Raw genomic sequence first — 72,089 nt, 5'->3', positions numbered from 1 at the left:
AAACCAATTGCTAACTAACTGTGTAAATGACAGCTGGCTTATTCTGTAACAAACAAGCTAACAATATAAGATGCAGCAGTAGCAACTTAATAATCTCCACATCCCCCCCTCAAGATGAAACTGGGGATATATCAACAAAGTTCATCTTGGACAAAGCTGGAGCCATGTGTTCAAGACTTAGAGACTTAGTAAAAAGATCAGCCAGTTGTTGGGTTGTAGAAATGTACGGTGTTTGGATAAAACCATTTGCAACATGTTCACGGATAAGATGACAATCAATGGCCACGTGTTTGGTTGTGTCATGAGAAACCGGATTCTGAGCTAAAGCAATCGCAGATTTGCTATCACAATGCATGGTAATAGGAAGCTTGATATGAACACCAAGATCACCAAGAATATATTGTATCCATTTGAGCTCGCAACTAGTAGTGGCCATGCTGCGATATTCTGCTTCTGCAAAGGAACGACTGACTGTATTTTGCTTTTTAATTTTCCAGGATATAAGAGAGGAACCCAGAAAAATACAGTACCCAGCAATAGACCTCCTGGTTTCCTTGCATTTACTCCAATCAGCATCACAATAAGCAGTAACAATATTAAGGTCAGAAGAACTCGGGTAAAGCAAACCAAAATGGCTAGTGCCGTTAAGGTATCTGAGAACATAAAGAGCGGCTTTCAAGTGATGATCACAGGGAGTTTGCATATATTGACTCAATTGTTGAGTGACAAAGGTGAGATCCGGTCGAGTGAATTATAAATAAATTAATCGACCAATAAGTCTACGATAAACGGAAGGATCAGTAAGAGGAATTCCAGGTTCAGAAAGAATAATGCCATGAGTCATCGGGTTGGCGACAGTAGTAGCATCAATGAGCCCTGCATCTTGAATGATATCATTGATATATTTGGTTTGAGAAAGTAGGATACCAGTAGAAGAACGGGCAATCTCAATTCCTAAGAAGTATTTTGCTGAACCAAGATCCTTGATTGTAAAAAGTTTGTGCAAAAAACTTTTAACATCATCAATTAAGTCATCATTTGAGCCCATGAGCAGTATGTCATCAACATAGATAAGGAGAGCAAGAAAAAAGTTTGAAGCATGCAGAAGGAACAAACAGTGATCATGCGGAGAACGTTTGAATCCATATGTCAACAACTGAGTAGAAATCTGCTTGTGCCATTGCCTCCCTGCCTGTTTAAGGCCATAAAGGGATTTAACCAGTTTACATGCTTGACCTTGTGATGCCTTTGAATAGCCCAGAGGTGGTTGTAGATATATATCCTCATCAAGGATGCCATGGAGATAAGCATTATTGACATCAATTTGCTGTATATTCCAAACCTGAGCAGCTGCAATAGCAAAAAAAATCTTGACTGTAACAGACTTAGCGACAGGGCTAAAACTTTCATGATAATCAACCCCGAATTCCTGATTATAACCCTTTACAACTAATCGGGCCTTATATCTATCTATTTCTCCATTTGGCTTATACTTAACTCTGAAAATCCATCTTGTGGATAAAGGCTTTGTATTAGGAGGTAAAGAAACAACCTACCAAGTATCATTAAGTTCAAGAGCTGCTAACTCCTGATTCATGGCATCAACCCAATGAGGGTCCTTGCAAGCTTGATGATAATGAGTGAGAACTTGTGTTTTATTGATATTAGTAAGAAATGCTTTGTGAGCAGGAGAAAAATTTGTGGAGAATGCTAAAGATGTATTTGGAACAATGGCACAAGTAACAAAGTCTTGAAGCCAATGTGGTTTAGTGGGAACTCTTTGAGACTTGCGAATATTGAATTGTGTGTCATCTTTTTGTATATTTGACTGTGTAAAAGGGGATTGTGTGATGGAGGTAGATATAGGAGGTACTATATCACGTGATATTGGAAGATGAGTAGGTGTGGTTGAATTTAGTGGTTCTAATGTGGCAGTAGAAAAAGAAGATGTTGATGGAAAGTTGTCAGGTAAAGAGATGTTATGGTAAGGAAAATTATCTTCTTGGAAAGAGACATCTCTATTCACTATTATTTTTGATTTTGTCAAGCTAAAAAGCTTATAGCCCTTTTGTCCTGGACTATACCCCAAAAATATGCCTCTACAAGCTTTAGGATCAAATTTGTCCTTATTTGGTGTAGTATCAGTATAATAACACTGGCACCCAAATACTTTGAAATGATCAAATATGGGAGATTTACCATATAGAACCTCATAAGGTGATTTCCATTGAAGCAAACGTGTAGGAAGAACATTCACAATAGATACTGCCATCTGAATAGCTTCACCCCAAAAATCATTTGGCAAAGCAGCTTGAAGTATTAAAGCTCTAGCCATCTCTAACAAATGGCGATGTTTTCTTTCGACTACTCCATTTTGCTGAGGGGTATATACGCACGTTTTCTGATGTAATATTCCCAAATTAGAGAATAAGGAATGACACTGAGTATTAACAAATTCAGTTCCATTATCTGTGCGTAATACTTTCACCTGTGAATTGAATTGAGTATTGACCATAGAAAAGAAATTCTGTAAGGCATGACAAGTTTGAGACTTAGATTGTAGCAAAATAACCCATGTACATCTTGTGTAATCATCCACTAAAGTAAGAAAGTAACTAGCCCCAGTTAATGACTTTTTACTGTAAGGTCCCCAAAGATCAGCATGTACAATTTCAAAAGCTGCACTAGTTTGAATTGAACTTCTGTTAAAAGAAAACCTGTGCTGTTTAGCACAATGAAAAATATCACAATTTGTATGAGTACAAGAAATGGAAATACTATCAATATGACTTAAAGCATCTAGAGATGCATGACCAAGCCTAAGATGCCAGATATCTGGTTTAGTCATAGTTTCAATCTGCCCAGCAAAACATTTTTGCATTTTTCCTATAACATCCAAAGAAAAAGACATCTTATCTAGCAGATACAAGCCTTCCACCATCCAAGCAACAGCTATGATCTCATGACTATGTTGGGCCTGCAAATAACAGCAATTTGTGTGAAAAATTGCTTCTATTTTGTTCTGTTGTAATAGCTGACTTACTGAAAGTAAGTTATATCGAAAACTTGGCACATAAAGAACATTTTGCAGTGTCAAATTGTCAGATAATGGCACATCTCCTACACATTTGATATATTGGACAGTTCCATCAGACAATATAACACTTTGAGGGTGAAATAATCTCCTGATTTTAATTAAATCATGTTTCTTGGAGCTCATATGAGATGTTGCTCCACTATCAACAATCCAATAATAATCATTCAACACTGGTTTAGAAGCCTTACCAGAAAAGCCTGCAAAAGCCGAGAAGTCTGTAGAACTGACTGGTGTTTCTGCTAATCCCTTTCCTTTTAACATTCTGTAGAGCTCCTTTACCATAAAACTAACATCATTACTGTTATTTCCACCACCAGTATCAAGATCGGCCTCAGGACTGCTCTCTTCAGAATCATTAAAATCTCTCTTATGAGCAACATTATTAGCCTGATGTTTTGCAGAAGAAGAAGAGAATCTTGAACCCTCTCTTTTCTTATCATCCTTTCTTTCCTTCCACCATTCTGGGTACCCTATGATCTTGAAACAACCAGAACGATTATGTCCAGTCATATCACAATTGTCACAATACTTTTCTTCTTAGACTCACCATCTTTCTTTTTCCCTTTCCACCTCTGTTGTGATTTGTTTCTGTTTTCAACTCTTGAAAAATTTGCTATTTCAACAGTTTGTTCAATAGAAATTTCTCTTTGTTTTTTAACTTGTAAAAGCATAGAATAAGCCTTGTTGAGATTAGGGAGAGGATCTATTAATGTGATTTGATTTTTGACATTATCATATTGATCATTAAGACCCATAAGAAACTGTATTAACTTGTCTTCTTCTGCTATATCACTAATGCGTTGAAAAACATTGCAAGCACATTGTTTTGCTGCCTCACATTGACAAGCAGGCATAGGCCTTAAAAATGCTAATTCATCCCAGAACCTTTTGAGTTTGTTAAAATACATCATGATAGAGAGAGTACCTTGAGAGAGTAGGCTGATTTCTCTTTTGATTTGGAAAATTTGAGGTCCATTACTTTCCCCAAATCTGTGCGCCAGATCTGTCCATAATTCGCTTGCTGTAGCAACATATTGGAAACTCTCTGCAATTTCCTTTGAAACAGAATTAAGGATCCATGTTGTGACCAAACAATCATTCTTTAACCATTTCTTGTACGCAGCTGTACCACTTGTTGGAATCTCAACATCTTTGGTAACAAAATCTGCAACTTCTTTTACCTTCAAAGCTCTTATGATGGATCGACTCCAAGCCATGTAATTGCTTCCATTCAATTGAATACTTGTGATTACCAGTCCTGGGTTTTCAGATTGTTGAAATTTCTGCACAATTTGTGTGTTTCCATTGTTGGGCTGTGAATCTTCATCTGAAAATTCTTCTTCAGCAGCCAATTCTCTGTATCGATTTCTTCTCACCATTGTTGAAGAGAGAAAAAAAAAATTAAGCTACAAAGAGCTCTGATACCATATGAAACAATTGAAAAGTGAAATGAATTGTATATTCATCCGTAGAAAAAGATACAGTAGGTATTGGTTTATATACAAAGAGAAGTAAAAGAATTTCTAACTAACTGAAACCAATTGCTAACTAATTAACTGTGTAAATGACAGATGGTTTATTCTGTAACAAACAAGCTAACAATATAAGATGCAGCAGTAGCAACTTAATAATCTCCACAAAGTAAAGTATGATTGTGTTCAGATGTATGGACGAATACTGTGGTTTCTTTTCCCTTAGTTATGAATGATTTTTAGCAGGCATTTTGGTGGTTTGTTTGTCTCTTACTGCCTTTGTCTTTCATGTCATGTTCTCAAGGTTGTATCATTAAACTTACCATTACAAATTGTTTTTGATGGTGCATCATTAAACATCCCTGTGAAATTTTAATGCTTTTAAACACATTACTTTTTCGTCTGCCAAAGCTAGTTTTGGTGCAGCATGTTCACAGCTTACTATATGGTGCTAAATATGCATTCTGAAACAAACTCTATAACTTACATGGCACTACAGACTATTAATAGTAACAGTTAATTAGTTTAATTGTGCTCTGCTCTAATTTTATTAGTGGCTTAAATGGTTTATCGAGTCATGTCCTCGCATAATCTTTTATAATCATAGTTTATATTCTTATATTTTGCAATTTTAGACTCTTGTCGAACAAACTCATGAAATGATTGTGATAGCAAACTCAATTTTTTTTAAAAAAAATTACTATGTTCTTTGTTATTTGACAAGTCCTGTTGTTAGATGTTTATTAGATTAGTTGGGTTCAAGTTTCTGATAGTTCTTAAGTGGTTGATAAGTTGGCTTCATGTTTGTGATAGTTACTGAATTTTTTTGAACTATTATTTTACAATTTGCAGTGTTTGGGGACTGAAATTTGTGTAAATTACATTTCAGGGAGAGGTTAATTGTGTTAAATGGGATCCCGAGGTGATACTTGTTTTATTTGGCGGTATAACTGTTTTCTATGATCTGTGTCTTATAATCTATGAATACAAGAGCATTGTTCGATATTTGCTTGGTAAGTTCCACTCTCTACACTGGAAAATTTCATTGCATCTTTCTCAGTTTCCTCTATACAATTAATAGCTTAATGATCTTTAGGAGTTCATAGCTCATTTTTACGGGTATTTCAACGGTGTGACTAAAAGAATATTGTAATTTGTGGTATCTATGCAGTGTACGTCTGCCATAACACAAATTACAAAGAGCGAAACAAGGAAGACAAGGTGACTCGGTGCTTATCATTGTACTTTTAATTTTGACAACATTGGTGCCAAGATGAGCCTAATTGTACTCATATTTGTAGTTAATGGTTGTTTTCTAATAGCATTTTTGAACATGTATTTCTGATTAGGCATGTGGTTCTTAATTTTAGCAATATTAATGTCAAGACGGGTGCATAATTGTTGATTGTACTTCTTAAATAGATTGTTGAATGACAATATATGGTTATGTTTGCTACTAGTGGTAATGTATTGAAATATATTCTCAAAAATCATTTTTTTTATCATTGACTAAAGATTTGTTTTCGTCGGTAAAAAACGTACAGCAGCAAATTCGTTCATTAAAATATTTAGAACAGATACTATTCGTCGGTAAAGTTATGAAGTTTTGAATTTCCGACGAATTGCTGACAAAATTTCCATCCCTAACCTGCTTCTTTTAACGTTCGAAAATCAGTTCTAGGTGCAGTTTAAACCGCATTTAGAAATATGTCGCTATAAAAAAACTTACCTCGACGCCTGAGAAAAACCCTCGGTAATGTAGCAACAGTGCCAATTACAACACTTTTGTGACGGTTATGAAAACCATAGGTAGACAATATACTGACGGTTAAAACCGTCGGTACATGAAATAAAAACCGTCGCCTAAAGACTTTTTTTTGTAGTGATATACTGCTATCGAGTTGTGAACCCGGAAATGACACGTTTCCATATCAGAATTGGCCTAGGAACATTCATTAAATTTTTTTTACAGGTACTAACTCGAAAAATAAGGGAAAGAAAAATTCATTATTGTTGTGATTGCATTAATCATTTAAGAAAGGCACAATAAACACTATGTTCCAATCTCCAAATAGTAACACTACAAAAAATTAGCCCTGTACCAATGGTTTTATATATGCATTCATAAAAAAACGTCCCTATGAAATAGGTGTGAAATTTAACAATCGCTGAATAAACTTATTATACCTCTTGCACGCGTACAAAATTAAATAGTTTTATGCCTTAATTCCACTTTTACCCCTGACATTTTCCCTTTCTAGCTGTTTGCTCTTTAATCTAATTATCCATCGATCCAATATGACTTTTCAGCACGATCTAATCCAATTTCAGTTCCAAGAAGAGGCAGCCATTCATCCATCGATCAGCCGTTCATCATGAACGACTATGGAGCATCCCTTGGAACAAGTATCAAATAGTACTCTCTTTAACTCTCTCTAGCTCCCTGTCACTACCGAAGCTAGGTCTAACAATGGAGGGTATGGATTCTTATTGACGAAGGCTAAACTTCCCAATGCCTTTGTAGGAGATTCTTATGGGCCACCAAAATCTCCAACTCCTCCTCCTACTCCAACATCACCTACTCTCAACACCTCTGAGCTAGCTAAAGCTCCACCTTCCGAACCCAAAACGGCTTAAACCACAAGGAGTTTTAAAAAGAAGAGCGCCAAGCTGAAGGTCAGTTTTGCAGAGGAAACCTCTTCCGATTAAGACTCTTCGCTTGATCCTGATTCTATAGAAATTCCTTCCCCCCCTTCCAAACTGAAGACAACTTGGCTACTGAGCCACAAAAGGAAAACCAAGCCTTTATTCCTAACTCAAGGGAACAAGCCTACTCTGAACCCAACTTGGGCACAAACTCTGAAATCCCAGCCTCTACTCAACATACTTCCCATACAACTGAATAAGCTTTTGACAACATTGAGGCTCATGCCTCTAGTTTGGATACTGAAGGAAAATAGGCTAACGTTTGGCAGCGGAAATATAAAAATTTTAACCTATTTTCATTAACCCAAGATCCGTTAATCGTTATTTCATATAAAGAGGGATAGAAAGAAATACTTTTTAGAAGTTCTATCTACCGTTGCAAATGAAGTGCCCACAACTCTTACTTCGAGTTCCCAAGCACAAAACAAACAATTGAAGATCAAGTTAGAATTCAACCGTATATAACAACCAAAATAGATTGTCTCTAATTAATCAACACAAGATCAAGGATAAAGAGAAAAAGATGTAATCAATTAAACGGAAGGACACGGTGGATAATCTCGTCCTTATGGTGTGGGTCGAAAATTCTCTCTCCCGACTTAGTATGTGTATTTCGAAAATTACACATGGGGGGTATTTATATTCTCTTGTATCTAAACCCTAGTTAGATAGAATTAGGTTACTGAATAAGAATTTAATTCGGAATATAATTCTTATTTATTATCTATAATTATATCTTAAATATAAAGATAATAATAGTAACCTTATAGGATAATAATAGGAGCAATTTAATCTAATTAAAACTCCTAACTTATTTATCCTTTAATTAATTTAATTCACAATCATAATCTAATTAGGATTGTTAAAATCAAATTAAATTATTCATGTATTTTCATACATGAAAATCGCCCCACCCCATGTACTGGGCCTTAGCGGACTCAGTTGGGCTTCCATCAATTAATTAACATCCGTTTCTCTTTTAGGTTCCAAGTCTTATGTGTGACCCATTAGGTTCTTATTGCTTCTAGCCGTATGCAACTATGAAATTAATTTTCACAGAATTATATTTAATCTTTGCATAACGGAATAAGTACACAAAATGTGATTAGCAAATCTGAAACATTCCCCCAGAGCTATAAGAAGACAGATTGATTCTGTCGTTGACCTTTCCGTATTAGTTACAGTATAATTCGGTCCTTTATCAACTACATCCTTGAACTGGATCTTATGACTATGGATAATGTCAAGTCACATATAGCGAGACGTTCGTTTTACTTGTACAGGCCGAGTCAACTCCAATTAGATAGGTTAAGTGAAATCTGTATTTCAAGTCTTAAGCTATCACCTTGCAAGGATTTAGAGTCAAGTCTTCCACAAGCGATCCATGGACGTATCTCCCATTTATCGGGAGTGATAAATGCTCAATCCAATGTATAACTATCCTGCAATTACTTCCTGTGATACCCAACGTCTGCCGTTCACACCCCAGAGTCATCTCTGTTATGGATCGTGTTATAACAGGATCAAAGCGTCACATTCCGTAATCCAGAATTACTAATTAACATTCTGATAACTTGCCGGATCCGATTTGATATTCTCTGCCAGAGTTACCTGCAAAACAGAACCGGAGACAGGATCTCCGGGAAAACTCTCCGACGATCAAGTCAGTTTTTGTAAGAAGGTTGGTAATTTGACAATAGTATTGCGGGGAAAATTGTGAGCGTACCTTTTTTCCTCGTTCTTAAGGCCTTTTATAGGTGTTTTTTAGGTAACCGCCGAGGGCGGTTACTCCTTAGTGGGCCACGTTCTGAGGGCGGTTCCCCCTTTTTAGGCCATGTCCCTTTCGTGGCTTTCATGGCAACGAACGTGGTTCTGAGTGGGAGTCTTGATGCTCCGTTTAGGAATTCGGGGCGGTTACTCGCTTCACCCGTTTCCGTTTATTCGGGTCCCATTCGGGGCGGTTACTCGCTGCGCCCGCTTCCTTTATTCGGGTCTCATCCGATCTTAGACCATAGGTCTAAGTATGGGCTGGGCCTGCGAAATGAATATGACCCGGTTTAGCCTCGCGGGTCATCACATGCCTCCCCTTTAGTTTGATACAAGAGCCCTTTAGGGTCTGTTCATAGGGGACGCTTCGTTTTTGCTTGTCTATTCAAAATTCAAAAACTTGTGAATTTTTCCTCTTTCGTTATTTCTTTTCCGGCGTCATCTTTTCCGGCGTTGACCTCTTATTTCCGTCATTTCTCTGTGTTGTCTTTCCCATGTAAGTTTTCCTCTTCATAATTTGTACCTCGTTCGGCTTTTTACTTCTGTTTATTTCTTTTCCTTAACATGTCGAACCCCGACCTTGACTTCGCACCGTTCGATGAGAGCTACGTCCGCGAGGTTTCTCATGAAGTTGATGAGATGGTTGATGAAGTTTCAACCAGTTCTCATGGGTCTGATTCCCACCCCGCTGACTTCCTCCACCTGGCGAATACAACCGACGAGGGTCTAGGTTTTGACCCTAAGAAGTTGATTCCGCCACCTATCCCAACCCCCCGTTTGTTACCAAAGAGGGACAGGTCGGGAAGCCTAGTTTGTCGCGAGACCATTGAGGATTTGCGGGTGCAATATCCTTGGCTCCAAGGTCTCGAGACCATCATTCTCGGGGAGGATAGAGGACCGGGCGATTACCCAAAGGGGTATTTCACCATTTTCGTCGCCCAGATTATCTGCGGCTTCACTTATCCGCTGGCGGATGAGATTGCTTCCATCCTCGGCGGTTACGGAATCGCACCCGGGCAGTTACATCCAAATGGATGGACCGACTTGACCCTGGATAAATTTCTGGCGGATTGTTTGGAGGTTCCTTTCTCGCTTAAAATTTTCTCCAAGCTTTATCATTTCAAGAGTTCGGCGGGGTATTTCACTTTCATCCACCAGAGCGGATACTATGGTTTTGACGAGAAACTGAACAAGATCCGCGAGTGGGATCGCTCTTACTTTTTTATCAATTTTAATGAGGGAAATCCGAACTTCCTTCACCATTGGGGCCGGCCCAATGTGAAGAGTTTGAACTTCGGTTATCCCAGCGAGGAAGAATCCGCCGTCATCAAGTTCCTGAAGAGTACCCCTCCTTTTGTATGGACATATGATCAGGCCTTCCATATGCTAAGGAGCCGAGTAGCGATTGCCTACCGCGAGGGGGATCGCGTGGTCTATATCCCTTATCGCGTTTTTGTACAAGGTACTTTTTATTTCCAAGTTGATGATTTCTTTTAACCCTTTGCAGGGGTGATCCTTTATCTCAAATCGCTGCAGATCGGGAGGCTAAAGCCCTAGCGAGAAGGAAGAAGCGGATGGCGGGAACCGCCTCCGTTGTAGGGGCGGATTCTTCTGGAGGAACGATTCCTTCCATTGAGGCGGCTTCTCCTGTAAGGACCTCCGTTTCACGAGGTCCCGCTTCTGCCTCCGAGGATCTTCCTTTAACGAGGAAGCAGAAGATAAGTGCGGATACAGAGTCTTCTCGTCCCAAGAAGAAGAACACCTCCGTGTCCCTTACTGTTGGCGGTACACCCGTATCCGCCTCATCCAAAGGAAAGAGCAGTACCCCAATTCATGAGGTATCCTGATCTATTCCTTCTTTCTATATTGCTACTTTTTTCCTCATGAGCTATCTGCTGTTCTCTTGATATTTTTCTTTACGCCTTTGCAGCCAATTCCCGACATCAGCGGATGGTGGACTAGGACCTTTGGCATGGCCGTGAGTTTTTCTTGCAAGGACATTGTCTCTTCCATATGCAATGTCCTCGGGCGGCTTCCCTCTGCTTCCCGTGTACGCGAACAAGTACCGCTCCCTACTGCTGTGGAGGGGATCGAGAAGCGTTCTGTAGAGGTATATTGTTGCTTGTCATTCTCTTTCAAGGATCTTGTGTCCATTGTAACCGCCTATTTCTATTCGCCCTTTTTTATTCGTGAGCCGTTTTATATGCAGATTATCAATTTCGCTGAGGGCATCCTCCGAAGGGATGCCGAGCGAGCCAAGGAGTTGGAAGGTCTTGGTACTGAATTGGTGACTCAGAAGTCGCTTTATGATGATGTCCAAGGGAAGGTGAAGGTCCTAGAAGGCGCCCTTCAGAAGGCTGTGAGCGAGAAGGAGGAGGCTTTTAAATCTCTTCAGGCTAAGTCCGATGAGCTGCGAAAGGCCCTCGATGATCTAGCTGATTCCAAGTAGACACAAAAGAAGAGGGCTGAGGAAATTCTGGCTGAAGACGGTGCCCGCATCTACTGGTATGGGGAGCGGATTCATGCCGCTTATGAGCATGGACATCAGGGTCTCGTACTTAACCGCCCCAAGGTTCCCATCCCTGAAAAGGATTTAACTGAGAAGTGGGACAAGCTAGAAGCCGAGGATGCTGATATGGATGAGGTACTCCTCTTAGATTGGAAGAGTTTTCAGGAATCTCCAATTATCGGCGAGATCCCTACCCAGAATGCGGAAGAAGGGGCACCGTAGGACATCTCTTAGCCTGAGCAAGAGGTACCGCCCTCTGAAGCAGTTATTGATTCAAGGGTTGAGGATTCGCTTGAAGTAGATCCGCCCACTGGAGGAGATGAGGGAGTCGCTGGAGGCGAGGAAAGCAATAGGGGTGAAGGAGAGGAAGCTGTAGCATAGTTTAATTTATATTTGGACTTTTTGTATGTAACAAACTGCCCGTATATATTAATTTTCTTTCACTTGCCGCTTTGCCTATACGTGCGATTATTGTCACTTTATTTTCATGTATGATCCTTGCCTTTTGCCGACTTCATACTTGTAATTCTTCATAGTAATTTTTGCTTTCGCTAGGGTGGCCAAACCCTTTTTGTAATTTTTGAGTACTCGTTTATTCGCTTAATTTTATGCCTTACTCTATTATTTTTCTTTCAAAAATAATATAATTATAAGGTTAATCATAAGGTTTTGCGAGTGATGCGTAATCATGCATCCGCCTTTCTTTAATAGGCAACACATTTATGTGTTTTTTGAGTTTAACCCTAAGGGTTTTGCGAGTGATGCGTAATCATGCATCCGCCTTTCTTTAATAGGCAACACATTTATGTGTTTTTTGAGTTTAACCCTAAGGGTTTTGCGAGTGATGCGTAATCATGCATCCGCCTTTCTTTAATAGGCAACACATTTATGTGTTTTTAAGAACAATCCGCATTCGGGCGTAACATATTGAATAAATGTAATAATTGAATACCTTTATTGATAAAGAGAAAAGGTTTATTACATAGGTACACCAACTGTGTGGGATCAAAGCCTCATTAAAACCTTTTATCAGAAAACCCAATGGGAAAACTCATAAAAGGAAAAAGAGTACTCGTCATTTCCTCGAACTACTCGGTCTTTTTATATAGGCGTAGATTCTCTAGATTCCAGGTGCGCGGGAGCTTCTTTCCGCTCATTTCTTCTATTTCAAAAGTGGCTGGTCCCAGCTTCTTGGATACTTTGTATGGTCCGATCCAGTTGACGCCCAGCTTGCCTTTGCCATCTCTGGATTGTATTTTATCCGCTTTTTTCAAGACCAAGTCGTTCTCGTTGATTATTACTTTTCGCATTCTTCTGTCATGATATTTCTTGATTCTATTGCGGTATACTGCCATTCGCATGTAAGCTTTTTCTCTTCGTTCCTCCACAGAATCCAAAGCATCTCTAATGTTGATAGGATTTTGTGTGTCGCAATAATAAATTATCCGATCTGTGGGCGACTTGATTTCAACAGGTAGGACTGCTTCGGCTCCATAAACTAGCGAGAAAGGTGTTTCGCCTGTTGCTGCCTTTATAGAGGTTCTGTATGCCCACAACATATGGGGTATCTCATCCGCCCAACCTGTTTTTTTGTCTCCTAGCCGCTTCTTGATGCCTTGAATCATGGCCCTGTTGGTAACCTCCGTCATACCATTCGATTAGGGATGGTTTACGGAAGAAAAATGATTTTTGATCCCCATGCTTTCGCAGTATGCTTTGAACTTGGCACAGTTGAACTGGGTGCCATTGTCGGTTATAAGCTTTTGCGGGATTCCAAATCGCATGATAATGTTCTCTCGTAAGAACTCGATCATTCGCTCAGGTGTTTGTGCGGTTACTGCCTCCGCTTCTACCCATTTGCTGAAGTGGTCAACTGCGACTATCAAGTACTTCCTTTTCTTTGTCGTTTCTGGGAATGGACCCACTATATCGATTCCCCATGTTGCGAATGGCCACGCCGTCATTATAGCGATTTGTTCGGCTCCGGGAACATGCTTTTCATTCGCATGTATTTGACAATTGTGACATTCCGCAACCATCTTCTGGGAATCTTCCACCACCTTGGGCCAGTAGTATCCCATCAGTTTGACCTTTCTTGCCAACGCCGCCGAAGCTTCGTGCGCGCCACAAATTCCTTCATGTAATTCTCGCAGCACGTAGTCTCCTTCGTTGCGACTAATGCATTTCAACCATGGACATGTGTACGATTTCCGATACAAAGTTCCATCCCGAATTGAGTATCGAGCTGACTGCCCAATTAGTTTTCTGGTTAAGCTCTTATCAACCGGTAAATCTCCCTGCTCCAGATATTGGCGAATGGGCATCCGCCAATCTTCATCGTCTTCCAGTTCTTCGATGACCATAATCTGATCGACCTCGAATGCTGGTGCCGATTTTATTTCCAAATTGCATGCCTTTTGACTCCATGGTTCTCTACTTGCCGCTGCTTTTCCCAATTCGTCAGCCTTTGCATTTTGGCCTCGCGGAACATGCACCATCTCCCAAACGACTCCCTTGTGCGTTAACTCTTGTGTCAATCTGCCGACTACTTGATGGTATTTTACTAGCTCCTCCTGTTTCACCAGATAATTTTTTGTGATCTGGTTTATCATGAGTTTGGAATCGCTGTAGATTACCACTCTTTCTGGGGTGAGTTCATTGAGCAACTTTAATCCGCATATCATTGCTTTATACTCTGCGGCATTATTGGTAGTTTTGAAAGTTAATTTTGCTGCATAGCACAGGCGAATAACCTCCGCGCCCTTGATGACGACTCCCAGCCCAGCTCCATCTGTAGATAATGCCCCATCTGTGTACATGCTCCACTCTTTTTTTTGTGCCTTCGGACATTCATCGTCATCCCAGGTGAATTCGTTCACGAAATCGGCGAGTACTTGGCTCTTTAGCGCTGGTCTCCCTTCATAGCGAATATCGAATTCTCCCAGGCGAATTGACCATTCCATCAACCGGCCGGATGCGTCAGGTTTCTGTAATACCTTTCGCATTGGGATGCCAGTTCTCACAATGATAGTATGCGCCTGAAAGTATGGTTTCAATCTAGCCGCCGTGGTTATCACTGCGAGGGCCATTTTGTCCAACTTCGAATACCGGAGTTCTGCGTCCTTCAGGACTTTGCTCATGTAGTACACTGGATATTGTTGCCCTTCTTCTTCTCGCACCATCACAGTGCGTATCGCCATATTGGTGACGGATACGTAGAGAAATAAATCTTCTCCATCCTCCGGCCTACTCATTAAGGGCGGATAACACAGTAATCGCTTTATCCCCTCGAATGCTTCTTGACAATCCGGCGTCCATTCAAAGGACTTGGATTTTTTGATGGCATTGTAGAAAGGTAGACATCTCCTAGCTGAGCATGATATGAATCGCCCTAATGCCACCAACCGCCCATTTAGTCTCTGTACTTCTCTTATGCTCCTCGGCGTTTTCATCTCCATTACTGCTTTAACCTTCTCGGGATTCGCCTCAACTCCCTTGCCGCTAACAATGAAACCCAGGAACTTTCCCGCTCTTGCTCCGAATGTGCATTTCTCTGGGTTCAATTTGAGGCCATATTTGATTAGCACTTCCAGGATTTCTTTGATATCCTGCGGGTGGTCTTGCATTTTCTTGCTTTTGATGATCATGTCATCAACGTAGATCGAGAAGTTCTCACCGGATTTGTCTGAAAATATCTTGTTCATCATCCTCTGGTATGTTGCTCCCGCGTTTTTCAATCCAAAGGGCATCACCTTGAAGCAATAAGTCGCCTGGTGAGTTATGAACGATGTTTTGATTTCATCCGCCTTCTCCATGGGTATCTGATGGTAACTGGATTTCACGTCGGTGAATGATAAAGCTTCATATCCTGCAGTTCCATCTACCAATATATCAATGTTAGGAAGCGGATACATATCCTTCGGACATGCCTTGTTCAGATCTTTGAAGTCGACGCACATTCTGTACGTTCCATTTGGCTTTTTGACCAGCACCACATTGGCTAACCACTCCGGATAGGTGACTTCTCGAATTGCATCTGACTTTAGCAAATCCGCCACTGCTTTTTCAATCGCCTTTTGCCGCTCAGGAGCATGTCCTCTCTTTTTCTGTCGCACTGGGGTTGCACCTTTGTCTACATTCAAACGATGGGTTGCTACGTCTGGACTTATTCCTTTCAGTATTTCATTTGGGGCGGCAAATACCGACTCACATTGGACCAGCACCTCGGCAATGGCTTTCTTCGTTTCTTCGAGGAGGCCTATCGCTATTCGCACATTTTTATCGCTTGAGATGGCGAATAGTTCCGTTTCTCCCAATGCTTCCGCTGGCAACTTCTCCTCTACCCTATCTTCCTCGTCTGGCTTTGGTTCAAGTGACAATGTATAGGCCTGTTGAGATACAAGTTGATCACCTTCAACTATGACTCGCCCTTGGTGTGTTGGTAAATGTAATGTTAAATGCTTCATTGAGATGAGCGACTCCATTTCTGATAGGAATGGGCGTCCCAGAATTATGTTGTAGGCCAATGGGAGATCAACAATTGCGAATTCTAAATCACCTCGCCATTTTAGCTTTTTATCGCCCATTTCTGCCTCCAACACCACCTGTCCCCTTGTTTAAGAGGATTGACCCCCAAAACCTGTTACATCCATGAATGTATGTTCCACTCGCTCGTCATTAATTCCCAACTTATTGAATGCAGTCTGAGTAATAACATTACAAGAACTGCTAGTATCAATAAGGACCCGCTTGACGTCTCATCCTTCTACAGCCATTGTAATCACCAAAGCATCCGCATGCGGCTCCGTGATTCGCGCGAATGAGTAATTGAGGGCATCCCCCCTATGAGTGTTGCTTTTTCGCTGTTCACGGCGAGCTCTTTTTGTTGGAGGCTCATAGATCCCGCCGGCTATCACGTTTATCACTCCTTTTTTCTGCTTCTTTTCGGGCCTTGCCTCTTCTTGATGTGGTAACGTTGCTTTCTCGTCACTAGTCTCCTTTCGTACAAATTGATTCAGCTTGCCCCTTTCGATCAGCCTTTCAATCTCCTTCTTCAATTCATAGCAATCGTTCGTGTCGTGGCCGTTCAGTCTGTGGAACCTGCAATATTTGTTAGGATGTCGCCCCAAACTGGTTCGACCTTTTACCTCGGGGAACCGCACATCCTTCTTCAGGGGGCTCTTTTCGATCCAAAGTAACACCTCCTGGCGAGTCGTGTTTAATGGTGTCTGATATCCGCCACTTTGAAAGGGGCGATCACCTCTTCGAACAAAATTACTTTTGGACTGGGTCTGGCGCCGATTGTCCGAAGTGGATCTAGCGGCATCTCTTTCTCGCCGGGTTTGAGCCCTATGTTCCCTGTTGACATCATCCACTTCCATGAATTCCTTTGCTATTTTCATGAGTTCGGCCACTGTGCGCGGCTTGTTGCGGATGATTTCCTCCCGCATACTCCAATCTGTGGTTCCATCTGCCATGATGTTGCGGATGCTCACGATATCCGGGTTTTGCAATCGCACCAGAATATCGTTGAATGCGATAACAAATTCCCTTAGGGAATTATAGTTTCTCTGTTTGATCTCCTTCAGCTGTCTATCCATCACATCCGCTGCTTTACAGCCCACAAATTTCGCACAGAAATCCCGACTATATTGATGCCAATTGTGAATAGATTCTGCGGGTAAAGATCGAAACCAATCAGATGCGGCTCCGCCTAAAGTTGTCGAGAATAACCTGCAAATGATGCTTTCACTCGCTCCTGCAACATCCATTAGTTCTCTGTAGTTCCTGACATGAGCCTCAGGATCAGAATTTGGATCCCCATAGTATTTAGGTATCGCGGGCGCTTTGATTATGTGATCTGGAATGAATTCCCGCAACGAAGGGGCAAAAGGTGAATCGCTCTGGACCTCTGCTCTCGGCCTAGGCGAGTACCCCATTCGCTCCATCATGCTTCGTAATTGATCTTCTAAGTCAATATCGGGTATTCACCGGACTTCTTCCATCCGCTGCTGGTGAATTCTGGGTGGCATCCATCCGCCCATCGGTGTTGAGACGTGTGCCTATTGGGGGACTAACCGCTGTCCCGTTATAGGATCAAAGTTCCATGTGTGCTCTCGCCCAGGAGTCATCAACTCCGAATGTCTGTGAGGAAAAGGTTCCACTTGCTGTAGCGGAAGAGTGCCTTGCACTCCTGGCAACGGTTGGGATGGCTGCCAGGTCGGATGTATCGTCGTAATGAGATCTGGGTGCGAGTAGTTGTTCGGGTGGCTGTGTGGGTTTGTGCGACTACTCTGGCCCACTTGATTTGGCGCCTGAGATGGCTGCGGGAGGGCCGATATGATAGGGATAGTCGGTGATTGTGTTGAGATAACCACAGGTTCTTGAGGAGCAGCCGCCACGGCGGTATTGTGTTCGGCGAGGGCAGTTAGTAAATTAATCATTCGATCTCTAGCCGCCTGGCTCATGTTCGAAGCCAAGACTTGTCCTGCCATCTGCACGAAATCACTATTGGACATTTCCATCTCAGTTTGCACTTGGACTTCCAATAAGGGACTCAATTGTCCCGAAGGACCCGATCAGTTTGCAGGTTGCGAATTCGCAATCCGTGGTCCCCTGGAGTTCATACTGGTTGATCTAGTGGTAACGCCGGTCGTTCGTGATGGTTCTGACATGTTCTTCGTGTACCTTTAACAAAATGTTGGTAAAAAAGGTCCACGCTCACTGCACCAATGATAACTTGCCGGATCCGATTTGATATTCTCTGCCAGAGTTACCTGCAAAACAGAACCGGAGACAGGATCTCCGGGAAAACTCTCCGACGATCAAGTCAGTTTTTGTAAGAAGGTTGGTAATTTGACAATAGTATTGCGGGGAAAATTGTGAGCGTACCTTTTTCCCTCGTTCTTAAGGCCTTTTATAGGTGTTTTTTAGGTAACCGCCGAGGGCGATTACTCCTTAGTGGGCCACGTTCTGAGGGCGGTTCCCCCTTTTTAGGCCATGTCCCTTTCGTGGCTTTCATGGCAACGAACGTGGTTCTGAGTGGGAGTCTTGATGCTCCATTTAGGAATTCGGGGCGGTTACTCGCTTCACCTGTTTCCGTTTATTCGGGTCCCATTCGGGGCGGTTACTCGCTGCGCCCGCTTCCTTTATTCGGGTCTCATCCGATCTTAGACCATAGGTCTAAGTATGGGCTGGGCCTGCGAAATGAATATGACCCGGTTTAGCCTCGCGGGTCATCACATTCCTTTGAGTCTGAGGATTACTTATACCTATTAATACCAATGAGATGAACAGGTGACAAGGATGAATCTACACATCCTGTTATCTCAAGTCGGGTCCCCAATCCTAATGAACTCCTTTTCATTGGATCCACGTAACTGTCCAGATATCTGTATATATGAAGCTTGTGAGATCAGCTTTCTGTCTCGACAGAAGACATTGTTACATGCAAGTCTCAGCAGTGATATGTCAATCCTAAACATATTACTTGACTTGGGGTGGTTTTAAGTTTATTAGTTTATTATAAAGTTTCATCTCACTTCATGTTTGTACGAACACTTTATAATCACTTTAAACAAACTTATGGATTTCCTTTTATTAGACTTTATTTAGTTCTTAAAAGGGATTGCCTTTATATAGTTATGAAAACATATCTCATTAAAACAAATGATATAAAGAACACTTCATTTACATTAAGTTTGTATCCTAGAACAATTGTCTATAGGACACTAAACCCCAACATACTCCCACTTGGACTAAAGCCAATTGTTTCTACAACTTATCCCAGTAGAAGTTAGATGATGATCATGTACTTTCTGGGTTAAGGGCTTTGTCAACGGATCTGCAACGTTGTCCTCAGTAGGTACTCTTTCTATTCTCACATCTCCTCTTGCCACAATTTCTCTTACAATGTGGTATCGCTTCAGGTAATGCTTGGATGCATTATGAGACCGTGGTTCCTTTACTTGCGCAATGGCTCCATTGTTATCACAGTACAGTGTAATGGGATTTATAATGTCAGGCACCACACCAAGTTCAGTAATAAACTTCTTAATCCAAACCGCTTCCTTTGCTGCTTCCGCAGCAGCGATATACTCTGACTCGGTCGTAGAGAAAGCTACGCTTCCTTGCTTGGAACTCTTCCAGCTGACCGCGCCCCCATTCAAGATAAACAGGTATCCTGATTGGGATTTAAAAGCGTTCTCATCTGTGAGATGACTGCCATATGAAAATCCTTCTATTTTCAGATCCCCTTCTCCGTACACTAGGAACATGTCTTTAGTCCTTCTCAAGTACTTAAGAATGTTCTTGACGGCATTCCAGTGCTCGTCTCCCAGATTACCTTGGTAATGACTCGTTATACTTAACGCGAACGCTACGTCAGGTCTAGTGCAAAGCATAGCATACATAATCGAACCGATTGCGCTGGCGTACGGGACTATAGCCATGCGCTTCTTATCATCTTCGGTTTTAGGACATTGATGATTGTTTAACTTTACTCCATGTATCATGGGTAAGTTACCTCGTTTCGATTCAAGCATGCTAAACCGCTTTAGCACCTTTTCGATGTATGTAGCCTGTGAAAGACCAAGCAGTCTTCTTGATCTATCTTTGTAGATCTTTATACCAAGTATATAAGCTGCTTCACCAAGGTCTTTCATGGAGAAGTTACCAGATAACCATACTTTTATCGACTGTAGTAGAGCTATGTCATTTCCCATTAATAATATATCGTCCACATATAATATCAGAAATGCAACTGAGCTCTGATAGCGTGTCGCTAGTAGTGCTTTTCTTACGATGATTAAATGTGTATTGCGGTGAATGTGCTACGAATATGGATGTGGTCTTTCTAAGTGCTTTATATCTACTAGACGTCACGACTACTTAGGGGCAAGTGTACCCCGCCGTATCAAGTAATAATCCGGTTAAGAACGGGTATCGAATCCACGGGATTTATAGTTACAAGTATTAGACGACTCGGTTTCGTATGTTATTTAAGCGGTAATTACTTTGGGTTAAGTAAGACACAACTACACACTATTCCTCACTATTGGCGACACAGATTTATGTAGCTAAAACTCTATGAAGTGAGATGAGTATGATAAGTTATAACCATGATAAATAATGACTCTAAATGTATACGGATAATAGTTTACTCTTGCAAAGACGACCAAGTGTAGTAGAACCGACCCGTGAAGCACTTAGACTACGTGATTTCTAGTCAAGGCGTGTCTAACGCGGGGGAATTAGAAACTAGGGCCCGTAAGTTCCGTGGCTTGTCAATTCCTACGGTTTCCGGTTTGTCACTTCCGATAAGGCAACACCTATATAACTCCCTAAAGATAGCCCGAATGGCGGCGGTAATCGCGTTCTCCTACACAATAATCAATTATCAATATCAAAACAAGCAATAAACATTAACACATAAAGGGAAATAGAGATTATAAATCATAAATTATAAATATGGAAAGTGATTAGATGAAATACAACCAAGCCTAGTACATAGGAAGAGTACAAGCTAATTAGCAAGTAAAAAGGGAGAATCCGCCCTTGGAACTAGCTAACCGGACTCAAAGCCGTCTCCTAGGTCGTGGAGGTGGAACTCTCGAGCTTGGTGACGAATGGTGGAATGGAGCGTTAATGGAACGCCGGAACAACGAACAAGCTCTCGAGGGGGAGAGTTTAACTTACAAAATTTGAATCTAAATTACAAGGAAAGAAAAGAGTATAGTGTAGCTCTCTAGTATGTAATTGGTGTCAAATGAAGTTCAATAGCTTCTTATTTATAGACATCAAGCAAGGGCAAGTTTGTAATTTCACAAAGCACAAGTATAGAGCAACATTATTTGGTGCAGAAATCCCATGATACGCCCCGCGTAAATTGGTCTACGCTCCGCGTAAATTCCCATTCCATCAGAAATCTCCTGCATGTGGACCAATTCTATGTCTAATTGTCTCAAATACGCCCTGCGTAGCTGAAGTACGCCCCGCGTAAATGAGTCTCTGATCTTTTTACGTTGAAGAACTACCTTTTACGCCCCGCGTAAATGGTGGTACGCCCCGCGTATGGAGAGTTGACTCCGGGAGACAATGCAGTCTGACTTTCAGGATTAGGCCAATCATTTCCGACATGTGTCATACGCCCCGCGTAAGGTGTCATACGCCCCGCGTATGCTGAGTCATTTCCACATGGTGCCTGCGGATAAGGCAATTATTTCTGACACCATGTTTTACGCCCCACGTATGGAGTGGATTTTTGCTCCTTTCTCGTACCTGAAATACAAAACTTGAGAGCCGAGTTAGCTTGACGATTTTATTTCCAAAACTAATCAAAACGAGGAAAATAAACTGAAAGTACGAGATTTATTTTTATTTTTTTATTTTATCAAAAACACTTTATTTTTGTAACTAAACTTATTTATTTTATCCAAAATCAATCCGTAAATCACGCTAAAAGATAGGGGTAAAATACCCCTATCAAACCTCCTTGGACTTAAAAGTTTTACTTGTCCTCAAGTAAAAGAAATCGAAAGACAAGGGATTGAGAAAATTAGGAAATAAACCGAAGGTTGGTTTTGCCAAGTGCGTGATTTCAAAGTTATGGTTTTGTGCAAAGGTTTCGGTAAGTACCTACGCAAACAATTGAGTACAAAAACTTGTTTGAAACCTCCATGATCAAGATTTAATAGGCAATATTAACGGGGGTTGATTATCTTTTGAGAACCCGATAGTACCTCACCAAGGGATTTCACTCTTACTCTCAATTTTTGGTGGGTCGGTGTTTTCGCACTCTTCCTTGCACTTACTCGAGACCATGTTGAATTTGCATTTTCATCCGGGTTTTTCCTCCTAAAATATGGTTAAGCAATATTAAAAATGAACCCGGAGGGGGGTTGTAATGTGGGTGACTTCTTTAGTGGTTAGTTTAAAGAAACTCAAGTTCCAAAATACCGACTTATGATCGCACCGTATTTTGCTTCGGTCTTAGCGAATTTTACAAGATATACTTCAAAATTGCTCGGGTGGAGCTTGAGAATGCCTTTTTATTTTTATTGTATCCTTTGTTTTGATAGAGGCACAAAAACAATATTTTGAAAGCTTATGGTGCTCATTTGCTAAGGCCGTGACTTATTTCGGGTAATTCGGGTGCAAATTGATTTTGTCGGTATTTGAACAAGAGGAAAAAGGGTTAAATGTTAAAAGGGTATTAACAAAAAAAAGTTGGTTAATAGACTCGAAGGGGTTTCCTAATGTTTAATGAAAACGAGAAAAATAAATTAAGAAAAATTAGCCTAAGTGGGTTCGGTTTATCATCTATTGCCTTTTTACCAAAAATAAGTGTACTTAATCCGGTATTGGATGCAAATTCTATGAGTCGAGCGAAGTCAAAGCTCTCGAAAAATTGTGAAAGAATTGGAGTTCTCGTACGAACTCCTTTAGGCTCAAAAATACCTCACAAAGATTCGGGTTTAAATTGTGTACTATCAAGTCTTCGCTAAATTCTCAACTATCCCGTTTTTATTGCCTTTTTAAAGTTCATTATGGAGATGACATGTGAGTTAGGACTCAATGCTTTTGTTTAGTACTAGCCTAAGCTTTTCATAAATTCCCTAACTTCAAAACCAAGACTAAAATTTCTCAATTAAACCATCCTTTGTGTTCCGATGTTTTTATTTTTAACGACAAATAACGGAACTTTAATTAATTTCCGAGGGAGGTGTAGCGTGTCGGAAGAATTTCAAGAGTTAATAAATTTGTTTAATTATTTTGATAATTATTTGATTTTTATTTTTGTTTTTGTTAGTGCAAACCAAACTAAAAGTGCGGGGTTGCACGTCCCTCCGCGTTATTAAAATGACGCCTATTCCAAGGGCGTCGCAAAAAGAAAACAAAACAGAAACAAAAATAAAGAATGAGCTGAAAAAGGGACCCTTAAGGTCAGATCCTACGCGAGGCGTATCCCTGGGGGCGCCCCGCGTAGAAGGCTTTTTAAGTGCACCGGGGCCAGAGACTCAGATACGCGGGGCGCACGTAAAGGGATGCCTCGCGTGTTCCGAGCTCTGAGCCATCTTATTATAGAAAAGGTGGAGCACGCGGGGCGTAACAGTGATACGCCCCGCGTGAATGTTATTAACTCACGCAAAAACAGAAATAACAAGCACGATGCGCGGGGTGTATATGTGTGTACGCCCCGCGTGGCTTATTCTCCTTTGGATAAAGTGGGATTTTTTTTTTTAAAGAAATGACATAAGTCGGTAGGAAAACGAAATGCGGAAAATAAAAGCTGGGAAAGAAAACTCCCTTATTCGAGCTTGGGTTGCCTCCCAAGAAGCGCTAGGTTATAGTCGGTGAGCTCGACTTAGCATTTCCTCCTAGGTGTATGCTTCCATTCGCGTTAGAAATGCAAATTCTTGAATAAACAATCCGTACCTACAAAACGGATTGTTAGCTTCAAAGAAATTTAACAAAAACCAAAAACTATATTTACAGAAATTATTGAAGAGTTTAGTTTGCTCCCTTTTTGACTCCTTTGGTAGTTCAAAAAGAGTGAAATATTCCAGGTAGAAGGAACCTCAAACTCTTCTAGCTTTGGATTTATTTCCATGGGCCCGCACACAACCGGCTTATCGATTAGGATTTCCGGCTCCTCGCAGTTGAGACATCCTACATGATTTGGGGATTCCTCTTGAGAGGGCTCGATTAACTCGACCTCTACATGTTGATCACCCGGATTGGTGTCTCGAATTGATTCGTCCGCGGTTGAACCGAGACGAGACGTCAATCTAGTGATTTGATTTCCCAAATCCCTGCAATATGCCTCATTGTTAGATAATCTCACTTGAATATCTTTAAGCATAGAGATTACCACATCGAATTGCGAGGACGATTGTTGGTGCGAACATTCGTCACCCATGAGATCGTCCCACGGATGACAACTATAATACCATGGAAAAGATTATTAGTACGAAATAAAATAAATTATTCACAAAAAGAAAGTAATATGTACAAATGCTTAGATTAACAATAAAACGTTTTTGTCTAATATTGCAAGAAATTATAAATCCCCGGCAACGGCGCCAAAAACTTGATAGGCTAACGTTTGGCAGCGGAAATATAAAAATTTTAACCTATTTCATTAACCCAAGATCCGTTAATCGTTATTTCATATAAAGAGGGATAGAAAGAAATACCTTTTAGAAGTTCTATTTACCGTTGCAAACGAAGTGCCCACAACTCTTACTTCGAGTTCTCAAGCACAAAACAAACAATTGAAGATCAAGTTAGAATTCAACCGTATATAACAACCAAAATAGATTGTCTCTAATTAATCAACACAATATCAAGGATAAAGAGAAAACGATGTAATCAATTGAACGGAAGGAAACGGTGGATAATCTCGTCCTTATGATGTGGGTCGAAAATTCTCTCTCCCGGCTTAGTATGTGTATTTCGAAAATTACACATGGGGGGGTATTTATATTCTCTTGTATCTAAACCCTAGTTAGATACAATTAGGTTACTGAATAAGAATTTAATTCGGAATATAATTCTTATTTATTATCTATAATTATATCTTAAATATAAAGATAATAATAGTAACCTTATAAGATAATAATAGGAGCAATTTAATCTAATTAAAACTCCTAACTTATTTATCCTTTAATTAATTTAATTCACAATCATAATCTAATTAGGATTGTTAAAATCAAATTAAATTATTCATGTATTTTCATACATGAAAATCGCCCCACCCCATGTACTGGGCCTTAGCGGACTCAGTTGGGCTTCCATCAATTAATTAACATTCGTTTCTCTTTTGGGTTCCAAGTCTTATGTGTGACCCATTAGGTTCTTATTGCTTCTAGCCGTATGCAACTATTAAATTAATTTTCACAGAATTATATTTAATCTTTGCATAACGGAATGAGTACGTAAAATGTAATTAGCAAATCCGAAACATTCCCCCAGAGCTATAAGAAGACAGGTTGATTCTGTCGTTGACCTTTCCGTATTAGTTACAGTATAATTCGGTCCTTTATCAACTACATCCTTGAACTGAATCTTATGACTATGGATAATGTCAAGTCACATATAGCGAGACGTTCGTTTTACTTGTACAGGCCGAGTCAACTCCAATTAGATAGGTTAAGTGAAATCTGTATTTCAAGTCTCAAGCTATCACCTTGCAAGGATTTAGAGTCAAGTCTTCCACAAACGATCCATGGACGTATCTCCCATTTATCGGGAGTGATAAATGCTCAATCCAATGTATAACTATCCTGCAATTACTTCCTGTGATACCCAACGTCTGCCGTTCACACCCCAGAGTCATCTCTGTTATGGATGTGTTACAACAGGATCAAAGCGTCACATTCTATAATCCAGAATTACTAATTAACATTCCTTTGAGTCTGAGGATTACTTATACCTATTAATACCAATGAGATGAACAGGTGACAATGATGAATCTACCCATCCTGTTATCTCAAGTCGGGTCCCCAATCCTAATGAACTCCTTTTCATTGGATCCACGTAACTGTCCAGATATCTTTATATATGAAGCTTGTGAGATCAGCTTTCTGTCTCGACAGAAGACATTGTTACATGCAAGTCTCAGCAGTGATATGTCAATCCTAAACATATTACTTGACTTGGGGTGGTTTTAAGTTTATTAGTTTATTATAAAGTTTCGTCTCACTTCATGCTTGTATGAACACTTTATAATCACTTTAAACAAACTTATGGATTTCCTTTTATTAGACTTTATTTAGTTCTTAAAAGGGATTGCCTTTATATAGTTATGAAAACATATCTCATTAAAACAAATGATATAAAGAACACTTCATTTACATTAAGTTTGTATCCTAGAACAATTGTCTATAGGACACTAAACCCCAACAGATACCACTCCTCAAACTCCTTCACTTTCATTATCCAAACACCTAGAACGGGCTAAGGCACCAGCCTCTGAGATGGGCTCTGACCCAATCCAGACCCCACCACTGCCAACATCCAACAACAAGCTTCTTTGCCCTCATTTCTAAATGCCACTTCTGAAAGGAAGAAGATATTGGATGATGCTTTTGCTTTGGTAGCTGATATGGCTAAGTCTCACGCTTCTGCTTCCTCAACTTCTGCTCCTTCTATTGAGTCAAATCTATTAAGCGAGACAATGCAGTTGTTGAATGAGATGTCCAACATCAAATCTCTCCTAAACACCATAGCTCATTTAATCTCTCAACAAGGCTCCCACGCCTTTGCTGATCGAATGGCGGCAATCCAAATCATGATGATTCAGTGCATGAATCTTCTTGAAGCCAAAATTTAAGCTCTTCCAACAATTGTGCCATCTGCTGAGGACATCTCTGAAAGACTATCTTCTTAATTCCAGCAGATTAATACTGAGCTGATTAAGGTCCAGCAACAAATTAATTCAGCATCAACTTCTGCTATTGATCAACTTACTGAATCCATTCGGCTTCTAACAATCAATAGAACTTCCATAGAAACATTGGACCAGAAGACCTCTGCCATCTACAAACAAACACTGATGCACTCAAGCATGTGCAGACTCTGGCCAATCAAAATAGGATTCCGGATGCCCTACTGAGCATCCACCAGAAGTATAGAGCTGCTCTTGCTCATTGTATTGTTTGGGGCACCAAAGCCTTTCAATTCATCATCAGTAGCATATGCAACTCTGGTGTTGTTCTTCCGGAACAGGCTCGAACTGGTCCATCGATCTTCAATGGTCTGACCCAAAGCTCTCAAAAGATTCAAGCCAATACTGAGCAGCTTAACTCCAGAAGTGTTGGTAGATATGCCTCTCCTCGTGGTTCCTTCCCCATCACTGATGTTGGGAAAAAGGGGGAGAAAACCTCTGAGGAAGAATACAAAGATAAACAAGACAAGGGAGCAACCTCTCGACAAGCCTCAGTATCATCAACTCAGCAACAACAACATCCATCCAAATCTAGAAAGTCTAAAACATAGCTCAAATTAGGGGTGGGCAAAAAAAAACCGATCAAACTGGTAACCGAACCGAAAACTGGTAATCCGAACTGAAAAAAGCGGTTAACCGAACCATTGGTTTTATTAATGGTTAAAAAATAGATAGGTACCGGTTTTGGTTTCGGGTTACAGTGTTAAAAAACCGTGGTTAATGGTTAACCAAACCATTTAATAAATATAAGTTTTAAAAATATATATATATATATATATGACATTTGACGACAAAGGCAATGCAAATATACATATAAATACATAGACTATACTGCTTAATATAAATACATAGATTATAACATAGATAATATAAATATATAACATAGATTATACTGTTTTACTTTAAAATAAATAAATAATGCTTAACATAGATTATAACATACATTTCTTTATGTTTTAAATGTAAACTTGATGAATTGTTTTTTAGTTTGGTACCTATGTTTGAATTCTGAACTTTTATATGAATTCGTTTCGTTTGAATTTTTGAAATTATATGTATTTTAATATTGTTTAAAAATTTAGGTTTGGGTAAAAATTATAGTTAACTGTTTATTTTTGGTTAACCAGTGAGAATTGGTTAAAACCCATTAACCGAAAAACCTAACCGAAATTAATGGTTAGCCGATTATATGGTTAACCGATTGATGTGGACCGGTTTCGGGTTGGATGGTTAAAAAAACGTTAATAACGGTTCGGTTAATTTTTTGGCCTAATGGATCGGTTAACGAACCGTGCCCACCCCTAGCTCAAATCAACATTAAACCTAAATAGATAGGGACTTGCATTGTGTAGCTTTACTTAGTTTGGTGCTTAGAGACGGTTTAGTGTTACTTTATGTCCGTTGTATGCAGAGTTGTGTATATACTTCTATCTTTTCCAATATTGCCTCTATATGTTTATTGCTTCTGATTAATATCTTTCACCCTAACCTTACATCTTTAACACTTATGAGCTATCGACTCTAATTAATCAACATTTAACCTAAAAATCAATCAAGGACAAACATTCTAAGTATGCAAATCTCATCCATTGATGATCCTTTGAGTATTGAAGAAGCTCTGATATTTAACTACGTTAAAGCTCTGAGATTCATTCATTTAAAACTCTGATAGATCTATTTTTCCATTTAAATGCTATGATACAACAACAAACCTAAGGACAATACAACTAAACTCTGAATTATATTTATATTGCCTTCCTTAAATATTTGTTTCACAAAGATTATATCTTAGTATTATTATGTTATTCCCTTGATATATATTTAACACCGATCAACATGTTTCTGACTCTGAATTTAATTTTACTATTGAACTTTAAATGTCTAACATTCTTTCTCTTTTAAGTAAAATTACTTTTCAGTAGCTCAACCCTTACGGGGGAGAATCCAAAAGCAATGTAAGTTCAACGATTATGGGGGAGTTTTACATTTTGTTCTTAACCTCTAAATTTTTACCAATATCAAAATAAGGGAGTTTGTTGAAACACATTTCTATTGAAACACATTCCACACTAATTTTGATTATCACAAAGATATTAAAGGAAATTAATATTCCCATAATTAATGACACATTAAAATTAAATGTTGATTTATTTGGACTAATGTGTTTGTAAAGTGTTTTGATAAATTAAGTGTAAGATTAAAAGAAATAATCAAAGGCCTTAAAAGATGAATCAAAGGCTCATGGATCAACTTCAGCCCAATAGCAAGAAGAACCTAGAAGCTCAAAGTCATGCCTCAAGAGAAGACTAATTCAGAGGACAGAAGATCAAGGCATAAGAGACAAGATCAGACGTTGACTCTGTGCAACTGACAATGTATAACTAAATAAGGAAAGAAGCATAAGGCCCAGACGGCTTGTCCTCTGGTCAATCTAGAATCTTTGCCTGATTTGTTTAGACAAACAAACTGCCTCCATCAAAGATCAAAAGTGTGGCATCTCAGACAAAATAACGGAAAAGAGAAGGATTACAATTGGCTGAGGACACTGGGCTCTGAGGATGAAAGGGACAGACGAGTTGTTTCCCTCCAACGGTTATTTTGAAATTCGAAATAACCAGCTTTCAAAGTGTCACTATAAAAGCCTCATTATTTGCTACATTTGGACTTGATCATCAATGCTGAATTCAAGAGAGAATCATTATTGAAGTTCCAAAAGCAAAGCAAAATTATGTACACACTCATTGTATTCATTTGTGTAAAAAGTTCTAAGCTCACTCATTGTGTTATAAGTTAGAACAAAAACTATCAATAGCTTAGAAAGTTCATAAGCTCTTCTATTTGTTTCGGTCATAAGTAGACAGGAAGAGAGGAGAATAGATAGCTGAGTGTTGAGTGTAAATGAAGGTACTTTGCAGAGGCTTTGTATCTATTGTAAGGGTTTTATACTCTACCTATTGGAAAGAGTTTACTAGTGGATTAGAACTATGAGGAAGGTACTATGGGGACTGGATGTAGGTAGGAGGGCGAACCAGGATAAATCAATATGTAACAATCTCTCTAATTGTTTCCTTCTGATACAATTATATTTTTCGCTTCTGTGCTTAGCTTATATAACTTGTGATTCTGACTATTGTACTCAATAGCATACTTAATCAAGTCACACAGAGGCTGCACCCAGTTGCACAGCCAAAGTGTTTAAATCCAGAAGCATAATTAAGCTTAGCTTCTGTTCAAAACAGCTAGCTAAGTTTGCCTCTGATTCTGAGTGTCTTGTGCTATCAAATTAATTGTGAGACAATTTATAAAGGGTGTTGTTATACCCAGCCTCAAATTCCCACCCCTAGCCCCGTGAAAGGACGAAAATACCCTTTCAGGGATTGGGGATGGGAAATCCTATTTTTTTTTGCTTTCCGGACACGCGGGCGTGTGGCTATCACGCCTCACCGTGTGGTCGGACGTGATAGCCACACGCCTCACCGTGTGGTCGGGCGTAACAGCCACACGCCCGACCACAAGGTGAGGCGTGTGGCTATCACGCCCGACCACACGGTGAGGCGTGATAGCCACACGCCCGCATGTCGGGAAGACAAAAATAACAAAAATTTAATTAAATTAAAATAAATAAATAAATAATTGCCCATCACCCTTTCCTTTGCCGCCCCTCCGCCGATCCATGTTTTCGTTGATAAATTAGTCCGGATTAGATTAAAGAGAGTTTAGGTTGTTTGAGAGGATTTGAGAATTCTGAAAATTTTCTAAAGGGTATTTCGGTCTTTTCACGGGGCTAGAGGTGGGAATTCAATGCTGGATATAGTAATTCACTTTATAAAGCCTTAAATTTATTAATAGTTCCATTCATCCCCTTTTGGAACTAGATTCTATCTCACAATGTTTCAACAACGAGGAGAATCACGATCATCAATGCGAAATTATTTTACAAAACAGGCAGCAGCAGCTTAATCTTTGCGAACTGCTCTATTATATATGGATTAGAATCCTCACATTCTTTTCTTTAATATATGAAATTTAGCAAATTCCATTTTTATTTTCTTATTGTGCTACATTTTTTAGCATTTTAACTTTTGTATTGCTGAATCAAGATATCCAATAATCCATTTTCATAAGATGATAAGGAAATTTTAGGAACTACTAACCTGTTTCTTGACCACTTTCAGTAATGAATCAAAAAAAAAAAAAAAAAAAAAAAAAAAAACAATATAAATTGAATATAATCTTGTCTAATAATTTATCATTTTCTTTAAATCTAATTATATGCTAAATTATTAATTATTTATATATGGTTATTGCTATTTACCGTCCACCGCTTCCATTTGGATAATTTCGCCCTTTCGTACTTTTCTCAAAACTGAATTTTTTTTTGAATCGGCGAAAATTTGGCCGTGTAAAATTTTTAGTGATGAAAAATACTAAATTGTTCAATTTTTTGGAACGGAAAATGCAAAATCCTCCAATTTTTTGTGGCGAAAAATGTAAAATCGTCATAAAAAGTATATATTATTTTCATGAGTTCTTTGATAAAAAAATACGTAAATTTTAATGTTTCCGACTCGTAATCATCCATTTCCGGGGTTCGGATTGTCACACATCAATTATTTTCATAATTTCAATTATTGTTGTTCGGGTTTATGATTTGGAGAGAGAATTTTAAGTATTTGATCAAAATTATGAGAAGGGCAACAAAATCCAAATACGGTGATAAATAATTTGAGGACGGTAATGCATGAAGGTAATTATTTGCATTGTTTAATAGATACAAAAATCCAAAAGCTAAAGTGAGAAAAAAAAAAACAAATGATCTGTAATATGAAAAATAAATAAATAATGCTAATGATATTAGGGTAAATTACACCATGACCATTGAACTTTACTTATTTTAATATTGTAGCCACTGAACTTCAATTCTTAACAGTATGATTACTAAATTTTACACTTTTTAACATCGGTGGCCACTCAACGCCTTAAAACGACTGTTGACGGCCTCAAAATAAAAAAATTCAAAGAGTTAATGATATTCTAAGGAATTTTAATTCTTGAAAATTTTTGTTTTGAGGTCATGTAGGTCTTATTTGGTTAGGGGAGAGAGTGAATTTAGAGAGAGAGAAAACTCTAATAAAAGTGATTTTAGAAAATAAAAAAATGTGGTTTCATGGTAAATATCGTTCTGAACACCTTTAATTCTTAAATATTTTCATTTTGAGACCGTTAGCGGTCATTTTGAAGAGTTAGTTAAAGTTGAACGGGAACAATATTAAAAAGGGTAAAGTTCAGTGGCCATGGGTGTAATTTACCCTATACTAAATACTATCAAACATTATGGCCATAAGAGTTATTCAATTACCATATACTTAAATGCACGGTAAATTACACTCATGCCACTCACCTTTATCCATTTTAATATTATGGTCACTTCAATTCTTAACGGTATGACCTCTGAACTTTACCTTTTTTAAACCGGTAGCCACTCAACTTTAACTAGCTCCTCAAAATAAAAATATCAAAAATTAAAATTGTTCAGAATAACATTTACCATGAAATCATATTTTTATTTTCCAAAATTACCTTTATTGGAGCTTTCTCTCTAAAAATTCATTTTCTCTCTCCTAGCCAAACAATACCTAAATGACATCAAGACAAAAAATTTCAAAAATTAAAGTTCCTTAGAATATCATTAACTCTTCGAATTTTTTATTTTGAGACCGTCAACAGTCGTTTTGAAGCATTGAGTGACCACTGATATTAAAAAGTGTAAAGTTCAGTAGTCATGTTAAGAATTGAAATTTAGTGAACACGATATTAAAATGGGTAAAGTTCAATGGCAATGGGTGTAATTTACCCCTTAAATGCATGAAGGTAATTATTTGCATTGTTTAATAGATTATAAAATACAAAAATCGAAAATCCAAGTGAGAAAAAAATAAATCAAATGAGAGCATCTCCAACCCTCACCAAATGAGGGTTGGAAATGCCTTTTTAGTGGTGGTTGGCTTCTCCAACCACCACTAAATTTGGGTGTTGTTAAACCCAGCTCCAAATTCCCACTTCTAGCCCCGTGAAAGGACGAAAATACCTTTTCATGGGTTTTGGGGAGGAAAAAACTATTTTTTTTGCTCTCCCAACACGCGGGCGTGTGCCTATCACGCCTCACCTTGTGGTCGGGCGTGATAGCCCCACGCCTCACCGTGTGGTCGGGCGTGTAGCGATCACGCCCGACCACACGGTGAGACGTGGGGCTATCACGCCCGACCACAAGGTGAGGCGTGATAGGCACACGCCCGCGTGTCGGGAGAGCAAAAAAAATAGCTAGTCCGCTATTGAATTAAATCCGTAAATACCTGTTACGTAAAAAAAATTAGTCCGTTGTTGAATTAAACCCGTAAAAAAATTAGTCCGCTATTGAATTTAACCCGTAAATACCTGAATTAACAAAATAAAAATTTAACTAAAATTAACAAAATAAAGATTTAGTTAAACTAAATTAAACAAAATAAAATTTACAACAACTAAAATTTACAACATAAAAATTTAGTTAAACTAAATTAAACAAACTAAAAATTACAAAAAATTAATTAAATTAATTAAAACCCCTCGGGCGTATGAACATCACGCCCGAACCATAGGTCGGGCGTATGAACATCACGCCCGACCTATGGTGCGGGCGTATGAACATCACGCCCGAACCATAGGTCGGGCGTGATAGCCTCACGCCCGAACCACATGTCGGGCGTGATATTCATACGCCGGAACCGTTGGTCGGGCGTGATGTTCATACGCCCGACTGCGATTCCGGCGTTTTTAAAAAATCACCCACAGATTCAATTTTTAAGCTTAAATCAAAAAACAAAAACGGTAAATCTTATTATTTTCGCTTTCCCTTTACGGTTGTTGTTACACTCCATGTTTTGGTTCACAAATTAGTCCGGAATTGATCAAAGAGTGTGTAGGGTATTTGAGAGATTTTGTGTTTTTTCAAATTTTGGATAAAGGGTAGTTTGGTCTTTTCATGGAGCTAGGGGTGGGAATTCATGGCTGGGTTTAGTAATCCACCTAAATTTCTATGCCATTTTGGCATAGAAATGCAATTTCCACCAAAATTTATTTTGGTGGAAATTAATAATTTAATATAAATATATATATTTATTATTTTAATTCAAATTATGTTTTATGAATTATTTAATTTAGTTAAATATTATTTAATTTTTTCTCATTTTATATTTTATAGTTAAATTTATTATTAATGATTTAAACTTAAATAATATTGTTTTCTTATTTTTAATTAATTTTTGAATTAATTTTTTTAATATAGATTATTGATAATAATAATAATATATGTAAAAAACAATAAAAGTAGGGGTGAGCAAAACCGAACCATAAACCGAAAACCGAAAAAACCGAATTAAAAAAACCGAACCAAATTGTAATTCGGTTTGGTTTGGTTCTCTTTTTTTTACAACTTTGGTTTTTAGTTCGGTTCGGTTTGGTTTGGGTATAAACCGAAAAAACCAAACAAACCGAATTATACATAACATACTGCCCATCCCACTACTTATATAGCCCGAAAAAATAAGACAAATCAAATTAATTCTGTACTATTTAATTAAGCCCATCCATTTATTATTTTTTTGTGTATTTAAAAAAAAAAAAAACTTAGAACATTATAAGCAGAGAATTAAATTAAGAGGAGCTCAAACTTCTAAAAGTTACATCAACACTACATGAATTGGTATAGGTATAAAATTTTAATTATTATATATGAATTGGTTTAAAATTATGAAATAAAAGTTGTACAAAAAAAGTTACAGCAACAATTTTTTAAGATTTTGATGATTTCTAATTTATTATGCAGGATGTTGGTAAATTGGCACACTTCATAAAAATATATATAAATCCTCTAATTCGGTTCGTAATAAATGGTGTAGTGGGTTGGAGAAAAAATAGGATTTGATGTTTAGAAAATAGAAAATGGAGATAGAGATAGCGTAATGGGTTGGAGATGGCCTGATTGTTGGAGTTTCACGGCTTAATACATCATTTGCCTCTTAAAGTTATCCAAAAAGCTTAATTGGTCCTCTGAATTTTCAAAGTATTCTGATAGCCCTCTAAATTTGTATAAAATAATCAGTTAGCCCCTTAAACTTGCGTAAAATGTAATAAATTAATCACTCTGTTGTAAAAAAAGTAAGTTAAATGTGGAAGATGTGTTACACGTGCCTTAAAATGTTATTACATAATTCACAAAATAGATTAAAACATATTAAAAAAGAAGTTCTTACTTCATGAACTATAAAACTTTTTCTTCTCTAATATTAGAATCGCATACTCTGACCTTTGTCGTTTTACTTTTTAAAGATGCGTGCAACATATTTTCTACATTTAACTTACTTTTTTACAACCGAGTGATTAATTGATTATATTTTATGCAAGTTTAAGGGGCTAACTGAATATTTTATACAAATTCAGAGAGCTATCGGAATATTTTAAAAATTTAGGGAGCAAGTTTTTTTTAGATATAATGATGTATTAAGCCGAGTTTCACAGAAATCAAGCATTTTAATTTTAATGATACGCATTAACCACATCTATTCTCTTTCATATTTCTCCTTTTGTACGTATTTCTTTTACACAATTCCAACATCGTGGACAATGAAATGTATTCCAGTAATCCAAGGACAAAGAGTTCAAATCATATCTGTAGTATTTATTTTTTCAAACACTCGTGGTTTGTAAAATTTTGCAAACGCAATCACGTGGTTTACAAAATTTTATATTTGGATTCATTTTGTCAGAATTTAGCCGATAACGATTTTGAAATAACAATTTTCAAGAGTTAAATTATATTTTAAACAACTTTAATTTTTCAACTTTTTAGGTTTGAGATCATTTAGATATTATTTTGTATGAGAGAGAAATTTAATATTTAGAGACAGAAAACTCCAAAAACGATGAAAAATTAAAGATATGGTTCCCTAGTACATATAATACTAAATAATTTTAATTCTTGAAAATTTTCATTTTGAGATCGTTCTCAGTGTAAAAAAAATGCAAAATTTTACATTTTACAAGAAAAATACCACATATACCAATTTGCAAATCAATAAAATCACTAATCATCTATATATATAATTAACCCTAAAATTTAGATGTTTGGTAAATTAACAGTCAAGAATAATAAAAGTGTTGTTTTCTAAATTTTTTTTTTAAATTGTGCGCTGTGCACTTACATTAAACAACGGAAATTAAATTAAAAATAATAAATATTTTTTTCTATATTGAATACATATATATCCCATTATTAAAGAAATTGAAATTAAAAAAAATGGATAAAGATGATTTTATTTTTCACTTTAAACAATATTATTTGAATTAATAATTGAATTTAAAATCTACTTCCAATCTAATACATAAAAATGAGTAATAAAATCAGTAAAATTAGTTATTTTAATTGTCACAATATAGAGCTTTTTTTTTTTTTTTTTTGATATGTGGTGGGTGCCAACATAGCTGGGATGTTCGCCGTTTACCCTTCCTCGCTAACCAATCATTAATCAAAAATTGTCACAATATAGAAACACCTAATGATATTAACTAACTTATAATAAATTGAATATATTCAATTTATGCCCATTTTTTATTATTATAGGAAAAAATATATATTAAACCCCTGATCTTTATAACTTTTATTGATTAGTTTCTGATTTTTAATTTTCACATGCATGATCACATGCATTAAGTCATGTACTAACCGTTTAGCTAATCGAAACGTTACTTGGAGGCTCAATGTAACACTCAACTATAACGAACTAAACCATTGACACATTTATCCACTCAAAAGCTAATCTACAAGCTATGTTACACAGACACTGAAACCTTATTTCTAAAAAGTAATAGCAACAAAATGGTAAAAAAACGGAAAAGAAACTAAAACGGAAACGTACGAAACGCGAAAACGCTAATGAAGAGTTTTCATGCAAGAGAGCCTACAAACTAAAGCCATGGTTTTCTCACCAATTTTTTTTTTCTTATCGTATATCATAATTTTATTATTTTTCTTTACAATATCTCAATAGTTGCAGGGAACACTATAAAGTATAAAGAGTTGTGTTGCAAAAAAATACATACTGTCACAATAATTCTGCTTAGGATTGATTACGAACCAGGTGCGGCTGCAGCTCGATCGTATTTGTAGACACTTCTTCGAAAAAAATGAATTCTCTACGGTTTTGTAGTTAAGGTATTAGGAAAATGCGAATCTTGAGAAAAGAGAGAGCGAAGATCCGGAAGGATCGCCTGCTGGACTTCGTGGAACATCATTCGACGCACGATATGCTTGTTGACATTTCATCACCTGCTTCCACAAACAAAGTAAAATTGCAGCAACAGATATTTGAAAGTAAAGACTTTAGCCCTGGAACTGAAATGCAGTATATATGCTGCTATTGTAATTGTGAACCCGGAAATGACATGTTTCTGTATCAGAATTGGCCTAGGAACAATCATCAAATACAATTGCAGCACTAAACAAAGTAAAATTGCAGTAACAGATATTTGAAGGTAAACACTTCAGCCCCGGAACTGAAACGCAGTATATATGTTGCTATCGTAATTGTGAACCCGGAAATGACGTTTCCATATCAGAAATAGACTTGGCCTAGGAACAATCATCAAATACAATGGCAGTACTAAACGAAGTAAAATTGCAGTAACAGATATTTGAAGGTAAGGACTTGATCCGCGGAACTGAAACGCAGTAAATAACCAAAGAATTGAACCTTTGAGACACAAATGTCATTAGGTATTTAAATTTTTACAGGTACTAACTCGAAAAATAAGCGGAAAGAAAAATTCATTGTATTGTTGTGATTGCAATTATCTTATTGATCATTTATGACAAGAAACACTATGTTCCAATCTCCAAATAGTAACTATGATTCCATTGCATCATTGCTATGCTCCACATGAAGACTCATTGGAGGTGAGCAAAATTGACCAATAACCGATAACCGAACTGAAATTGTAGGTTCGGTTTTCAAAACGGGGTAGTTTGATTATTAGTTATCGGTTCGGTTATTCCAAAAAAAATCGTGCTAACTGAAAACAAAACCAAATTATGTATGTAATATAAAAATATATTTTTTTTACATGTGTTATTTCTTCTACATTTTTTATGATTTTACTTATCTAATATATTTGCTACTAATACAACAACAACAAAGCCTTAGTCCCGAAATGATTCGGGGTCGGCTAACATGAACCATCATATAAAACCGTGAAATCAAGTCGTGTCAGCGCTACAAATTCTCTTCCTCCACTCTGTCCTATCCACTACCATATTTTCCTCAATCCCCAATAAACGCATATCACTCTCGATCACCCTCCTCCAAGTTTGCTTAGGTCTTCCCCTACCCCTCACCACTACATCCCTTTGCCACTCTTCAGTCCTCCTAACCGGCGCATCAAGCGCTCTTCGTCTTACATGGCCAAACCACCTTAGTCGGTTTTTCCTCATTTTATTCTCAATAGATGTAACCCCTACTTTTGTCCTAATTATTTCATTACTCACCCGATCCTTTCTCGTATGACCACACATCCATCTCAACATACGCATCTCCGCCACCGACATCTTATGAATGTGACAGTGTTTCACTGCCCAACACTTCGTACCATATAACAATGTTGGTCTGATTGCCGTGCGGTAGAATTTTCCCTTCAATCTATTAGGCATGCCGGGGTCACAAAGGAAACCCGTAACACTCTTCCACTTCTCCCACCCAGATTTAATCCTATGAGCAACATCTCCATCTACTTCTCCATCCGTTTGGATAATAGATCCTAAATACCGGAAGCAATCCGATGCCTGAACAACTCTCCCATCTAGGGTGATTGTCTCTGCCTCCCTACTCCTATCGCCGCTAAACTTACACTCCAAATATTCCGTCTTACTTCGGCTCAACTTAAAGCCTCTAGATTCTAAAGTTTGTCTCCATAGTTCTAACTTCCTCTCCACGCCTTCTTTCGTCTCATCAACCAACACAATATCATCTGCAAACAACATGCACCATGGTATACCATCTTGAAGTGAACTCGTTAGTTCATCCATAACGACGGCAAAAAGAAATGGGCTTAGTGCAAATCTTGATGCACTCCAATCATAATAGGGAACTCTTCAGTCTTCCCAACACTGGTACGTACACTCGTGCATGCTCCCTCATACATGTCCTTTATGATGTCAATATATTTCCGCGAAATGTCGTTCCTTATTAAGGCCCACCAAAGTACTTCCCTTGGTACCTTATCATATGCCTTCTCCAAGTCAATGAAAACCATATGCAAGTCTTTCTTCTTATTTCGATAGTGCTCCATTAATTGTCTCAATATATTTGCTACTAATATACTACTATTTTTTTGTATCATATTGATTTTATATTTATTATAGATTTTTTTTTTAAAATTAGTTATTATAATGAATTTTGATCTGCCATCGGTTACGAACCGAACCGATAAAACTGGATTCGGTTATATTCCGTTATTGAGCTTATTTGGTTTGGTTCGGTTTTGAGTTTGATTTTGAGGGAGAATTTGGTTCGGATAGTAACGGAACTGAACCAATGTTCACCCTTAGACAACAATGCAGCAGAATAAGATTTTTACCTCGTCAGGACTGAATTGTAGAAGCATTGCAATCACAGGCAGGAGTGCTTCCACTTCGCCTACTCGGAGAAAATTCAACAAGATGAACAAAACGATCAGAATATCAGATATCGGTTATGGTATCTGCTTCAATTGATATTTCAACATAAATACCTGTTTCGAGAAGCTTCAACACAACATTTTTCAGATATGTCATATCTACCCCTTCTCTTTTCTGCGATCTGTCTACGTGACGTATTTCGGCCTTCAACATGGCTTCCTGTAATCATTACATTAATAAGTTCATCTTATATGACCTCTCAGAAAATTGAGAATCACATATCATTTTCAGTCGCCAGCCACTTAATCCATTAGAAAGTTCCGACTTAGCTATACAAATTTCATAAAGAGTTCTTAATTACATTGTCCACGCATTTCATACCTGTTGGCTGTGGAGACGATTTTCTCGTTCAAGCTCCTCAATTTCCTCCTAAATTAACATGACTATTGGAAGTTAATACTGTAACGAAGTAATTGACAAAACTCAAAATCAGGAGTGACATACTTGAAGTGCCAAAATATGCCGCTGTGACTGTGCTAATTCTTCCTCTCTCTGAGCCTGCTGCCTTGCCAAAATCTGGAATTCAAATAATAAACATCGAGCTTTGTAAATTACCCCTTTAACCTTCCCAATTCAAGCCAAAGTCTGAAAAGACCCACTTAGGAACTATAGATTGCATTTTCAGAATTTCAGCTGTTCAGCTTCTTATTTTAATTATATGAAATCCATTACTGCAAGTGCAAGCTGTTGCAAGTTGCAAGTACTTCACATCAATTCATTTCCACTTCACAAGTCGTTTGGTAGGAAAATGTTAGGGTAAATTACATGCATGGCCCTTGAACCTTGTCTTTACTTTCATTATGGCCCCTGAACTTCAAAACCAAACTGATAGAAATGATATTCCGAGAAACTTTAATGCTTAATTTTTTTTTTTTAGGGTCATTTAGGTGTTGTTTTGTTAGGAGAGAAAGTGATTGTTTAGGGAGAGAAATATCCAAAAATTGTGTTTTGGAAAATCTAAAACAGTGGTTCCATGGGAAAAATAGTTCTAAACAACTTTAATTCTTGAAATTATTTAGTTTGAGATCATCTGTCATTTTGACTTGGTCAATGGCAAAATGGGTCATTATGCTAGTAAAGTGCAAAAAAAATTGGCGCAACGGAATATTGTTGTCGTGTGACCGAGAGGTCACGGTTCGAGTCTCAGGAGCGGCCTCTTGCCAAAAAAAATTGGCAGGGGAAGGCTTGCTCCTAGTACACCCTTGTGGTGGGACCCCTCCCCGGACCCTCGCTTAGCGGGGACACGTAGTGCACCGGGCCTCCCTTATGCTAGTAAAGTGCAAAGTTGAGGGGCCATAATGTTCGATTTTGAAGTTCAGGAGCCTTAATGAAACTAAGTGCAAAGCTCAGGGGCCATGGGTGTAATTTATCCAAAAAATTTATGTTCTACTTTCATGATAATATATACACATATTTTGCTTCCTATGCAGATAAACATTTGAGACACAAATGACTTACAAGGGAGCAACCAGATTCATTGAAACAAATATGTGTTTTCAATAAATTTAGCCACCAGACAAGCTTTGTATAAGAAATCAAGCAGCATGATTTTTTTATGGACAAATACGAAGCCTCTGAAGCAATAATGCTGCACCGGAATTATGACAAAGTGACAAGAAAAAAAGAATCAATTGTGCACAAGTGAACCAGAATATATTCTGCAACAATAAAAACTTGTCTTTCAGACACCAAAGAAACAAGCACATAGTCCTAATTAATATGCTTCCCAATCAATAATTGCTTTTAGACACCCCTGCCACCACACTCAACAAGATGATAATCCAGGGAAAAAGAAAGTTGTACCAGAATCTGTTGCTCTGCAGCGGAGGTGTTTAAATTTGTTGCATCCTGTTTTTTTGAAGCTGACAATAAGAGTTCAAATTAAAGATTAGTTAGAACCAGAAATGAATTGATTTTCTATAACAATAAAGTTCGCTTCTTCTGTTAAAATAAATCTGCAAGAAAAGCAAAGGATATTTCTCATACCTGTAATCTTATGTTCATTTTGATCAGCCTAAGACAAAATGGTTAAACCAAGGATTACAATGATGCAGAAAACCTTTGGCGGGATTATTTAGGTGGCAGAAGAAGCTTTGAAAAGAAAATATATAGAGAACATACAGAATACATACCAGTGCTCTTGATTCCAAAGAGCGACGGAGATTCTTATTATCATCAAGAATTTTAGAGATTTCTTTGTCCTTTTCTCCAATCATCCTATCAGCCAGGTCACGGAACGAATCATGCTCGACCTGAATGATGAGTTCAATTCAATGAATCAATGCTTCGAGTATAATTTATTGATTCATACACGCCTAAAAGAATAGGAAAGTCTGTAATATACCTTCAGTTTTTTAAACTTTTGTTTTAACTCTTCCAATTCTCTTTGTATATCTTGCCCAGAAGATGCTTCCTTTTCTTTTGTCAATGCCTCGTATCTTGCTGTGAATTTGTTATCAACGCTAAACTTGTCATAGACCTATTAAATTCGAACCTTTGGAGAAAGAACTAAGGGAAGAAAACAATATAAGATGAAAATTAAATTAAGCACATATATCTCTTACATTGCCATGTTTCTTCCAAATTTTGAATCCTTATTTCCAATGTTTCTCTTTCTAATTGATGGCGAGAATTTGCAGAATCAAGTTTTATTTCCATGCTCTTTATCTGCTGCATGGCATTGTTTAGAGCTGCACCTCTAAAATAGAAATAAATTTAAGTCTAAGATTGATGCTTTACAAAAATATTCAAATCTCGCAGTAAAAGTTAAAGGGTAATATCATATAACAACATATTAATAGGAGGAATAAATGCTATTCATTCAAGCACATACCTCAAAGACAACATAGTATAACAACTGCAATGAGAATTTAATGACAGTAGGTTTTACATTAAAAAATGCTTCCAAAAATCACGCAGTTGTGCAATCACAGACAAACTAAAAAGGATCACACAAACAATATAATGCTAGAAACCTAAATATCAGGGTATATCACAAAATATGAAATTCTTTGACATGATTCCACATCCCCATAGCAATTGGAGACAGAAATGCAGAGAGCAGTGGACAGACAACAGAATAGCAGTGAAATCTTTTGAGTATTGGAATCCTGTTACCTTTCAGCGAGTTCTTTATCATGGTTAGCCAAAGCATCTTGAAGCTCCTGGAGAGCCTTGTCTCTTTCAGCAGCTACCGATGATATCTCCAATTCAGCCTCCTATGAAAAAGGAGAATTATTAGAAAAGAGAAGTTACGCATGGGCTCATCTATTAAATAAAATAAAAAGACACATGTACTTTTAGTGCTTCTTCCAGAGCTTGAAATTGTTCAGAGTCCTTAGCTGCAGCTAAGTCTGCATCTTTTTTCTGGAGCAATGCATGAGCACGAACTTTATACGAGGAAAATTCACTCTCAAGGCGATTTATCTGCAAGATATTAACAAGTAGAGGAATGCATCATGCAGCATTGGAGAAAATTTAATCTACCATGTAAAGAGGGTATTAAAATTGAAAAGTAGTTGTCACAGTCTCAGTGATGAAAGACGTTCCATGCTTTTCCAAGTTCAGTAACCATTACAGAGATTTCTGATAACATTAAATGAACAAACATTGATCCAAGGCGCCTTGGCTATCTATAAAATCTATTCCAAAAAAAATGGTGGCTTTAAGAATATTCAGTGAATCAGAAGAATGCACCATTTCAATCCACAATCTAAACTGCCATCTTTATTTCAATGTCTCTAAATGAGACCACATTAAATTACAGTTCCATGCAAACCATAATAAGTTTGCTAACTGCATTTCTTAGATCCAAAAACAGGTATTACCTACAAGTCTCCCAGTTCCAACTAATACATAGCACTCTTCATATATGTTTTAGTTTACTGCTTGGAGCACTACTGTCAACAAAATATGATGTTTGTCCTTGTCTCTGGCTCAGATGGTTGATAGATCAATTTCTTTCTGGACATGTTAAGATTAAAACAAAAGGAAAAGGTTGTTGTCACATATGAACTCAACAACAAACTAAGGTTTTGTGGGTTGTTATTTCACATTGACAAAATTGCAAAGAACACCTCCATAGTCCTATGTAAAATTCCCACCACTACTCCCCAAGAATCAACCCAAAGCTAAGGGAAAACAATTTCATACCTCCTCTTTGGCAGCCAACAGTTCACTGTCTTTTTTATTTAGCATCTGGCTTCGTACAGATACTTCTAATTCCAACTGAGCTGCTCAACATGAAAGTATGTATGTGAGATTGAGCAGCATGAACATCTGACCAGAAGTCAATTTAAAATGTGTAAATACTTCTCATTTTAGCTGCTTCAATTTCAGCACGTATGCAGTTACTCTCAGCAATTTGAAGTTTCAATTTGAGTGCCTGGGATGCAGCTTCCCAGCTCTCCTTTTCTTTCTCCTGATAGCAAAACAAATTTCAAAAGTAAGTAAACTCAACATATCTTTACACAGGATAGCAAATACACATAATATTGCAAGGGAAAAAATGTACGGATCAGGAGAGAAATTTCTAAATGAATAAAATTAAAGAAAAAACAGGAGGGCAAGGAATCCCAGTGACGTTTACAAATTACAACTAAAGAATAGAACGATGTTCTAAAACAAAGGACTTCTTAATTGGTTGTTCTCCAATAATTTATTACAATAAAGATTTTCTTTTTCTGTATATATGTTATGGTTGAAACGATTTGAGCCTGGAACATCTCCACAGAACATAAGGTAGCCCATACAAGTTTTTTTTTTTTCACTGTAATGCCAAGCTCCAATGACATTTTAAGCTGGTGTTTGATAAGAGGCATTATCTCAAAGATGCACCAGAGGAAGAAAAGGACAAGCAGAAGTGGAAAAAATTTAGAACTAATGCAAGCAAGTTATCTCAGGTACAAATGGATGGGCTTGAAATCCAAGATATATTTTTAAGTTAAATTTTTAACTGTAATGATATTACATGCAACACAGTAAGAAAAAAATTCTTAAGTGGAATTTTAAAAGGTGAACTTCGAATTGCATCTGCATACAAGTACTTCAAGTTTCACACTAATAAAACTTGTAATGTAACTCATATTCATAAATTTTGTTTAGGTTCAATGAATCTACCAACAAAGGATTATCTATATCTTATAAATACCAAACCTTAATTTCAAACTCAAATCTATCATATTGAAGATTACCAAGTATCCTTTCTCAAAAAAAGGTTACTAAGCATCCAAACACAATTTTGTTGTAATTAAGACAAACCAAAGTTTTTCACAAATTGACAATATGAAGATTTTTGATGCATTTACTCGAATTAACTCACACATAAACCATAAGAGATTTCAAGAAAACTGTATTTCACAAGGACGAGATATTTTTTTCATAAATATGTAAATTATACATATTCATGTTTTTGGTGAGCAAGCTCTCCTTTCAAACTTTCCAAAGCAGCTTTAAGACGTGCTGCTTCGCCGCTTGAAGCAGCATCCATCTCCGCAATTTTAGATTCTTTTTCTGCAATTAGCACCTGCAAAAAGGATAACAGTGCTTATTAGACTTATCCCCTGGAGATCTTCTAAGCAGATAGGCTGAACTAGTGCCCTACACTCTTTAGAATTAGAAATATAAGAGTATATGTAGTATGAACTTATAAATTAATAACACAAATGTTGCTTTGCTTCAAATCCTGGGCATAAATGTGAAGGCCATACGTACACAACTGCTAGAGGAAGAAAGGTATGGAACAGATTTCTCCTAGAAATTCTAATACATAGCCAATTTTTCTTCAAACAAAAATATATATGATAAGTCAAACCTGAAGTGAAGAAATAATTTCAGTAGCCCTAGCCCTATCAGCTGAAGCATCAGCAAGTTGCCCTTCCAAGTTCTCTATATTCTAACAAAGAAAACAGAAACAAACTTCAGGAATACATTCTTGAAAAACAGAAAAGAGAGGAAATGCTCAAAACATTGATATTTAAAAGAGGACGCCTTTTGTCAGAAGAAGAGAGGAAAAAAAAAAAAAAAAAAAAAAAAAAAAAAAAGAGGACGCCTGTCAATCAGATTACCTTCTGATGTTTAGCGGAGAGCTCAGCAATTGAAGCTTGCCTTTTCTCTTCAGCAGATTGTAGTAAGCCTCTCATATCTTCCAACATCTAAAATTAAAGCAAGTTAAAATGTAATATAGAAAATAAACAAGGCATGGAAAAGGTGTAAAGGATACATACACTTGCTAACAAACTAAGAGAATTTATAAAATCAATAGTATGTCAAAATAATTTGTCTTGTATGAGTATAAAGGGCGGCCCGGTCGCACTACGCGTCCCCGCTGAGCAAGGGTCCGGGGAGGGGTCCCACCACAAGGGTGTACTGGGGCAAGCCTTCCCCTGCCAATTTATTTGGCAAGAGGCCGCTCCTAAGACTCGAACCCGTGACCTCTTGGTCACACGACAACAACGTTTACCGTTGCGCCAAGGCTCGCCCTCTTTGTCTTGTATGAGTATGCTACAGAAAAAATTGTATTGACAACCGCATTTTTCGCAGTAGTAGGCAAACTATCATAGTCAAATACAGTTCAATGTATCTAATTTTCCAGACCTGTTCTTTCTCCAAAAGTGTTTGTTGTAAGTCCTCAAGAGCATTCTCTTTAGGTTGAAACGAACGGCGCAATTCCTCAATATTGTCACGGAGCCTGTACATAAGCGCATTGTAAGTATTTGAAGACCAAAAAACACGACCATTTATAGAAAATTCAAGCATTTGTATAAACTTCTATCTTATCACCAGCCATGAGATGATGTCAAAGACATATAATGAATGGAAAATTGAAATTACTCTCACTTACCATATATGCTCCTACAGTTTCAAACCATGCCTAACTTATTATATCAAGAAATAACAAGATTTCCAGTATTTCTCTTGTGACTTTGTTAAGAAATTAATTATGAAAAGTATGAAATTTGATTGCAAATTAATGTTTGTTTGTAATTTGTATGGAGAAGGATAATTTGCATCCTAAAGCGAGAGGTTAGCTCAACAAAACGAAGGATATGTCATTGTGCAAATCTAAATGTCACCATGTTAGAAGGTGACAATTTGATCTCTCGCTGAACATGGAAGAGCTGCGTATATTCTTTTGGTCCTCAGACAAGAGATAGAATCATCAAGAGCTCATCAAAAACTAAACCCCATACATGAGGAAGGAAGAAAAACAAATAGCTACATATGTGGACAGACACGGAGAGATAATCAGAGTTTGATTTCCCCGTGGTTCATTTTTATTGGCAAACACCAATAGAAGGTTGTTCAGGGATCCTAGATGTAACCGACACAAATTCCACGGAGATGAAACAGTAGTACAAAATGGAATTACAAATTCATAAATTTTTCTCCATCAAACTTATCTTGATAGAGAAACCGGCAAGTTCGAACCAATTAATGGGAACACCATTCTGATACTTGTGCACAAAATTGTCTACATTAACTGTTATTATTCTCAGCCATCTTTTTTGTGCCTTTGTGATTATCTGTTAGTATGTTTTTTTTTGTTTGTGAAGGGGAAGGTGAAAGAAGATCAAGCTAAAGGAATTAATAAATCCAAAAATGGTATCAATTAGATATTTTACTTATTATTTGCACTTCTTAATTGTTGCCTCTCTCCATCCATTGCTTTTAATGCATCATTTGCTTGTTGCCTTGTTCTCTCCAGCTCTAACTGCAGTGCTGATTGCTGAGACAACGCACGCTCAGAAGCTTCATTCACTTCACGAAACCTAGCTTCAAGATCATCTTTTTCCTGAAAAAATTAACATCCATGCAATATTTGATTTCAGTTACCGAAGAAGGATGCCCCTCCCTATGTACTAGTTTTACTGAGTAGAACTGCAACTCAATAATACCCCCTCACACAACCAATAAAAGAGACCCTAAGTTGATATGATTTCCCATTTTTTCAAATTATTCATCCATTGTATAAAAAGGTAGTCTAAAATCACTTTTCAAAGAAGATATACTCCTTACTGTACATTTTTCTGATGTCTCACTCCTGTTCGGCCTATTTCACCAGAATATCTACTACAGCAATATCCTTTCTAGGTAATATGTAGGAAAGACAATCACTTACTATCGAAGAAACATATAGATTCACAAAAAAAAAAAAAATGATAGCCTCTGTCTTCTGATCAAGAAGAAGAAACATACAACGTACCATACATGTATCAAAAAGTTAAAAAATCATACAAAACTCTGAAACACAAAAGCCACATTTTCGCCTTGAATTAAGCCTATCCAATCCATTGTTAGATTTCCTTTATTTTTATTGTCAAAACAGTCACCCAGATAGTTCCATAATAGCTTTTGACAACTGATCACAGACCAGTTAAGCCAGCCAATATCTCATCACCAATCAAATATTTTGAAATATGTGCATAAAGAAGCATACAAGTGAAGTAGAATTTCAACATTCCATGTTAACTTAACTACATATTGAAATTTCCATTGGATTGTAGAGTAATTTTCTTTATCTATCTTGATAAGTTGTTAAGCATTAGTTCAAAAAGATAATCCAGTATTAGAATTTACCTTTTGAACCTCTTGAATTCGTTGTTTTGCTCGTTTGTGAAGCCTTTGAAGTTTGGAATCAAGTTCAGAATACTTTTCTTCCCGCTCTTTTATTTCTTGATCTGACTTCTGTTGAGCTATGCAAAGAACCGTGCTATGTATTCAGAATTTCGACAAATAATAAGAGGATGCTATTATAATTCCTGAAACCACATAATTTGAACATGAGACCATTCAAATAATTTTCCTTGTTGCTTTTCTGTTCCTTCTGTGGTTGAGGTAACTTAAACTCCTCACCACAGATTTGAAGCCTCCTCACTAGCTAAAAATATTCATTTCTTAAAAAGTTAAAATGGTCTCCCTAGATCTGATAGCAATTTCATGGTCCTATCAATATCCATTAGCATTATAACTTTTTTATATACAGAACACCAAAAATAATAAATACTCTAGCTCAACATGCAATCAAATTAAACAAGATCTAATTGCACGAATATATTAAACCTTCAAATAAACTCACAACTTCTGACCTTCTTCTAGCTTTGTGGAGAGCTCAAGGGCTTTGGCATCTGCTTCAGAGAATGCCTCACGAAGATGCTCCAAAGCTACCTCTGCTGCACTACGAGTTTGTTTTTCTTCATGAAGTTCTTTAGTCAAAGACTCAACCCTTCCACGAAGTTCTTCAACATCAATAGATTCCCCAGCTTTCTGATCATCACCTTCTGTTCTTTGATGACTTTCATGAGCTGATTGGAGATTTTTAAAATCCTCAAACTGAGACTTCAAGAAATCATTCTGACACTTAAGCTCAACAACCATTTGCACAAGCTCTTCATGCGTATTCTCTATCAACAGAGCACCATCATGCAACCCGTTCTCCTTCGCAAGATTCCCATTACTTCCATGATGCCCATCAGACAACTGCTTCTCAGGAACTGATGAAGAATCTTCCTCATGGCTTTCCAAAATTTCATCAACATGGCCTTCCTCAATCGACATTATTGCGGCCTTGCAGGCAACTTATATGTCGATTTCTAACTATTACATGATAAAGAAAAAAGTTATTGGACAGCTAAATAAATAAAGTTAAAAATCATAACAGGACTTAAATAATTCATATTACAACTAAAAAATTAAGCAAGCCAAACCTCATATAAAAAATATAGACATCAAATTAGCAATAGCATTGTTAATGGAAAATGTCATAAGCTAAGAAATTTGACAGATGAATTATCACAATGCAAAGGCCATCACAATCTGGGACAATATCAGATATGAAAGGCCAATACCAACGCAGTACGTATTCCCTGATTGACAGCTTAGAGAAGATAACAAAGAGACATTCAGATCCATTGGCAAACTTATATATCATGCTGGAATTCTATCTCTACACTATAATGAATGGATAATATTTAATGAGCATAACAGTTCATTGCTTGCATATAATTTTAAGCAAGTAATAAAAACAGTGAAGTATGACAACAATTCAAATGAACCTGGATAATGCTGTCAATGACAACTCCTCCGTAATTTTCAATTTGTGCACCAAAAATAAACTACTCTAACTATCAAACCTGAAATGCTCATAACTCTGAGCCAAAATTTATCATCCTTAGCATAAATTTAACAGAAATTTCTATTGCAAGCAACTGACTGAAACTCGTTAGAAAATAAGCTTGGAGAGCTAAAGGACATAGCAGATTCCAACTCATCAATAAGCTACCAGAAATCCAAATTCTGAATATATCAACTCATCAATTACGAGAGGAAGTGCAGCGGCGACTCTTACCTTTTCCGGTAACGAAGAGCGGGAGATCTATCAAGTAGAATCTTTAATGTTGATTGAATTTTAGATAGAAAATTCATTAAATGGATTGATCAAAGATGGAATTGGATTATCAGATCTCGTAATGGTAGGAGACTACATTCACCTTGGGCGCGAGAAAGTGCCAAAGAGGAAACGCCGTCGTTTCTCTACGCCCTCTTCTATGTGCACATCAATGTTATTTGATGTGCGAAAGCAATTGCACTTCTCTTGTGCAGTTAATATTCAATTTTCACAAGGGTAATATAGTAATTTGATTCCTTTTTTAGTTTACATCCGAGTTAAGAATATATTTTTTTAAGAAAGAAAACTTTTATAAACAATCAAGAAACATCTACCCTAGGGGTGACAATTCGGCGGGAAAAACCGAAAATTGTGGGATCCGAACTGATGGGATCGGGAAAAAAACCAAAATTTTTTAGTGCAGGACTGGGGGCGGGGGAAATTTTAGCCCCGAAGATTAAATTTGGATGGGTGATCCCCGAACCGTGGGGATCTCCCGTCTCTAAAAAACCGCCCGTAAAAATAACCGAAAAATATATTACTGGCATGTTTGGTTCGGCTGTTAGCTAACAGCTATTGCGGTTGATGTTAGCTGTTTGCAGTTGCAGTAAACTGTTAGCGGTTGCGGTTAGCTGTTTGTTATTAGCTGTTTAATTACTAGTGTTTGGTAAAATTATATTGAACGGTTGCTGTTCGGATTTAAAATATCTAAAATGGACATGTTTTAAATTAATCAATGATGAAATTATAAAAGGAAAAATGTGAAAAAATGCCCATAACGTTTACAACTAGGAATAATTTTACTCTTAACATCTAAAATGGTGCAATCTGACCCATAACGCTGGCAGCTAATGGCAATTTTACCTCTAACATTGACAAGTTGGGTTGATTTCAGGTATTATTAGAAAACATAGATATTTTATTTCTTATTGTACACCAATTGCACATACTAGTAGTTCTAAAAAAAAGATTTCATATTTTTTGTGATTTAATAATAAAATTGAAAATTAATATTTATAAATTCGGTGAAATTTTTGAAATTTTTTTGTCCAACTAGTACAAAAGATAATATATATTTTTTTATTTTCTTAAAAAAAATTCATGTCTAATCATATGTTTGTGATCTGTTACTTACGATGATAAAATGGTGCACATGTGAAGTGTAGATGACAATATTCATGACCAATAAGACAATTTGATAAATTATTTCTCAAATTGACCCAACTAGTCAATGTTATGGGTAAAATTGCTTTTGGCTGCCAACATTAGGGGTATAATTGCATCATTTTAGACGTTAAGGGTAAAATTGCTTCTAGCTATAAATGTTAGGAGTATTTATTGAACGCAACAAAACTTTATTCTTTCTGTAATTATGTTGTAGAAATATAAATATTGTAAAAGAATAAACATATTTGTGGAAATGAAAAGGATAATTTTGTCAATAACAAATAACTACAAACAACTGTTTATGAAAAGCTCCAAATATGAGCTTTTCATGAAACTCTCCAAAACGCTGCAGTTTCCAGAGAAAATGCTAACCGTTGCGGTTATATAAACCTAACCAAACAATATATTTCCTGTAGTTTGGAGTAAAACGCTAAACGCTTCTCCGAAAAGCTGAAACAAACACCCTCTTACAGTACTTTACAGTAATTTACTGAGGATTTCGGTTTAAATAAAAAAAACTAAAAGCATAAAACTAAAACACAATAAATTACAAATTACTTTTTAAAATTTTAAAATTAATTTGGGGTTTTGGGATTCCCCGTTACCCGTGGACAACCGTGCGAGCAGGTGTGGATGCTAAAAAATCTCCGAACACTTTTTTGGAGATTTTTCGAAACCGCCCCAAAAATATTGAGAGCGGAATGGAGGATGCAAAACCGCTCCCGCCTTGCTCTGTTGCCACCCCTAATCTACGCATGGGTAAACCTCAAAAATTGAGGAGTTGATCCCAAACATTTAGATTAAGCCAAGAAAGCACAGGTTTGGCTAAAATATCCGTCGCGCCATTAGTTTGGGTTACCAAACTTGTTGAAACACATTTCCACATGATTTTAATTTGACAAAATTATTTAAGTTAATCCATGATTAAGACAATTAAATTTAAGTGCTTTGATTTAATTGTACTAATGTGTTTGTTCAATGTTGAGTATAATCATAAACGAGAAAAGAAATAAAAAGTAAGACAGGATGAAGTCAGCATGAGGCACAGAAGCTGAGTAGAATGTGACTCAGCATAATAGAAGAAAAGTCATCTTCAGAACAAACACTTGAAGACGAAGCTGACCGAAGAAGCTGAGTAGAATGTGACTCAGCATAATAGAAGAAAAGTATTCTTCAGAACAAACGCTTGAAGACGAAGCTGACCGAAGAAGCTGAGTAGAATGTGACTCAGTCTCGTCAGAAACAAAGATCAAAGGCAACGTCTATTAAAGTCAAGCTGAGTATTCATCAGGACAGCGCCAATGATCCGTTTACTAAAAGACAAGATCCGACAGAGATCTGCGCCAATTCAAAAGCTTTGGAATTACGCATGGAGACAGTTTCGAGACGCATGGGTCAACTGGCCTCTGGCTAAAAGACGAAACTGGCGCTAGAAGACGAATCTAGCGGAAGAAGACAAGCCTGACGCCTGCTAAATTCAGACGACAGGATTGGCCTGCAAAACTATATGTTGACCAGTGAATGACGCAAGAATACCGTTTGAATTCAACGGATACATCCGAATTCAAATGATTGCAGCCTCAGAATTCACTATAAAAGGACAAGCTCTTCACTTGGATCCATTGCCGAAAAACAAAAAAGAAAAGCATACATACAAGCACATACAAACAAGAAAAAGCAATCTTACACCCAAATCTTATTTCTATGTAAAAGTCTAGATTGAATTTGTATTCATCTAAAGTGTTCTTCATCTAGAAAGAACAAATTTGTATCAATTCTAAAAGTTGAGAGAGTGGTGCTGAGTACTCGGTTTAGTACTCATCGGTAGAGAAAATCTAAGTGTTCGGTTATAGCGCTTAATGGTGTTGAGTAGACGAATAGAGGACGGTACTCTTGCATACTCAACTGCTTTGTAAACGGTTTGTGCTCTACCTTTAAAGAGCTCGGTATTGGATTGAAAAAGCCCGGAAGGATTCTGGGGACTGGACGTAGGCGGTGAGGCCGAACCAGGATAAATCTGATGAGTAATTTCTAACTCTTTCTCTCAATATATTTATGTGTGTGTTGCTTCCTTAAATTACTCAGGATATAAATTGTATAAGCTGACACTGAGTAATCAGAGTGCTGAGTTGGAAGCTGGCCTTAAGTGTTAATTCCCAACTCACAAGTAAAACGGTTCTAGTCAGCCTCTGACTAAAGCTGTCTTACATCTCTCTCGGCCGTGCTGACCAAAACTGAGTTAAGTAACTTAAAGAATTGATTAAGTCAGCATAATTAAGCGAAAAAAGTTACATTAGTTCTTAACCCCCCCTTGGAACTAATTACACGGGACCAACAAGTGGTATCAGAGCTCAGTAGCTCACTCCTCAAAGATAAAACTATCTTGAGCTGATCCCTATAAATGGCTGAGAACAGCACTCTTTTCCTTCCTGGAAATCAAACAACACAGATACTCCCTGAGGGATTATCTATTAGTCGGCCTCCCTTATTCTTCAGATCAAATTATACATTTTGGAAGAACAGGATGAAGAACTTTATTCAAGCTACAAAAATGAGTGTGTGGCTTGCAATAGTTCAAGGCCCATATGTGCCTTACAAAACAGTAGACAACGAAAAAGTTGTTAAGAGTGAAACTGAGTGGTCAGAGGATGACCTTAGAAAACTGCAAAATAATGCTTCGGCTATCAATATGATTCACTATGCGTTAGATGCTGTAGAGTACAACAAAATTTCAGGTTGTGAGTCAGCACAGGAAATATGGAAGAAGCTGGAAGTGACCTATGAAGGTACCAGCAAGGTCAAGGAGTCAAAGGTGAACCAACACATGAGACTATACGAGCTGTTCGAGATGAACGACAATGAAGACATCTCTGAAATGAACGCAAGATTCACCAACATCATAAATGAGCTGAAGAGGCTCGGCAAGAACTTCACGGAAGAAGAGCAGGTGAAGAAAATATTGAGAAGTCTACCCAAAAGCTGGCAAGCTAAGAAGACAGATGTGGAAGAGGCTCAGGACTTGACCACATACAAATATGACGAGCTGATCGGATCTTTGCTGACCCATGAGATCTCCATGAAAAACTTTGAAGCTAAAGAAAAGTCAGAGGACAAGAAGCAAAAATCACTTGTCATAAAAGCTGACTCATCAGACGATGAGGAGATGGCCATGTTTACCAGGAAGATGAAAAAGCTGTTCAGAAAGAATGACAAGAACAGTAAAAGGCAATTCAGAAGAAGCGATAAGTACAAAGTTGGGCCCAGCGACAGCAGATACAAAAAGGACAGCTCGAAGCCTGTCACATGCTTTGAATGTCATCAAACTGGGCATATTAAATCAAGCTATCCCACTTTGAAGAAAGAAAAGAAAGGCAGCAGAAAAGCAATGGTGGCAACATGGAGTGACAATGATGGGTCAACCTCATCAGAAGCTGATGCCACGGAGTCAGCAAACATATGTTTTATGGCTGATGAAGCTGCTGACCAATGTCGATCTGAGCATGCTGACCTCTCAGATGAGTCTGACCAAGAGGAACACTCTAATGAGGTAACATCTCTTCTCGTGCTTAGAAATGAAATGGTTAACGCCCTGAGTGATCTATATACATTGACCAAAAAGTGTAATAAGAAAATAAAGGCACTCAATAGGCGATGTGATGAGATTGAGGAGGTCAAACTAAGTGATCTCCGACATCTACTTCAGGACAACACTAGGCAGGATGAAAATTTGAAAATAATGCATAGATTTGTCTCTGAAGTCCAATCAGACTCTAAGAAGCTGAAAAAGGACATCACAACCATACAGAACCAGCTGAGTACATCGGCTAAGAAAAGGTTCTATCCCAATGCTGGGTATCAAGGTACTGGTCAGCATCGACAGTACACTCAGCAGAACAGTCAGTGTGACTGTTGTGGAAAGAGAGGACACACGATAAAAGTGTGTTGGTATGCTCAGCACCATCGTGCTGACCAAAAGAGGAAACACCCTCAAAGGGTAATCTTTTGTGACTATTGTGGTAAAGATGGCCACACCATAAATGTATGCCGTCACAAAATAAAACATGATGCTTCACCTATTTATGCTAACCAACGAGGACCCAAAAAGAATTGGGTACCTAAAGATGAATAATTTAAAATGCAGGTGAGCCTGAGGTGCGCAGAGAAGTCAAAGCTTTGGTATATTGACAACGCATGCTCGAGGCATATGACTGGTGATGAAACTCAGTTCATCACACTAGAACGTAAACGAGGTGGAAGTGTAAGCTTCGGAGACAACAAAAAGGGTAAGATAGTAGGTTCAGGTACTATCGGAGGTAACCCTACTATTGAGTCAGTCTCCTTAGTTAGGGGTCTCAAATATAACCTATTGAGCATGGCTCAGCTGTGTGACAGCGGTAGAAAGGTTGTATTTGATGCCACTGAGTGTCGGATACTCGAGGGAAAAACAAACGATTTGATTTTAACTGCCCCTCGTGTTGACAATGTTTACATGTTGAGTTTAGAAAAGAATTTTTCGAAAAACATATGCTTAGTGTCAAAGGAGGATAACTCCTGGCTATGGCATATGAGACTTGGTCATGTAAGCATGGACCTCCTTGCCAAATTAGCAAGAAAGCAATTAGTTGAGGGTTTGCCCAAACTTAGATTTGAGAAAGATCAATTATGTAATGCCTATCAGCAAGGTAAACAAACCAAAAAGTCTTTTCAAAGTAAAAATATTGTCTCAACCAAGCGTCCATTGGAATTACTACACTTGGATCTTTTCGGAACCACTCAGCTTGGGCGGTAAGAGATTTTCCTTGGTCATTGTGGATGATTTCTCTCGGTACACTTGGGTCATCTTACTGAGTAGCAAGGATGAAGCTTTTGAGACGTTCTCAACACTGATCAGAAAACTTGAAAATGACAAAGATTTAAAATTAGCTCACATCCGTAGTGATAATGGCGGAGAATTAAAAAACCAATAGTTTGATGAATTCTGTGAAGTCAGCGGCATTGACCACAATTTTTCTGCTCCTAGAACTCCTCAACAAAATGGGGTAGTTGAAAGGAAGAACATAACATTAGTTGAAATAGCTAGGACAATGCTGAGTGAGAATAGACTTCCAAAGTATTTCTAGGGTGAAGCTGTCAACACAGCATACTATATACTCAATAGGGCTTTAGTTAGACCTATTCTTAAGAAAACCCCCTATGAACTTTGGAAAGGACGAAAGCCCAACATTGGATACTTTCGTGCTTTTGGTTGTAAATGCTTTATACTCAATACAAAAGACAACCTTGCCAAATTTGATTCTAAAGCTGACGAAGCGATTTTTCTAGGATATTCAACTAACAGTAAAGCATATAGGGTGTTCAATAAATGAACTCAAGTCGTTGAAGAGTCTGTCCATATCGAGTTCGATGAAACTGACCCTGCAGAAAAGTCAAGTCAGTCTGCCGAAGATGACCCAGGCTCAGCTTCCGCTGACCAAAATGGAGCCACTGAGTCATTACCACACGGGCTGACCAAAGTTAAAAACGAACCTGAAATTACCTTTGCTGACCAATCTAAAACTGCAGAGATTGTTGAAACATCTGCTCCTGACAACTCAACATTACCCAAAGAGATCAAAATCCCAAGAGGACATTCGGAGAAGTCCATTCTTGATGCTGCTGAGAACAACCTGATGACAAGAAATCAACTCAGGAGATATCTTAGCAATGTTGCGTTCATCTCAGTCAATGAACCAAAGAATTTCACCGATGCTGAGCACGACGAATTCTGGATCAATGCTATGCAATAAGAGCTTGATCAATTCAAGAGAAATGAGGTATGAGATTTAGTACCAAAACCTATGAATCAAAAGACCATAGGAACTAAGTGGGTCTTTAGAAATAAGTTAGATGAGCAAGGCAATGTAGTCAGGAACAAAGCCCGACTTGTAGCTCAAGGCTATAGTCAGCAAGAAGACATTGACTACGGTGAGACCTTTGCTCCAGTTGCTAGATTAGAGGCTATACGAATATTATATGCATATGCTAGTTTCATGAACTTCAAATTATATCAAATGGATGTCAAGAGTGCATTTCTTAATGGATTTATAAACGAAGAGGTATATGTTAGTCAGCCTCCAGGGTTTGAAGATCCAAAATTTCCAAACCATGTTTATAAACTCAAGAAGGCCCTGTACGGCCTGAAACAAGCACCACGTGCTTGGTACGAAAGGTTGACCAGTTTCCTGCTGACCAGGAACTATGTCAGAGGTAAAGCTGACACAACCTTATTCATTAAGAAAAAGGGTAAAGATACCATGCTGGCACAAATTTACGTAGATGACATTATCTTTGGTGCTACTAATGAATCTATGTGCAAAGAATTTAGTAAACAAATGCAAACTGAGTTCGAGATGTCAATGATGGGCGAACTCAACTTCTTCCTTGGACTACAAATTAAGCAAGGGAAGAACGACATCTTCATTAGTCAGTCTAAGTATGCCAAGGAAATGTTAAAGAAATTCGATATGGAAGAATGTAAGCCCATATCTACCCCAATGGGTACTGACACTGTCCTTTGCGCTGACGAGAAAGGTAAGTCAGTAGACAGCAAGTTATATCGAGGTATGATTGGCTCTCTACTTTATCTTACTGCTAGTAGGCCTGACATTCAGTACTCAGTATGTTATTGCGCAAGGTATCAAGCTGACCCCAGAGAATCTCACCTTATGGCTGTAAAAAGAATTTTTAGATATTTGCAGAGCTCAGTTAATGCAGGTTTATGGTATCCAAATACAAATGACTTCACACTCATTGGATACACTAACGCTGACTATGGACGAGATAAGCTAGAGCGTAAGAGTACTTCAGGAGGATGTCAATTCCTTGGGAGCTGTCTAGTGTCTTGGTTCAGTAAGAAGCAATCGTCAGTGGCCTTGTCAACAACTGAAGCTGAGTACATTGCTGCTGGAAGCTGTGTGGCCTAGGTCTTATGGATTAAGCAACAGCTGGAGGATTATGGAGTACAAACTGATACAATCGAAGTCAAATGCGACAGCAAAAGTGCCATTGACTTATCCAAAAATCCAATCCAACACAGCAGGATGAAGCATGTCAGCATTCGGCATCACTTCATTAGAGACCATGTACTCAAAGGTGAGATCAAGTTGACCTATGTACCAACCGATGAACAGCTCGCGGATATCTTTACGAAGCCTCTGGCTCGTGAGCAATTTAACATACTAAGGGAAGCCATCGGTATGTCTAATCCTCTTTAATAAAATTCCATGTTTAAATTGAATGTTGAGTGATTACCATGCTGAGTGATTTGTGCTAAATTAGTAACTATTGCATGCTGAGCTAATATGTATTACATAAAATTACCTTATGCTGAGTAGACATACATACTGAGTGATTATCATAAACTGAGTTACTAAGCATACGAATATTCCCTCTACGTAAAACTGAGCACTCAGAAAGTCAAAACCGCTTAGTATTCTAGATACTGAGTAAAGCCAGTAAAACAATAAATGCTAGCACGCGCATTAAGTAGCCACCTAGGATGACGTAAGCGTAATAATTAGAAACCACATGCACCGAATGTGTCATAAATGCCAGGATAACTGTCGATTGATCATTTCGATGTCAAACCACCATTCCGACCTATCAGATCAACTCGGCACCTCTATAAATAGTGGACAAATTCCCACTAATCACTCTTTACATCTGAAATCCTTGGCATTCAATTTCTCTCTCTCTCAAATCCCAAATCCTCTCAAATTCTCTTAAGGAATCATGTCTGACAATTCTCAAAACATCTCCGGTGCCGATTACGACGACAATCGCTCCGATGAAAATTCTCCTTCCCCTGCTCAGCAGGACTATGAAGAGACTTCAACTGAGTCTCAAGGGGATGGTCAACATATACCACTCCTAGCAAAAACCCTAAAGCTGACCAAGCAACACCTTCAAGAAAGAAGAAGAACAAGCAACCTAAGGAAAAGACATTCATTCCTATATACAACAGCGTAAAGAATTGTGAGGTACTTTGTTGCCGTTGGTTCTCCCCAAGCTTTGTAATGGCTGAGAAACCTTTTTGTGAGTGGATCTCCAAAAACGGCTGGACAGAACTCTCCTCTCTTCCCGGTAACACCTTTCCACAGTTGGTAAGAGAATTTTACGCTAATCTCAGAGTTGACGAAGACAATGCTGACCACCTAGTGACCAAGGTCAAAGGCAAGGACATCACCATCACTCCGTCCTATCTCGGAACTCTGCTAAAACTGAAGACCAAAGGTTCAGAACTCAGAACCACAAATGATTACTCGAAAGTCGACTATCCTGTTAAGTTCTGCAAACCAAAGAATCACAAAAGGGAAATAGCCAGCACCTGCATGGGTCAGCCTCAGAAAATGGCTCATTACATCCTGACTAACTTCATATTCCCCTAAGGTCAACTCCTCCTCATCGGCGTCTAACTTCGAGCAGTGCTTCATCTGGCACATGCTGACCTACCAACCGCTCAACATGCCCGTCTTTCTTATCGGCGCATTCCAACGGAGTACTGGGAAACTCAGGATGGGCTCCCTCATCACAAAAATTCTTCAGGACTACCAAGTAAACATGGTCGAAGAAATTGAGATTTGGGGTACAGAAATCACAGCGGCACTGCTGTTCGGGTTAGCCTATGACCAACCCATTAAGTCAAAGAAAGGAAAGGGTGCAGAAGAAAATGAAGAAGGGGATAATATGCTTGAAGCCGCACAGGATATGCCAACCAAGAAAGGAAAGAAGGTAATGGTTGAAAAGGAATCTGCTAACCGAACTAGACAAGATAAGAAGCGGAAAGCTGACCAATCCGCAAGAGATATTAACACAGCGTCGAAAAAGATTCGGATTGTTTCTAGTGCCAAGAAAGCCGCTGAGCAAGCTCAAGGGGAATCTAAGAAAAGGCAAGTTGAGCCTGAGGAAGAAAGTGAGGAAACTCCAGAAATGCCTTTGAAGAGGAAGAAAACCTCTGGGTTGACGCCGATCGAAGCTAACCCACTTGACTTCGTGGTCACTCCGGAATCACACTTTGTATGGAGTCAAGAGATTGACCTTTAGAAGACTCCTACTGACCAGGAGGAAGAATTGGGAAATGCTGAAGGACAGCCTCAAGTTGATAAGTTGGGTGATGCTGAGCAAAATGAACAAGTTGATACTGACCAAGCTGAGCATCGTGCTAAGTCACCAGTGAAGGACAAGGTGGTGGAAGGCCTTGACACTGACCTCAACCTCTCTTTTGAATCCCTTGAGTCTATTTATGATGATCCCTCTCCACCAATTAAATCTTCTAAGGAAGGTTCAGATAAGCGCTTTAAACGCAAGGCTCAAAAACCAAACCTCATTGATCTGATGGATGACTCCCCACTCAGAGATCCCATCACTGACCTCACTAAGCTTCAGTTCCAATTCTTCTCGACTGTCACTGAGCCCTCTTCGGAGAAATTCAAGGAAAATCAAGCCTCTGTTTCTCAAGCTGAGGAGCAAGCCGACCCCATAGTTCCTAAGGGTCCAATCTCTGCCGACACTTCTGCTCAACTCCCCACTGAGCAAGTGCTCGAAGTTCCTGTTGCTCAAGACAAAGAGTTAGCAAAGGAAAATCCTGCTCAATTCAGCTCCGAACTTCTTCCACCTTCTACAAGTACTCAGTTTCAGACTGACTCTGAGCAGGTAAACATCTTTGCTGATCCACCTCTTCCCACTCCAACAAAGTAGAATGAAAACCAGTCAGCTCTTGCTGCTGACCTGGACAAAGTGCAGCTACTGACCAAGCTGGCACCTCTACTTCTCAGCATCAAACACCTCCTCCATCTGGTGCTAACAAGACTCCGGCCTTTGAGCAACACATTGATGAATCCTATGCTTACCTGCATACGTCTGAGTCTAGAAGAAAGATTATCGACTCAGCTCAAGCTCTACTTCAGGACATTCATCAAACTCAGGCTGATGCTGATGGGTCTGTTCATGTTGAGCCAACACAAATTTCGTCTGTCACTCAGCTTCTCATAGAAATCAAGGGTCTTAAAGACTTGATGAGTGTCATGACATCTTTTCAATCTCAACAACCCAAGTAAGAGTCAATAGTAAAGCTGGCAGAACTCCAGCTGATGATGGTGAATCATATAAACGCCATCCAAGGTCAACTCAACGCCTTATCAGCTGTGAACCCAACATATGCAACCTATGCTGAGGTTACTCAACATTTTTCCCAGCTGACCTCTGAGCTGACCGAAGCTCGTGAGCTTATCTCCTCCTCCTCCCAGTGTTCCATCGAACAGATTGGTGAAGCTATTCGCCTACTCAACCTGAATAAACAAGAAATGGACACTGACCTAGTGAAGACAAACGAGATTCTACAGTGCACTCAATCTACCCTTAAGTAGGTTCGGCATACCAATGTTCAACGTCAATAATATGACACTGCCCTGCTCAGGATGTTTCATCAATCATATGCCAGAATGACAGAATCTATCACTTGGATCGGGAAATCTCAAGAGTATCTCTTAAGTATGCTCAGTGCCAACATTAAGATCCCCGCTTCCACTATGGCCGATGGTATGGCAGTCTTCGATGGTCTTCGGGAAAGTACGAGTCAACTTCAAATGTACTCATCCAAATTGTCTCGTGCTGCTCAACAGGGAATCTTCTTTCCTCCTCCTCCCAATCCCGATGCTGGCAAAACGGGGGAGAAAGAACGCGCTGCTGGAACTCAGCAGAGAATGGGGGAGATAACTCAACCTGCCGCCGGAACTCAGCAGAAGCATGGTTCAACTTCTGCTGACCCAAGAAATCCAAGTCAGCAACAAAGACCTGCCAAGGGCAAAGGCAAATCTCACCAAGTTCAAGTTAACATTAAGAAATAGATTAGAAATTGTCTTAGACTTGTAACTTTATATGTGGCATGTTCTGTTTTGTTGTGCTGACTATCTATATAAGCATCTGTTTATCCAAACTGACTTATCCATATGCGATGCTTACTTATTATGCTTATATGCTGATCTGTCATACTTAGCTATCCATTGAACAACAAATTAAAAATTGTGAACATAAGAAAAATACAAGTACAAATTTACTCAGCACACATAACTATAATACCTATATGATAACGTTGATACCTATGTGCAACACTGAGTAACAACTATATGTTCCAAATATTGACCATCTTCTGAAAGCTGACCTAGGCTCATCTGAATTAGATCTTGGAAGGTCTAGAATTGAACTAAGTCAGTAAAGGCATGTCTTAATTTCACTCGATTAAATCTTAGAAGGTTTAGAGTCAAATTGAGTCAATAGATGCAACCCTTACGGGGGAGTAACTTCAGAAGAATAAAAGATAAATCGATAATGGGGAACGTCGATGCTGAGTTCTATAATTAAATACTTTTGCCAACATCAAAATGGGGGAGTTTGTTGAAACACCTTTCCACATGATTTTGATTTGACAAAATTATTTAAGTTAATCCATGATTAAGACAATTAAATTTAAGTGCTTTGATTTAATTGTACTAATGTGTTTGTCCAGTGTTGAGTATAATCATAAACGAGAAAAAAAATAAAAAGTAAGACAGGATGGAGTCAGCATGAGGCACAGAAGCTGAGTAGAATGTGACTCAGCATAATAGAAGAAAAGTCATCTTTAGAACAAACACTTGAAGACGAAGCTGACCGAAGAAGCTGAGTAGAATGTGACTCAGCATAATAGAAGAAAAGTCTTCTTCAGAACAAACGCTTGAAGACGAAGCTGACCGAAGAAGCTGAGTAGAATGTGACTCAGTCTCGTCAGAAACAAAGATCAAAGGCAACGTCTATTAAAGTCAAGCTGAGTATTCATCAGGACAGCGCCAATGATCCGTTTACTAAAAGACAAGATCCGACAGAGATCTGCGCCAATTCAGAAGCTTTGGAATTATGCATGGAGACAGTTTCGAGACGCATGGGTCAACTGGCCTCTGGCTAAAAGACGAAACTGGCGCTAGAAGATGAATCTGGCGGAAGAAGACAAGCCTGACGCCTGCTAAATTCAGACGACAGGATTGGCCTGCAAAACTGTATGCTGACCAGTGAATGACGCAAGAATACCGTTTGAATTCAATGGATACATCCGAATTCAAATGATTGCAGCCTCAGAATTCACTATAAAAGGACAAGCTCTTCACTTGGATCCATTGCCGAAAAACAAAAAAGAAAAGCATACATACAAGCACATACAAACAAGAAAAAGCAATCTTACACCCAAATCTTATTTCTGTGTAAAAGTCTAGATTGAATTTGTATTCATCTAAAGTGTTCTTCATCTAGAAAGAACAGATTTGTATCAATTGTAAAAGTTGAGAGAGTGGTGCTGAGTACTCGGTTTAGTACTCAACGGTAGAGAAAATCTAAGTGTTCGGTTATAGCGCTTGGTGGTGTTGAGTAGACGAATAGAGGACGGTACTCTTGCATACTCAACTGCTTTGTAAACGGTTTGTGCTCTACCTTTAAAGAGCTCGGTATTGGATTGAAAAAGCCCGGAAGGATTATGGGAACTGGACGTAGGCGGTGAGGCCGAACCAGGATAAATCTGCTGAGTAATTTCTAACTCTTTCTCTCAATATATTTATGTATGTGTTACTTGCTTAAATTACTCATGATATAAATTGTATAAGCTGACACTGAGTAATCAGAGTGCTGAGTTGGAAGCTGACCTTAAGTGTTAATTCCCAACTCACAAGTAAAACGGTTCTAGTCAGCCTCTGACTAAAGATGTCTTACATCTCTCTCGGCCGTTGTAGACACCGAGTCGGAGGACCTGTGACGAAAACCTGTAAACAAGACGGTTGAAGCGGTTGATTCTGGAAATTTAAAAAAAAAACAAATATATATATATATATATAATAAGGAAGGAGAAGTTATAGTGGGTCGCGGTCGTCGATTGGACGGCTCGCGAATGCTCAGCGGCGCGGTGCGGGTGCCTAGCGGCAGCCGACGCGCGTCCAACGACAGTCGGACGCCCGCCCGGCAGTACGGGACGCGCGCTCGACGTCCGTTGGACGCACGAGCCCGGCGGCGCGGAACACGCGCTCGACGGCCACGGGGCGTGTGCGCCCGACAGCGCGAGACGCGCCCCGGCAGGCGTCGGGCGAGCGCGTCCGGCAGCCGTTGGGCGAACGCCCAACGATGTTGGGCGAACGCCCAATGATGTTGGGCGAACGCCCAACGTCGGTTGGGCGCGCGCCCAACGATGGTTGGGCGCTCGCCCAACAGAGGTTGGGCGGCCGCCCAACATGGCTTGGGCGGCCTCCCAACCCTTTTGGGCGACGCCCGATCTTGCCCGGGCGTCGCCCATTCCTTGCGGGGATCCAATGCCTATAAAAGGCACGGATCCCCATGCATTTGGGGGAAGAGCCTTTTGGAAAAGATTTTCTCACTCTAAACATTTTTAGAGAGAGAAAATTGATTTTTTGGGAAAAAACATTTTTTTTCCTAAAAATTCCAAATCTCCTAAAAGTTAAAATTTTACCAAAAACACCGGAAAAGCACGATTCGTGGAATCAACCGACTTCAATCGTCAATACCGAATTTAAGGTATTATCCGAGGACTAGACTCGTTTTATTTTATTTAATTTATTTCTTTTCCTTTATTTATTTTTATGTTATAATTTTATTTATTTAGCTATTTATTTATTTACCACGTTTTATTTAATTTTGCGTATTTATTTAATTTTCGTCTCGTGTTGAATAAAATTTGGTTTTGTTTTAAAATAAAAACCTCGTTTTGATATCCCAATACGAACCGTGATCCGATAAAAAGGTAGTTCGGGTATTAAAAGACGTTGTAATTATAAGTTTCTTAAAAAAGAAATTTCCAAATAACGTTTTAAAATAAAAACGTCGTTTTAGGAACTTCCGTCATTGACTATGATCCATTTTTGGTAGTTCGGAAATCCAAAACGATTGAATTAGACTTAATTTAAAGCTTTTGAATAAATCTGGAAATAATTGGAGTGCTGCTGTAATTTACCGTTTCTGTCACTAACTGCTGTTTACCGACGGATTTTCCATCGGTAAATCTGCCAGAAGGTAAAAAATGCTGTTTTGGTTCCTCTTTCTCAACTTTTAAGCTTTTGATCCTTTGTATATATATGTATTATTATGTAACATTTACTTTCAAGTTATTTTTAAATACCTTATACATATAGTTATTTAATGTGTTTATAAATTATTTTTCATTAATTGGATTTGATAAAGTATATGTATATATATTTTCTTTTTTTCATTCATTTAAATTATATTGGGTTTTATTTTAAAATGTTATTTACTTGGGTATTTTGAGGTAATTAATTACTAGATATTTTGAGGATAAATAGGCATTATTTTAATGTTTAATGCATATTTGGGAAAGTCATTTTCTATAGTCATTTTGGGATATAAAGTTTATTTTCTTATTAACAATGAATTTTGTTTATCATTTTACATGTTTTTTTAGTATATTTAGTATCTTTTATTTTCATTATTATGTATATATATTTAGCTATTGAGTAGCATCCTTTACTTGGTTTTCTAAAGTTATATGTATATCATTATTTTCAAATACATGTGTATATATATGTATATGCTTTTCCCTTATTCTCTTTGGACATTTATTGGTCCATATTTTAAATGGGTTTTATTTGAAGTGAATTTTGATTTAATATGTTCATTGTGGTAATTATGACAAGTAAAGAGTCTATTGAGTGAAAAGGGGAAAATAAATCACAAAAAGAGTTTTCAATTTAATTATCTAAACTAAAGGTTTTTTAGAGGTTCCTAATGTAGATAAATAGTGTCTTCTTGACATTTTAAATCATTTCTTAAAAAATCACGTTTTAAAACCTTACTCCGTTCCAACGACGGATTAAGCGAACCTTGTAATTAAAATCGTTTTCATTATAAATAATAGAGTTTTGAATCGTTTTCTTAAATGATTTGTACAAAATAAATTGACTTGTATGCTTAACCACGTTTTCTTATTAAAGGTTTTTACCTTAATGTTTTCAAACACTTGAGTCGTTCCAACGGCGATTCAGGCGGACTTCATCAAACGGGGTTTTGAAACGTACCTAAATCATTCCAACGGCGATTAAGGTGCGAACCATGTAAATGAACTCGTTTTGGGGGAAATAAGTTAGTATAGAATTAACACGCAACACGAAATGTAAATCACGTTGTAAATAAATCAATTCTTCCTTCTTCCCCTCTCTTTTATATGTATATTGAACTGATGTAAATGGGTGATTCTTTACTAAAGTGGCTTTTCAATAATATATGCTCAAAACGGTTTCCAAAATGATAAAGAAAAGGTTTCAAATGAATTTTAAACTTAAAGAAGTATACGATTAGTCCGTTATCGCCTAACATGCTGAGTAGGAGGCCGATGGTTCATAACCGGGCGATGTTGGGGTGCCTAGTAGCCTTTCTCCGGAAAAGAGCTAGCCTTCTCGGCTCGTACCTAAGTTTCCCGAACCCACACCGGTCTCCCGCAAGGGATCGGTGTTCATTTTCCCATTCGTGGGTGGCGACTCTTCCATATCTCCGAGCTCCGGTCCTGCCGAGCAGCTTGATTCCACGATTGGTTGCTTTCGGCGCCAATCACCGCTTACGTCGCCATGAGGTGTCCACCCCCCGGTCCACCCGGGAGATTAGGCCGCGTCACCTCGTCTAACAGCCGTGCTGACCAAAATTGAGTTAAGTAACTTAAAGAATTGATTAAGTCAGCATAATTAAGCGAAAAAAGTTACATTAGTCCCTAACCCCCCCTTGGAACTAATTACACGGGACCAACAAAACTTACATTATTGTCTCAAAATAATTACTCAATTTTAATTTGTTTCAATAAAATTATTCAATTTTAAGTTTTGTCTCAATTAGGTCATCCTGGCGATTTCAATGGTTAAAAAACATAGGAATAATGATATGACTGACAAATCAGCATGATTCAACTCAGATCTCTGACTGAAGTCACAGGTGGCAGGCACATGTCGTTTATTTTTATGAAAAAAACTTTTTATTATTTTTTCATAAAAATACCGACACATGGCAACCATGTGGTGCATACGTGGTTTTCTACGTATCGTTTCGGTCAGAGATCTGAGTTTACTCATGTTGACTTGTCATTAGAATTATGCCTTTTAATCACTAAAATCGTCGGAGTGACCTAATTAAGATAAAACTAAAAATTAAGTGATTTTATTGAAACAAATTGAAATTTAATTACGACAACCATATAAATTCAGTGACCAATGATGCATTTAATCCCTATTAGCTTCGGGCTTTACATGAAAAACTTAATATTACACACTTCGGCTAGGCGACAACTAGAACAAATAAACATGCTAAACTCAAAATTATTTTAAGGCCTTGAGCTTCTTCCACCTTGGAAGACCACTTGACATACACCGACTTGACAAAGCAAGCTTGAACTCGACCCATTCAATCACGGTAGCCTAGTGACGGATCCGTGATTCATTATTTCTTGTGATTTATGAATACTAAATTAACATTTTTTATGTTTTTATTATATAAAAAATTAAAAAAACTGTACACAATTTCCATCGAATTTTTAGTGTTTTCCAACGACCGGTGAATGCTCAAACCCCCAAGCCCCTCTCTAAATCCGTCCTGCAGTAGACAAACTCAAAACTAACCTTGTTTTCATATGTGTCAATAGTTTCGTGAATTTACTTTGAGGAAGTTAGGAGCCGACGGTTGCCACACTGTACCCACATAAGAGAGGTTGGCCTATAGAGAGTTCGCCAACTAGTAATCATGCAACATATTAAGGGTCCATTTGGTATGGCGTAATGCAATGTAATGTAATCAAAATTGTAATGTAATCAAACTTGTAATGTCATGCAACAGAATAGTGATTCCATTACCATGTTTGGTTGATAAATTTAAAAAAAAATAACGAAATGTAATTACCATTACAATACTTATATTTGTATAGTTAAATGTAATCATAAAATTTTATTTACACTGCAGAATTTTTAAATAGCATAAACTCATCAGGTTTGCCAAATCACAAATTGGCTTTGAAGATTGAGATACCCGTTATGCTACTTTGCAATATAGATCAGACCAATGGACTATGCAATGACACTCGGTTAGTCGTAACACAATTAGGAAAATATGTTATCGAAGCTGAGAAAATTACAGGCTGCAATATTGGACAAAAGGTTTTCATTCCTCGACTGACATTAACTCCATCCGATATTAAGTTACCATTCAAATTCCAACGAAGACAATATCCCTTAGTCGTTTGTTTTGCCATGACAATTAATAAAAGCCATGGACAATCACTTTCACATGTTGGATTATATCTTCCACGTCCGGCTTTCAGCCATGGTCAATTGTATGTTGCAGTATCTCGAGTAAAAAGCAAAAAAGGATTAAAAATTCTTATTTGTGATGAGGAACAGAAAACATACAATTGTACTCAGAATGTTGTATTTAAAGAAGTTTTTAATAATATAGACGGATTCATTTATTCGACGTTTTTTTAAGAGAAGTTATATATAATACTTTTTTTTTTTTGAAGTAAGTTATATATAGTATTTGAATGCTTACTATTATTTAAGTATTTCCTAATATTTTTATAGGATAGTTTTAATATTGCAAAATTAATCGAATTCCGTGCATAGCACGGGTTTACAACTAGTTTATTATAAAAATTATAGGAAAAAAACCGCACAAATATTAAATTAATAAGGCAATAGCTTAAAAAAACTAATTAGGCAATAGTTTTTTTTTTATTTTTGAAGGTAATAACTAAATTAATAAATTATGATATTTAAAAAAAAGAACAATAAAATAAAAAAAAAGTTAATTTAAGCAGTATTGTATATATCATTGATTTTAATTAATGGACTATTAATAAATTTTTAATATTTATTTACATGTTTAAAAATGAATCCGTACATAGCACGGGTCTAAAGCTATAAAAAAAATGATATTATTCACGATGTATGAATATATATTGAATTTGTAAATTTTACCATATTTATATCTAAAGAAATTTTTTAATTTATAGATTATATTATTATAAGAAAAATTATAATAATGTTCATTGAAGTTTGGGTTCAATTTTAAAATGGTACATAATTTTATTTTGTTTCAATAAAGTTATTAATTTTTAATTTCCATAAACTCATTTTAACCAATTTAGACAGAAAAAATCAAGTGATATTAAATTGGAAAGACTCATGCCACGTATAATATGACAACCACGTGTATGCCTATATTTTTTTAGTGTTACTTAGACAATTTCAAGCAATTGAATCAAATAAAAAATATATATAATTTTTAACTTTTTTGTTGTTATGTCCTATCATATGGGTGATTTGAGAGTGATTTTTTTCTAAAATTATTAGAATGACTTGATTAAAAGAAAATGGAAATTTAATAACTTTATTAAAATAAAATAAAGTTCGATAACATTTTTTAAACTAATTCCAAAGAAAACAATATGCTTTTGGCTGTTTGTTTTACGACAATAATAAACAAAAGTCCAGGGTAATCACTTTCACATGTTGGTTTGTATATACCCCATCCAGTTTTTAGTCATTGTCATATGTATATTGCAGTATCTAGAGTTAAAAGTAAAAATGGATTGAAAATTCTTATATGCGACGATGAAGGATATTAATACTCAAAATATAGCATTTAAAGAGATTTTTAATAATTTATAGTGAGTTATTATAATAAAATTATTTAGATTGTAAACTACATATTAATACATTTTTTTCATATTAATTTACTTATATTTAATATATTTAAAAATATTATACATACCGTGCATATCACGAGTGCAAAACTAGTTTGTTGAAATTCTAGAATCACCTTGAAAAATATAATTCTCTCTTAATAATTGTTCAATTCACAACCATAGAAAATTATTTGTTGGTTAATCAGGTGAAGTTAAATAATTATATTTCGTATCTAAACTACATTACGTGTACCTCTTTAGATCAGTGAAAACTGCCGGTGGACACTATTCGACTCCTCCAATAAAAAATAATCAAGTGACTCACGGTTGAGAGAAAGGCTACAGAGGAAGTCGCATAATTAGGAAAAATAGGAGATACCAATTGAGTTTTATTTTAGGTTTTTAGTTTTTAATTTGGTAACACATAACATGTTTTTATTGGCTACAAGTTCCAACTAGATTGTCTAGTTCGAATTATCATAGCACGTTATAATTTCTCCTTGTTTGGATGGGAGTATTGAATTTAAATGATTTGTAATCTTGAAATTTTCAACTACCTAAATATTGGATTGAAAAATATCACTTATGATCCTAAACTTTGTCAACAAAATAAATAATTATCCCCCAACAAGATTAGTTTATAGAAATAGAAAGGGGTGATTTTTGGTTTGTCTTATTCTAGTATTGCTTATAGGCTCAGAATAAACGTTGTCCATTTTATATAGCTACAAATGTAATGGTTTTTTTATTTTCTGTGTGAATTCTGTGTTACTAATATTTATCTTTCTTATGTATAATAACAAAATAAATATATGGTCATCTTAACTTTTCCATTGTCTTACAAGTTGATTACTTTCTGGGAGAGGTGAAATGAATGTGCAACTTGGAATCTCACATCTTAAGTGATTTTGATGACGGTACCAAGTGATATTAAAATGCTTAGTGATTTTGAGACCTTGAACCCTAATGTATATTTGGTAAAATGTAATGGAATTAAATTTACAGTAATACTTCCATTGTTAAACCACACTGCATTTTCGCCTACCAAAGAGCATTAATTTTGTTTTCTATTACACTAATTTGAACAATCAACAACTTTTTTGAATTAAATCAGTACTAAATTAAATTATAAATAAATTTTTAAAATTTTAAAATTTATTTGGGGTTTGGGGATTCCTCGTCACTCGTGGGTATCTATGCGGACGTGTGTCAATGCTAAAAAATCCTCGAACACTTTTATTATTATAACGAATTATATCTAATGCCCTATCAATTTGGGATTAAACTCTTAAATGGTGTTAATTTTAAAAATAATTCTTTATATATGTATAGTTAAAATTTATTTCTTTGGAAGGGGCTGTTTTTAAACTCTAGTTAAAAAATAGTTCATTACGGCGCGTTATCCACCGTAATGGACAAAAAGCTTTTTTGTTTTACTCCATTACGGTGGTGCAGGCGCCGTAATGGAGTAAAAAAATTTCCAACTTTAGCAGTGGCATGTGATGCCACTGCCAACTCTCCTTCCTTTAAAAAGGAAGGAGATAATAATATATAAAAATAAAATCATAATATACATTTTTTTTTACTTTTTATTTTATATTAATTTTTTTTGAAAGAAAAAAAAAATTATTTTTAGGTTGTGAATTTTATATTTTTAGAGTATAGTATATAATTCATATTATTTGTTTTATTCAGTTTTCGGATGGGTAAGGTTAAGGGCATTTTTTCACATTTTTTCTTTTATAATTTCATCGTTGATAATTTACAGAGAAGACAAAGCAATTAGCAACTATATTATTATTAGAGTAAAGTACAAAAAAAACTGAGGTTTAACCTTTTTGTAAAATACAATTAGCAGCTCTTGTAGGCTCTAGGTCGTTAGTTTTTTATTATTATTTTTTAATTTTTTTAACACCGTTAATCAATTTGGTCTGTGTTTACTAACGGAATGAACCTCAAGATACATTTTCGCTACCAGCATTATGGGGGAAATTGCACCATTTTAGACGTTAAGAGTAAAATTATTCCTAA

The 72,089-nt window shown here is 37.5% G+C and overlaps 1 protein-coding gene across 1 annotated transcript; it reads right to left on the bottom strand.

Moving 5' to 3' along the window:
* Window positions 1-37,013: 37,013 nt before the first annotated feature.
* LOC136208735 (protein GRIP) lies at window positions 37,014-50,322 on the bottom strand. The gene is made up of 22 exons (XM_065999877.1): window positions 50,111-50,322; window positions 48,852-49,359; window positions 48,343-48,458; window positions 47,388-47,557; window positions 46,360-46,453; window positions 45,831-45,917; window positions 45,578-45,658; window positions 45,164-45,289; window positions 44,077-44,185; window positions 43,918-43,997; window positions 43,063-43,191; window positions 42,883-42,983; window positions 42,330-42,463; window positions 42,110-42,207; window positions 41,898-42,017; window positions 41,752-41,779; window positions 41,569-41,627; window positions 40,210-40,281; window positions 40,087-40,134; window positions 39,819-39,924; window positions 39,666-39,724; window positions 37,014-37,362 (listed from the first exon to the last, which is right to left on the bottom strand). The coding sequence occupies exons 2-22, from the start codon at window positions 49,318-49,320 to the stop codon at window positions 37,252-37,254; spliced, it is 2,397 nt and encodes a 798-aa protein (XP_065855949.1). The 5' UTR covers window positions 49,321-49,359; window positions 50,111-50,322; the 3' UTR covers window positions 37,014-37,251.
* Between the last annotated feature and the right edge of the window lie 21,767 nt (window positions 50,323-72,089).

This window comes from Euphorbia lathyris, chromosome 10 (genome assembly GCF_963576675.1).
Source record: "Euphorbia lathyris chromosome 10, ddEupLath1.1, whole genome shotgun sequence".
Classification (NCBI taxonomy): domain Eukaryota; kingdom Viridiplantae; phylum Streptophyta; class Magnoliopsida; order Malpighiales; family Euphorbiaceae; genus Euphorbia; species Euphorbia lathyris.
The sequence above is the reverse complement of the archived record's forward strand: the minus strand, read 5'-3'. Positions and strand labels throughout refer to the sequence as shown.

Bases quoted from the DNA above. Each gene is read 5' to 3' on its own strand.
- LOC136208735 (XM_065999877.1), bottom strand. From the start codon at position 49,320: ATGTCGATTGAGGAAGGCCATGTTGATGAAATTTTGGAAAGCCATGAG. The intron at 45,659-45,830 runs GTAATCTGATTG...TTTCTTTGTTAG, and splicing joins TCTCCGCTAAACATCAGAAG to AATATAGAGAACTTGGAAGG. The intron at 42,018-42,109 runs GTATATTACAGA...CTCATCATTCAG, and splicing joins AAAAGTTTAAAAAACTGAAG to GTCGAGCATGATTCGTTCCG.